Source organism: Salvelinus sp. IW2-2015, linkage group LG22 (genome assembly GCF_002910315.2).
Source record: "Salvelinus sp. IW2-2015 linkage group LG22, ASM291031v2, whole genome shotgun sequence".
Lineage (NCBI taxonomy): Eukaryota > Metazoa > Chordata > Actinopteri > Salmoniformes > Salmonidae > Salvelinus > Salvelinus sp. IW2-2015.
In genome coordinates, this window is record NC_036862.1 from 26209189 (window position 1) to 26280487 (window position 71299).

A 71299-nucleotide genomic window follows, 5' to 3' on the forward strand; every position below is an offset into this window, starting at 1 on the left:
TTCCCCTGGGAACTACAATAGTCTATACATGTACTATTCAAGCTGAAATATCCTTCATATGAAGGATGCCATAAAAGAAAACACAAATACAAATATATATATTACCTTTGTTAGCCAAATACAAAACAAAAGCCTTTTCATGTAGGAGAAGACATATGAGCCTCATAAATAAGAGAAGGTTCAGGGGATCCAGGTCACATAATTACTGAGCTATAAAAAGGTCTCACATATTCACCTGGAATTAAATACTGTATGGAGATTGGCTGGAGGGGAAATGGAAGTTCTCTTTGGAATTAAGGGTCGTTCCTGAAGGCTCCTTTATGCCACACCACCGTCTGACTCAGGGGTATTATACATTCATTTAATGGGGTCAAAGTTATGAAATGGAGCTGTAATATTGCCATGATCAAATGGGCTTGATCCTGAGATTTGATATGGTTGTCATCAATTCATTTCAATAAATCTTTGCAGGGCACACTGCTCTCTAGTGTTATACTGTAGCTGTCCATCAAGCTTCATAGCGCACACAAGATTGATTCCTGAATACATACAAAAAGCTACTGTTAAGACCGGTCCTGTATGCAATAGAAATGTGTTCTATTAAGTATTCATTGAGTCCGCAAGACATTGGCTGCTGAACAAGAGTTAAGGACCAGAGGGAATGCGTCCCACCTACAGTTACCAGTTCCCTTTGGTAACTGTAGATAACTGAAGAAATACCCCTATCATCACTCAGGGGCCACAAATCACTCCATCTGTCTGACAGCTGTACTGTACCTCAGCTCTAGAAGTCCAAGAGGTGAGAGACGGACAGTTGTATATCTGTGTGTTGCCTTGGTTCCCTGACTACTCCTTTCTCTAGCCTGCGTAAGGCCTCACTCCCTCACTAGACTCCCAGGCAACCCTGCTTCCACAAAGGATATATGAAAAGGTGAGGACTTTTGTCATTTGAAATTACATTTCATCAGTAACTCATTGAGTCAGGTTTTCATATGCAGTCAAATTGCATAGTCTCTCACCTGGATTCAGTTTCACTGATATTTGAATAAATGCAAGAATTTGTCCTCCTTATGATTGAACTCAGTCTTCCAGTTCTAATATATATATATTCAACAATATTGACTTTAATGAGATATTTTTCAGCATGCATAAATATATTCTATAGCTGGGAAGTATATCATTTTGAGGGTTGCTGCAGTATGGTAGTGTTGTAGAGCTTATGTCTGGACAAGAATAATTCTATAGTCAAACATTTCAACCAGAGTCCTAACATTTCAAGCAGTGTTTCCCATGGTCCTCCAGTTCTCCAACAGTGGACATTTTCATTGTAGCCCTGTACAAACACACCTCATTCAGCTCATTGAGGGCTTGGTGATTAGTTGACAAACTGAATCAGGTGTGCTTGTCCAGGGCTACAATACAAACGTGTACTTTTGGGGGTACTCGAGGACCAGGGTTGAGAAACACTGCTATAGAGTATCATGAGGATGCTTTACTGTCTTATCTTCTCATCACCTTGTCCTGTCAACCTTGCCAAAATGGCAGTTTCATTCCAGTGATCGTATTTCAAACTCAGGAAATGGAATCCAGGTGATAAATGGGAGATCTATGTACTGTAATGTCAAGAAAGCTGGACTGTGCAGAGGGATCATTGATCCATGGGCTGTTCATCTGGAATAGACCTCTGATTTAACAAAGACAACAACCATGACAGGCCACTCAGTCACCTGACAGATATAGGGCAGGCCAGGGTGGGGAAAAGCAACAATGCTATTAGCTCTTTAAAAAAAAAGCGGTTTTCTTTTTGTTTAAAAAAGCCACTCTTGAATTCCCTTTGCAAGGTACATACTGTATCTAAAATAGTTATATGTTAAGAATTACGTTCATCAAAAATTGGCAAACAGAGGCATAATAATAAATTCATTAGCCTCTATGAGGAACTTGAGGACCCCACTGGGGCTGATTTTCTGATCTGTAATACATTCTTTCTCCCTTGCCATCTTATTTTACAGCCTGTGGTAAGGAAAATGTTGTGTTTCTATAACATAGCAAATATGTTTTATTCCAGACATTCAGCACTCTATGTCGTCCACAGCCGTGCTCTTTCTTGCTAATGTGGAGAAAATAGAGGAAATAGAGCGCATGATTGCCTCCTGAAGTCTTCCATAATGCATACTTAATGAAACTCCTGCAAGAAGAAGAAACAAATAGTGTGCAGGCCATGGTCTCCAATGAATTGTCCCCTATACTCAGGCATCATGTCCACTGTGCCTTCATTGATACAAGAGAAAAGCAAGCATACAAAACACTGGAGAATAGGCCTAGTCTTGTTAAGTCCCCAACATAAATAATTTATCAAACAGAAACTTTTAATGAAACTAAATTATATAACATCAGGACTTGTCGTACTAATTTGAGTTTGATGTGACTGAACAGCTGAGATCCTGAAATGGAGTCCCACAACCTACTATAGATCTCAAGGACAGTCATTATCTCCTCCACGCAATCAGAGGGATATTCTTTCTTTCACTAAGACATTTAAATCTGAGTGCGGGGCATGTTAATAGGAATGGCCCCAGGCCCCCAGTATTCTCTGAGAAAAACAAACTGTTCATAGTTAGGATATTTCTTTCGTCAATTCAGTCTGAACTCCTGCCAGGCCATAAAACCTTCAGATTCCCAAGGAGATGCCACAAAGGTCCTGATCCATAAGGGGGAATCCCGCTGTGGACGATTGCCTAGCAACCCATATTAGCAACAGCTCTAAGGTGGACTAGAGCAGCATGATCACCTCAGCACATGACCATTCTACAAGATGGGGCAATGGGTTCATGGCTATATCTGTGTCATTTCTAAATGCCAGTATAGGCCTAGATATCAAACAAGATCAAGACGCATTTATTCCAAAGTCAATTTGGGAATATAGATTGATGCAATTATCCTGACTGAAGCCCATGGTAGCCCTTCACTAATATGAATGACATAGATTGATTGTTGAGAATAATGGGGAAGTCAGCAAGGCCTATCATCTGATGGATTTGCATATAGCCTATGAGTAAAGTCATATAAATCATAAAACTAATCCCCACTATAAACCATAGGTCTACAATAACACTGTAATAATCACTTATTAACCCTTAATAATATTATCTGACCTAAAGCCAATTCGCACAAGGGCAGATGATTTACTGGGTGTTGATTGAGACTACAGAGGAATTGTGCTGTATGTGGGGTGTGTTCGTAGTGACACATGATATAATGATTGAATGACAATCAGTGATGTTTGGTCACACACTGCCACCTGGTGTATTTATGAGAGAATGAAAACATGTGACCAGATTATGGCAACAATAAATGTGGTTCTTCATAGCAAAATGTATCTTATTTTACAACCTGGTCTCATAGACTAGACGTAACATAGTAAATGTAAATYCGAGACACTCAAATTAGTATAATATGTTACGCTTGATATGGTTACATAAGACAGAAGGTTACTTAAAGAGGGTGGTTGGTCAGGGTGTATGGGTAGGCATATAACGCGAACGTCCAGCAACCCAAGGGTTGTGTGTTCAAATCTCATCACGGACAATTTTAACTAATTAGCAACTACTTACTACTTTTTAGCTACTTTGCAACTACTTAGCATGTTAGCTAACTCTTCAACTAACACTAACTTTAACCCTTTAACCTAACTCCTAACCCTAACTTTAAACCCTAACCCCCAGCCTAGCTAATGTTAACCACTTAGTTAGCGTTAGCCACCTAGCTAACGTTAGCAACAACAGTGGAGGCTGGTAGTAAGAGCTATAGGAGGACTGGCTCATTTTAATGGCTGGAAAATAATAAATGGAAGAGAGTGAAACATCTGGTTTCCACGTGTTTGATGTGTTTGATATTGTTCCATTTATTCCATTCCAGCCATTACAATGAGCCTGTCCTCCTATAGATCCTCCCATAGACCCCTCTGGCATAGATATTACAAATTCGTAATATATTATACGAACTGCAATTCATAACATTTCATACGATTTTTAAATAGTAACATATCATTCAAAATGAATGATGGACATCCAAAAATTAATACATACACTACCGGTCAAAGGTTTTAGAACACCTACTCATTCAAGGGTTTTTCTTATTTTTATTTTTTACTATTTTCTACATTATAGAATAATAATGAAGACATCAAAACTATGAAATAACACATATGGAATCATGTAGTAACCAAAAAAGTGTTAAACAAATCAAAATATATTTTATATTTGAGATTCTTCAAATAGCCACCCGTTGCCTTGATGACAGCTTTGCACACTCTTGGCATTCTCTCAACCAGCTTCTCCTGGAATGCTTTTCCAACAGTCTTGAAGTAGTTACCACATATGCTGAGCACTTGTTGGCTGCTTTTCCTTCGTGGTCCCACTCATCCTAAACCATCTCAATTTGGTTGAGGTCGGGGGATTGTGGAGGCCAGGTCATCTGATGCAGCACTCCATCACTCTCCTTCTTGGTCAAATAGCCCTTACACAGCTTGGAGGTGTGTTGGGTCATTGTCCTGTTGAAAAACAAATAACAGTCCCACTAAGCCCAAACCAGATGGGATGGCGTATCACTTGCAGAACGCTGTGGTAGCCATGCTGGTTAAGTGTGCCTTGAACTCTAAATAAACCACAGACAGTGTCACCAGCAAAGCACCCCCACACAATAACAGCTCCTCCTCCATGCTTCACGTGGGAAATACACATGCGGAGATCATCCGTTCACCCACACCGCGTCTCACAAAGACATGGTGGTTGGAACCAAAAATCTCAAATTTGAACTCTAGACCAAAGGACAAATGTGTCCATTGCTTGTGTTTCTTGGCCCAAGCAAGTCTCTTCTTATTATTAGTGTCCTTTAGTAGTGGTTTCTTTGCCGCAATTCTACCATGAAGACCTGATTCACACAGTCTCCTCTGAACAGTTGATGTTGAGATGTGTCTGTTACTTGAACTCTGTGAAGCAGTTATTTGGGCTGCAATTTCTGAGGCGGGTAACTCTAATGAACTTATCTTCTGCAGCAGAGGTAACTCKGAGTCTTCTATTCCTATGGCGGTCCTCATGAGAGCCAGTTTCATCATTGCGCTTGATGGTTTTTGCGACTGCACTTGAAGAAACTTTCAAGTTCTTGAACTTTTTCCGTATTGACTGACCTTCATGTCTTAAAGTAATTATGGACTGTTTCTCTTTGCTTATTTGAGCTGTTCTTGCCATAATATGGATTTAGTATTTTACCAAATAGGGCTATGTTCTGTTTACCCCCCTACCTTGTCACAACACAACTGATATACTCAAACGCATTAAGAAGGAAAGAAATTCCACAAATCAACTTTTAAGAAGGCACACCTTCTAATTGAAATACAAATATGATTTGTTTTCGAATTTTGCATTGTTTAAAGTTGGAGATGGCCTATCATTCACGCAAAGTGATGAGACTGGGTGTGTATGTATACCTCCAGGATAATATGGTAACATGCATAGGCTCTCGAACAAATCAATAAAACCAAGGTCATCCAAAATTAACAGTTTTTAATGAAGCCAGAAACGCAAGTAATTAATCTCAGTGATTGACAGAATGTAATTTATGATTGAGTTCCTAGGCGGATTCTCGGTTGAATTTGAACGCGCATCGGACAGTCCAAGCACTTTGAAACCAACGCCTACTGTGACATACAGCACCGCCCACCGGGCGAAATGGCGTGAAAAGAGTGTGTACTGTCTCGCACACCTTAACCTGTCATGTTCACATAAAATTAAATTAGCATTGTTTAGTTCTCTGGATCAAAGCTGTGATATGTCAGAGAGGGATTACGGATAATTCATCTTGTTTGGCACATTAATGAAATTGCATTGTTGGATACCATCATAATAAAATAGATGTAAATGTATTTCCGGTCTCGGGACTTATCCGTCTTCCGCCCTGATGCCCTTGTAGCTATGGAAACTCGTCAATGGCAACATCCACCAGCCTGTTCACCCGTTTTGACCAGGGGCACCGAGTGTGATAGCTAGCTAGCTGGCTTTATGTGTGCCAGAATTACCGATCCATTACCAAGGTTTCAAGATGGCGTTACAACGACTGACGGCTGTGTTCATCCTTTACTCGATTCTCGGTAAGTTATTTTCATTTCCACTAAGATAAGGTGTAGTTTAACGGTACGTGTTGTGCATTACAATTTAATAAATCACAGYAATGCTTTGTTATGGAAATGATCGCGCTGACTAGACGGGCTTCCTAGCATAGCTTGGCCAGGTCTGTAAACATGCTGAGGATGAGCCACACAATTATTAGATGGTAATTAATTAATTTATACGTGCGTTATARTGACATTGAAACGCTCACACATTCCTCAGCAGTTTTTCCATTCATATTTAAATAAAGAGAGAACAAGTTGCACACACACTGCTTTTGTATCTTCTAACGTTGGGCTCTCTTCAACTGTCACTCAAAGTATGATGATGTCAACCGCTATTTCCATCCAGGCTGTCAGGTAGGCCTACAGTTCATTGTGTGAGTTATTTTTTTCTGGTAAAGTCTCTCTGCTACCGCACGGCAAGCTGTACCAATGTACCAAGTCTGGAACCAATAGGACCCTGAACAGCTTCTTGCCCCAAGCCATAAGACTTCTAAACAAGACTGCTAAATAGCTAATCAAATGGCTACCCGGACTACCTGCATTGACCCTTTTTTGCACTAACTCTCATGCACCGACTTAATGCACACACACTGAACTCTACCCACACACTCACAGATACTTACACTGACACCACAACACACACACATACAACATACACACACACTACATAAACATGCACACACATGCATAGTGACGCCACACACACACACACACACACACACACACACACACACACACACACCACAACACACACACACACCACACACACACACACACACACACACACCAAGACTTTCATTCACCACATACGCTGCTGCTAGTCATCACTTTAGCCCTATCTATATGTACAGCACATAGCTACCTCAATTACCTCGTACCCCTGCACATGGACTCAGTACTGGTACTCCCTGTATATAGCCATGTTAGTTCTACTCCCTATATATAGCTATGTTATTTTTACTCATTATTTTTATTCGTTATTCACTGTGTCACTATTTCATATTTTTTTTTATGATCATGTCTTTAACTCTGCATTTGTTGTAAGCATTTCAATGTTAGTCTACACTTGTTGCCTACGAAGCATGTGACAAATAACATTTGATTTGATAAAGTAGCACTGTGACAGCGGAAGTGCTTTCAGGAAGACTTTACTAGGACTATCTATGTTTGAATACATTGTCTTCTGTCAACATTACTGCTGCGCTGCAACTACAGGTCAGAAAGATAACATTATAGCCAAGTCAGTCTCTGTGTGGTATTGACTGATCATTACAGTTTTATTCACATACTAGTCTACTGCATTTGGCCAGTTTTAATGTTGTACGTTATTTGGCTGCTTTTACAGTGGCTGTGCTGGAATGTCTGGGAAATTGCTTTTTTTAGATGGACTGGATCAACAGCTTGTTTTTTGTTTTTTTATGTTGTTTCATATTTAGCTAGAAGTGCATAAAGAGAACTGTAGAACACCTATTTAACATAGAGCGCATTTCACTCAGGTTATAGCCTCCTGTCTCTATACTGTATGTATTAAAACAACAAAGGGATTAGAGAGAGAGAGAGAGAGAGAGAGAGAGAGAGAGAGAGAGAGAGAGAGAGAGAGAGAGAGATGTTCTCTAATATTCACCAACAACATATGCCACATTTCTATCTATTTTACTGTCTGACAACATTCCAGTTCTGATTAAATTCTTCACATAAACACATAGATCTCTTTCTTGATGTAGGCTACACAGTGTAAAGTTGGGCTTTCGGCTATGGAATGCTTTTATTCCAGGCACACAATAGCAAATCAGCCATTGTCTTCTTAATTAACCACAGATTCTTTCCCACGCTCTAAAAACTGTCTGGGACAACAAAGCCTCATGTAGGCGGGGATACAGTAAAGCTTGAACACCTAAAATATACAATGAGACAATAAGTGTCTGTCTGTCTGTAGGCCGCAAAAAAGGAGGAGAGTTAGGATAGAGACATGTAGTTTAAGCTATTTATAGTCTAGTAGTTCATATTATCTAAGTCTAAGTACATTGTAAAGGCATTGAAGGTTAATGAGTGGTTTTACAGGGATAGGCTGTCCTTGCTCTGTTTACCAGGGGAAGATTTGCTGGACACCTCTCCTCGTGTCTCTCAGGATGGCCAGTAACTGTTTGGTGTAAAAATAGCTCATGATGTACAGGGGTGGGAAAGTCAGCCGCAGAGACGGAAGCTGAGACCTAAGAGTCGGATCTCATCAGCATCCACAGCTGTGCTAATATGACTGTGTACTCCACTTTGGCAGGACCCATGTTTTCTCCACTCTCAGTGCTGGCTGACTTGGCTTTCATGTGCGATCATGAATTGTTAACCAGAGACATTTTAAATCAGCCGTGGAGTAGGGCTGTTGCGGTCATGAAATTCTGTCAGCTGGTGATTGTCAAGCAAATAACTGCCTGTCTCACGGTAATTAACCATTAATTAACATAAACACATTTAGCATATCCTGGCTTCCACACGTAGCCTACAAGCTATTGATGCAGACCTTTGGAACATCTACATTTTAAAAGTCTAATAAATCCATATAATATAGCCTATACCATCACAATAAATCCATTATTTATTTTAGACAGGCCTAAAGAAACATAATATGAAGAAAATGTAGTCTATTTCAGTCGGACCAGAATAACATACTCTGAGTTGTCCTTATGTTAGGTCCTGATCTGGCTATGCCATATGGCTGTGGGCTTCACTAGTTCATTTAGCAGACAAGATTTGCTTAGAATTCCGTGGTATCATTTTATAGTATGAAGAATACAATTGAACATAGCTGAATAAAATAGAAAGGATATTTTCTCTAAATTATTTGAGGGAGTGCGCACATGCGGCTATTCTGTGTTGGGCGGTTAACAAAGAAACAGGTCCTCCTATATGCTTAATTTAGAGTTATTTATGCTACTTTAGTTGTGATACAAATGTTGGGCTATATGTTTAGATTTTTAATACATTCTAAGGCTGCATGATGCGACTCTAATGATGATTTGAAAAAAGTTGCATGAAAGGCATGAGCTCTGGTTTGTTTTTTTGCGCAGGCTCCACAAACTTCATCGGTCTCTCATTCACAATTTGACAATCACTTGATAATGCTTCAAATTTCCCGGCAGCATCACCTTTGTGTGGCCTTAATTCCCCCTAAAAAAAGTAATGTATTTTGCGGCCAGTGACCGTTGTGCCCTTGGACTGAATATAATAATTATAATTCCCTTTTCCCGGCTGCGTGCTCGGAWGCACCTCTCACTGACATGGCTCTTTCAGATAGCTGAAATTCTTATTAGCCAATGCCCGTCCACATTTAATTTTTGTCAGCCAACAAGATGAGTAGGCCTAACAAACAGTAAAAGCACTAGCCTATGTCAATCTACAATCCCCCATAGTACAAAAGTTGACCTATTCTGTGCGAGAAATAAATATTCCAAACATAGTCTGGGACAGTTGTGGGATGCGATATATCCCAAATTAATAAAACTACTAGCATTAAAAACATTTTTTTAAGGCAGATGCAACAGATCAGAATGTTTAGCTTAAAATGTTGATAAACTATTAGGCTATTTCTTCACATTAGAAGCGCAGCAATGCGCACACAGCAGTAGGCTACACGCGCGAATGTTCCAAAACGCAATCATTTAGCGGGAAAACACCATGATCAAAAGTGAGCGCAAATGCGATTATGCATGTATTGCTTTTATTATAAAGATGCATTTTTATGGTGAAAATTATCTTTCTCAAACTCGAAACTCACGCTCTGCGTATATACAGTTGAAGTCGGAAGTTTACATACACTGTCACGGCCGTTGAATGAACTTGACCAAAGCGCAGTGTTGTGTGCGTACATATTCCTTTTATTTAGGATGACGCCTACAAAAACAACCGTGAAGCTAAAGGCTATAGTGCTACAAACAAAGACAACTTCCTACACTGAAAGGAGGGAAAAGGGCTACCTAAGTATGGTTCCCAATCAGAGACAACGATAGACAGCTGTCCCTGATTGAGAACCATACCCGGCCAAAACATAGAAATACAAAATCATAGAAAAAAAAATAGAATGCCCACCCCAAATCCACACCTGACCAAACCAAAATAGAGACATAAAAAGGCTCTCTAAGGTCAGAGCATGACAGTACCCCCCCCCCCAAAGGTGCAACTCCGGCCGCAAGACCTGAACCTATAGGGTAGGGTCTGGGTGGGCATCTATCCGCGGTGGTGGCTCAGGTGCGGGACGCAGACCCCGCTCCACCACTGGCTCACCCCACTTTGGTGGCACCTCTGGTGCGGGGACCCTCGTCGCCGACCCCGGACTGGGCACCCTCGCTGCGGGCCCGGACGGGCACCCTCGCTGCGTGCCCCGGACTGGGCACCCTCGCTGCGGGCCCCGGACTGGAGACCGTCCCTGGAGCTCCGGATGGAGACCGTCGCTGGAGGCTCCGGACTGGAGACCGTCGCTGGAGGATCGGACTGGAGACCGTCGCTGCAGGCCTGGACTGGGGACCGTCGCTGGAGGCTCCGGACTGGAGGCCGTCGCTGGAGGCTTCGTGCCATGACTCCTCACTGGAGGCTTCGTGCCATGGATAATCACTGGAGGCTTCTTGCCATGGATCATCACTGGAGGCTTCGTGCCATGGATCATCACTGGAGGCTCTTGCCATGGATCATCACTGGGCTTCGTGCATGGATATCACTGGAGGCTTCGTGCCATGGATCATCACTGAGGGCTTCTTGCACATGGATCATCACTGGAGGCTTCTTGCCATGGATCATCACTGGAGCTTCGTGCATGCATCATCACTGAGTGAGGAGACGTATGGGCAGTCTGGTACGTGGAGCTGCCACAGGCTCACCAGGCTGGGGAGACATACAGGAGGCCTGGTTCTGGAAGCAGGCACAGGACTCACCAGGCTGTGGAGACATACAGGAGGCTTTGTCCTTGGCAGAGGCACTGGATACACTGGGCCGTGGAGGCGCACTGGAGGTCTCGAGCTTAGAGCCTGCACATCCCGTCCTAGCTGAATGGTTATCTTCGCCCTGCACATGTGGGGCGCTGGAACAGGACGCACTGGGCTGTGCAGACGCACCGAGAACTGTGCGTAGAGCCGGCGCAGGATATACTGGGCCGAGGAGCGCGCACTGGAGGTCTGGAGAGCAGGGCTGGCACAACCCGTCCTGGCTGGATGCTCACCTAGCCCGGCCGATGCGGGGAGCTGGGATGTAGCGCACCAGGCTTGACGCGCACTGGAGACACCGTGCGCTCCACCGCATAACACGGTGCCTGACCAGTACGACGCTCGCCACGGTAAGCACGAGGAGTTGGCTCAGGTCTCCAACCTGACTCTTTTTTGTGGCTGCCTCTCGGGCTTCCTCGCTAACCGTGTACGTCTTGCCGACTCCATTCTCCGGTATCCCTCTTCGCACTGCTCAATTGAATCCCAGGCGGGCTCTGGCACTCTCCCTGGGTCGACCGACCACCTCTCTACCTCCTCCCAGGTTGTCTCATACTCCGCCACGCTGCTTGGTCCATTGGTGGTGGGAAGTTCTGTCACGGCCGTCAAAGGACTGGACCAAAGCGCAGCGTAGTGAGCGTACATATTCCTTTTATTTAGGATGACGCCGACAAAACAATAAAAAATACAAAAAACAACGTGAAGCTAAAGGCTATAGTGCACAAACAAAGACAACTTCCTCACAACTGAACGGAGGGAAAAGGGCTACCTAAGTATGGTTCCCAATCAGAGACAACGATAGACAGCTGTCCCTGATTGAGAACCATACCCGGCCAAAACATAGAAATACAAAATCATAGAAAACAAAAACATAGAATGCCCACCCCAAATCACACCCTGACCAAACCAAATAGAGACATAAAAAGGCTCTCTAAGGTTAGGGCGTGACATACACTTAGGTTGGAGTCATTAAAACTCGTTTTTCAACCACTCCACAAATGTCTTGTTAACTAACTATAGTTTTGGCAAGTCGGTTAGGATATCTACTTTGTGCATAACACAAGTAATTTTTCCAACAATTGTTTACAGACAGATTATTTCATTTATAATTCACTCTATCACAATTCCAGTGGGTCAGAAGTTTACATACACTAAGTTGGCTGTGCCTTTAAACAGCTTAGAAAATTCCAGAATATGATGTCATGGCTTTTAGAAGCTTCTGATAGGCTAATTGACATAATTTGAGTCAATTGGAGGTGTACCTGTGAATGTATTTCAAGGCCTACCTTCAAACTCAGTGCCTCTTTGCTTGACATCATGGGAAAATCAAAAGAAATCAGCCAAGACCTCAGAAAACAAATGTAGACCTCCATAAGTCTGGTTCATTCTTGGGTGAAATTTCCAAACACCTGAATGTACCACTTTGATCTGTACAAACAATAGTACACAAGTATAAACACCATGGGACCACGCAGCCATCATACCGCAGCCGAGACTCGTTCTGCCTCCTAAAGATGAACGAACTTTGGTGCGAAAAGTGCAAATCAATTCCAGAACAACAGCAAAGGACCGTGTGAAGATGCTGGAGGAAACAGGTACAAAAGTAGCTATATCCACAGTAAAACGAGTCCTATATCGACATAACATGAAAGGCCGCTCAGCAAAGAAGTAGGTACTGCTCCAAAACCGCCATTAAAAAAGCCAGACTACGGTTTGCAACTGCACATCGGGACAAATATCGTACTTTTTGGAGAAATGTCCTCTAGTCTGATGAAACAAAAATAGAACTGTTTGGCCATAATGACCATTGTTATGTTTGGAAGAAAAAGGGGGAGGCTTGCAAGCAGAAGAACACCATCCCAACCATGAAGCACGGGGGTGGCAGCATCATGTTGTGGGGGTGCTTTGCTGCCGGAGGGACTGATGCACTTAACAATATAGATGGCATCATGAGGGGAAATGATGTGGATATATTGAAGCAACATCTCAAGACATCAGTCAGGATGTTATAGCTTGGTCGCAAATGGGTCTTCCAAATGGACAATGACCCCAAGCATACTTCAAAAGGTGCAGCAAAATGGCTTAAGGACAACAAAGTCAAGGTATTGGAGTGGCCATCACAAAGCCCTGACCTCAACCCTATAGAAAATGTGTGGGCAGAACTGAAAAAGCATGTGCGAGCAAGGAGGCCTACAAACCTGACTCAGTTACACCAGCTCTGTCAGGAGGAATGGGCCAACATTCACCCAACTTATTGTGGGAAGCTTGTGGAAGGCTACCTGAAATGTTTGACCCAAGTTAAACAATTTAAAGGCAATGCTACCAAATACTAATTGAGTGTAGKTAAACTTCTAACCCACTGGGAATGTGATGAAAGAAATAAAAGCTGAAATAAATAATTCTCTCTAGTATTATTCTGACATTTCACATTCTTAAAATAAAGTGCTGATCCTAACTGACCTAAGACATGGATGTTTTACTCAGATTAAATGTCAGGAATTGTGAAAAACTGAGTTTAAATGTATTTGGCTAAGGTGTATGTAAACTTCCGACTTCAACTGTATGCCAAGTAGGCTCTACACCCGTTGTAAAGCATATTCATGTGCTTAATTTTAAGAAGTTAATTTGCCACTTTGGTTTTGATACAAACCAAAACATAAAGGCCAATGGCTAGGCTACATGAGGGGTTTGACTATGATTTGAAAAAGTCACCAAAAAAAGGCATGCACTGTTTCTTGCCTTAATGCACATAAGCGTGTGATAATATAGCATTCACAAGTGATAGCTAATCTTGTCACACATCAGACTATTCTTGATTTAATCTTGTCTTTACATATACTAAATAATATATGTGTGACATTTTTATTTATTTAGAATGGACCATTATCATGCACCTGTTTCGAAACAGGGGCAGTGGGAAAAGTGCACTACCGGTCAAAAGTTTTAGAACACATACTCATTGAAGGGTTTTTCTTTATTTTACTATTTTCTACATTGTAGAATAATAGTGAAGACATCAAAACTATGAAATAACACATGGAATCATGTAGTAACCAAAAAAGTGTTAAACAAATCCAAATATATTTTTTATTTGTGATTCTTCAAATAGCCATCTTTTGCCTTGATGACAGCTTTGCACACTCTTGGGATTCTTAATATTAGGAAAGTTTAGAAATAAATATAGTAGGCCTAGCCTATAGAAATGTTGCACAACATGAGCTCATGGTCTCTCATGAAGTGTTTGAATAGATTTTCAATTACATTTACATTGATGTCAGAGTGATTAGAGGGACAATAGAGTGCTGAGTACCAGGCAGTTAGCATGTTTGGTATGTTTCTAATGACCATCAGCAGCATCAGAGCTTGGAGAAGCCTAGTTACCGTGACTAAACGGTCACATGGAATTTTACTGCCATCATGACTCGTGACTGCCGGTATGGCGGTAATACGGTCACCGTAACAGCCCTACCGCAGAGTGCTTTTATCTGTCTGGATTATACCTTGGAAGTACTTTATACACTCGGATGAATTGTGCTCCAATACATTACAGTCTGTTTTCACCCCTCATTTGGAGTCCTTAACACCGATGACGCCGACATAGAAGAAGGGACTGTTTCCATTACTCACTGTGTGTTCCTTTAGTAACTCTTAGGCCTCCCTAAGTATATCTCCCAATTAATTAATTTGAGAGTGTTTTGTAGAATTAGAAGTAAAGAAACATCACTGACTAATATTGAGACTTGTGCTCCCGTCGAGATGTGCTCCACTTGCCTCTTATATATACACGAGAAATGCTTCCGGAGATATGGTTAATCCTGACCCTAAGGTTCTTTCTCACCCTCTCTGTAGCGATAGGCCTACACCTCTTGACCCTCTAATCTGATCTGTTTAAAAGGGCATTGTCCTGGGATGAAAATTCTGAAGCTTGTCAATCAGCTTCTTTTTTTTTCTCACTTCTTTTTTGTCTTTTACAGGCTACATTCCATCACGTGGAGTAATCCTCCGAACCACAGACAAGACTGTGTGGGCAAATGAATTTGAACGTAAGTCACTGAAACACTGACTCATTCTCTCACAATTTTTTTTCAGGCTCTTCTGTTGTCTGTCAGTGTTTTGACATTGTAGTATCACTGTTTTCTTCCCAGCTATTGAGTTGACCTGCTTGATAGAGTCCATCTCAACAAACAACCCCAGAATCGAATGGAAGAAAATCAAAAACGGTGTCCCTAGTTATGTGTACTTTCAAAATCAAATTTCGGGTAAGATGATTATTTTTTAAGCACTTTACCAATACCAAATTGGCCTCAGAACTGTTATTATTCTCAAGTGATTGAGAGGTTGGAGTGTGTTTTTGCCTCTCTGTTAGGGGACTTGGAGCACAGAGCCCAGCTGATCCAGCCGGCTAACCTACTGATCCTCAACACCAGCCGTGCAGACACTGCAGAGTACCGCTGTGAGGTCGCTGCCATTGATGACCACAAACACTTTGATGAAATTCTAATCAGTCTTGCTGTCAGGGGTGAGGACGTATTTTCATATTCCTGTGTAAAGTTTTAAGCCTGTAGTAGTTTGCTGTGTTTTTTCAGTGTTGTTGTCTATTTCTAATTATAAACTGGGTGATTCGAGCCCTGAATGCTGATTGGCTGACAGCCGTGGTATTTCAGACCGTTTACCACGGGTATGACAAAACATGTATTTTTTACTGCTCTAATTATGTTGGTAACCAGTTTATAATAGCAATAAGACACCTCAGGGGTTTGTGGTATATGGCCAATATAACACAGCAAAGGGCTGTATCCAGGCACTCCGCTTTGCGTCTTGCATATGAACAGCCTTTAGCTGTGGTATATTGGTCATATACTACACCTCCTCGTGCCTTATTGCTTAAGTATAGACTGTGGTATGTGCTCCTTCTCTCTGTAAATAAACTGTTCCATGGGTGCCGTAGTATGGCCTCTGCCCTTAGCCTATGTGTATGTGTGTCTTACGGAGCAGTTGGGATAAAGTGGAAGTCGAATTCCAGTTGGGCCTTTGTGTACAATTAGACAAAGAAATCTTATTTTTCCTCTTCTTCTTCTGTCTATGCAGTAAAGCCTGTGGTGCCCAGGTGCAGTGTGCCTGTGGCAGTGACTGTTGGCACGTCCTCTGAGCTGCGCTGCCTAGAGAACGAGGGCTTCCCTGCCTCACAGTACCGCTGGTTCCGCAACAACGAGGAGCTTCCCCAGGACCCAAAGAGCAGCCCCAAGTTCATCAACTCCACCTACTCCATTAATGCTGACACGGGTGGTCTGGTAAGGAATCAATGGGACTGGGAGGTCGAAAGGACACTAGCTATATGATTATCAAGTTTAATGAGACAGTAGATCCAACTGTTGGATGATGTTAGTACAAGAGAAAAGCTGTATGATCTATTGGGGTTGATTTTGGCGTTTTTCCCTGCAGAAATTCCGCAGGATGAGGAAGGAGGATGCGGGGGAGTATTACTGCCAGGCAAAGAATGAAGCTGGACATGCACAGTGTCCCGCACAGCTGATGGAAGTCTGTGAGTAGGCCATGCTGTACTAAATACCCAAATGACATTCTTACCGCGACTATGTATTATGTTTAAATATGTCAGTGTGTCATACCGCTGCCACACTGAACATACCATTGTGCGTTACCAAACCTGCTAGTGAGTCACATGCATCTACTCTAGTGCACATAAATCATAGTGGTTGACATGGACATGCATTCCAAGGTCATTCCTTTAAGTCAGGGTTCCCAAACTTTATTATATTATATTACAAATATATCTGATTGGGCTTCTTGCAGTCTACAAATGATTTGTAATTATGTTCCGGCACCCTGACCATCCGCTCAATAAAACAAATTGTCCTGCGGCTGAATCTAGTTGATGATCCCTGCTTTAAGTTGTTTAAATTTGGGTTCATGTCACCCAGATCTCATCTCAAAATGCCCTGCTTGTATTTTCAGATGATGTCGACATAGTGGGGATTTTTCTGAAGGTGTTGGCGGCATTGGCCGGATTCACTATTGTGATGGTGGGGGTTTATCATGCACACAAACATGGCTGCTTCTCCTCCGGCAAGGATCACACAGGAACCAAGTGAGTAGGGCTATGTAGTTTCAAGTTTCAACGTTTATTTGCCACATGCACAGGATACAACAGGTGTAAAAGAGTACAGTGGAATTCTTACCTTCATGCTTCATTCCAACAATGCAGTGATAATAATAGTAATATAGATAATAACCCAAGTACGATATAGGTTGAATGTACTGTACAGTGCTTTTAAAGCTGGACCAGTTTAATAGTGACATGCTATGTGCTGTGAATTGCTTAGTAAGTCTTTGTGTGAACATTAAGGATTTTTTTGTGTGTGTGTTTTAGCTACAAACCGCCAGCGGCAGATGATGGTGTTGAATATGCCGAAGCAGATGAGGTGAATAAAATTCACTTAATTCTGTTTTCCATATTCTATATTATTATTGAGCTAAAATGTAATCACAATGTATTATTTAAAATGGCAAACAAAAATAAATATCAACTGCAGGTGGATGTATTTTTAATAATTTTTAATAATTGATATTCCCATTTCCATCAGGGTCACTTCCGGCACAAATCATCATTTATAATTTGAAATCTGAGATAGATGACCGTCAAGAGGGGAAACACTGAAGAGGAGACACACTGAAGAGGAGACACACTGAAGAGAAGACACACTGAAGAGGAGACACACTGAAGAGGAGACACACTGAAGAGAAGACACACTGAAGAGGAGACACACTGAAGAGGAGACAAACTGAAGTCAAAAGTGCATCAAATCCCATAATAGGGCTTCGTGTGAGAAATTTGAGCTGTAACATTGCACATTCTTTTTTGGTGCGCATCAACAATTAACCTACAAGCTTGCCAAAGTTATCATAATGAAAAAGATCAATCATTATTTCAAAATTTCTGATAGGCAATTGCAACGTCATGTCCCTGTTAGTACACTGTTTACTTTTTTTGTAGCACAAATATGTTTTTCCTCAGTCGTTAATGTAACTACAACTACAGTACGATTTTAAAGCTTTGACATTTGAACTTCCACTAACATGTTCATCTAAACTGATGCTGGAACATTCCCCCATACTGTTTTTGGACAATGATTTTTGACTTCCAAACATTTCTACAAAATATACCAAGCCTGTTTTACAAAAACAGCCTTGCATAGCCTCTGAATGCAAGATGGACTGGTTTATGTTATTATGAAGGAAGGTTGTGTCAATATATTTGTTAATATATATACACTACCGTTCAAAAGTTTGGGGTCACTTAGAAATGTTCTTGTTTTTGAAAGAAAAGCACATTTTCTGTCCATTAAAATAACATCAAATTGATCAGAAATACAGTGTAGACATTTTTAATGTTGTAAATGACTATTGTAGCTGGAAACAGCTGATTTTTTAATGGAATATCTACATAGGCATACAGAGGCCCATTATCAGCAACCATCACTTCTGTGTTCCAATGGCACGTTGTGTTAGCTAATCCAAGTTTATCATTTTAAAAGGCTAATTGATCATTAGAAAACTGCAAAATGGTTATGTTAGCACAGTTGAAAACTGTTGTTCTGATTAAAGCAATAAAACGGGCCTTCTTTAGACTAGTTGAGTATCTGGAGCATCAGCATTTGTGGGTTCGATTACAGCCTCAAAATGTCCAGAAACAAATAACTTTCTTTCCATCAATTTGATGTTATTTTAATGGACAAAAAATGTGCTTTTCTTTCAAAAACAAGGAAATTTCCAAGTGACCCCAAACTTTTGAACGGTAGTGTACATACAGTCAGTGAGTGGGGCATGTATAAAAAGCTGATAATCTGTTACATGCAGAGTCAACGGGCACAATGAAACAGTCTGTTGTGCTTAATAAAGCCAACTAACTTTATTCTCTGCGTTCAGAATAACAAAGAAACATATTACAGTTATACAGTATAATCCCAGTATAATACTGCAATTTAAGATGTATTATGAGTATATCAAGTAATTATGTTTTTTTTTTTCAGAGTGCCGTTTCTGTTTATAAGTGACCTTCTGTGCTTACTAATTACCTACTTTATGAATATTGGACATATTGTCCAGTTTTGACTCACAATTAACTGTATTTTCTTTATGGACACAACATACAATATTAATGGATGTACAGGCAATACAACTTTGTTAGGAAAAAAATGTCTACACATACATTTTTATCAGTAACAATACATCATAAGTATTAAACAATGTTTCAAATTGAAATTGTTAAAAATGACTTTTTGAAACATTATTGATATAGTTATTTTTTCATTGGTATTCTTTGTTTATAAAATAACACTACTCAGGAACTGTTGTAAAATGTTAATTGTTCATTCGTTGTAGTGCAAGAAATGGATACTGTTATATGCTTACTTCATTTTGTCAATAAAGACATAACATAAGTAACTGTATTTACTGTATTGTTGGGACTTTTTATTTGCAATTGACTACAGAAGAGTAGAACCTCTATTTTGAAAAATAATGCAGTCAACCAGACAACCCCGGAAGTGCAAAAACATAGGAAATGATCGCTTGCAACATTATGCTATTTCAGGAAAGATACAATTTAACAATTCAGTGCGAATAAAATTCTGAAGGAAACAATCAAGACTCACCACATTGTTAATCGGTTTCGATGAATGACGGATACATCTTGAGTTCGAGGGAAACGCAACATTCTTCAGTGTTTGTAGATATCACCATGCTTTGTAGTATTTAGGCTATTTATGTAATCGATAGGGATACGAAGATATGGTGCCGTATGTGTAATTGAATTGAATTTGAGAAGAGATACAAAGGTAAAATAACGCCTACATTTGCATATTTTTCGAGACATCTCAGAAATACTACGTTCTGTGATCATCTCTGGTAACAAACAAGTTGGTGTTTTTGCACTTTCCGTCATTTCGAATGAACTACTGCATTTACTTTAGTAAGAAATAGGGCACTGAAAGTGTCACCTAAATTGGTCTTTAAAGATCTGTTCATGTTCAGATCCGATAAATCTTAACCTTGTTCATAAAACGGCACAGAAAAGAACACAAACATGAGTTTCTTCAGTTTTGGCCAAAGTGCAGAAATTGATGTAGTTCTGACTGATGCTGAGACGAGAAAGAAGGCTGAACATAAGACTGAAGATGGGAAGAAGGACAAATATTTCCTATTTTATGACGGGGAGACTGTGTCTGGAAAGATCAACGTTACACTGAAGAACCCTGGGAAAAGACTGGAACATCAAGGGATCAAAATCGAATTTGTAGGCCAGATTGGTGAGTATACATCTTAGTTACATCCCTTTTCTGTTGGACTTTTTGATCAACAACAGTAGTGTCATATGTGCCAATACGCCTAGATGCATTCTTCTATGAGGGAGTGATTCTATTGCGATGTGTATACCTGTCCTTCCTYCACAGAGCTGTATTACGACAGAGGAAACCATCATGAGTTTGTCTCCCTGGTGAAAGATCTTGCAAGGCCTGGAGAGCTTACTCAGTCACAGACCTTCGACTTTGAGTTCACCCATGTTGAGAAGCCCTATGAGACCTACACAGGCCAGAATGTGAAGCTGCGGTAAGGAAACATGCAGCCTGAACATTCTCTGCCAAAATAACTATTACTTTATGGCTCACTCTTTAACCCAAGTTCACCTTTGACCTGTCAGTCATGTGCCTAGCACTACTTCCTCATCAAGAGTAATGTTTGTGTGCTTCACATGCTCAAATGCATTGCATTACACACACAAATCATAATTACTGGTTATGATAATGACTATCTTCTTTTATAGCCTCAGGATGCAATGAGGATATGTTGTTGGATAACATCTGAGATTACAGCAGATTTGCTCAGTGTCTGTTGGTTGTACTTGCAGGTATTTTCTGCGTGCCACGGTGAGCAGGAGACTGAATGACATCAGTAAAGAGATGGATATTGTGGTGCACACACTCAGCACATACCCAGAGCTCAACTCGTCAATAAAAATGGAAGTTGGGATTGAAGACTGTCTCCACATTGAGTTTGAGTACAACAAATCCAAGTAAGGGTGAAATAGATTTTTAAAAATTCAACACCCTCAGTCACCTAATTTTTTWAAACTCAATTTACAAAATAACAAAATGCCACCACCTCTAGTCACAGGAACATGCAGAAACCATTGTAGTTTAGAACCTTTCCTTTGACTATGTATTGTATTTTTGTGTTATAGCAGCCCTGTGACGATCTCTCCTGTCTTCTACAGGTACCACCTGAAAGACGTAATTGTGGGTAAGATCTACTTCCTGCTGGTGCGGATTAAGATAAAGCACATGGAGATTGACATCATCAAACGGGAGACAACTGGCACCGGTCCTAGTGTATACCATGAAAATGACACCATCGCCAAATATGAGATCATGGATGGGGCTCCTGTCCGAGGTAAAGGATATAGTGAAGTGGATTGTATGCTTTTGAAAATGGCAATGCTCAACTACCCATCAGGTCTGACTGAGTGTTTTTATTTTGTTTAAGGAGAGTCAATTCCAATCCGGTTGTTTCTGGCTGGCTATGAGATGACCCCCACCATGCGAGACATTAATAAGAAGTTCTCTGTGCGTTACTACCTTAACCTGGTGCTGATTGATGAGGAGGAGAGACGCTACTTCAAACAGCAGGTATGGAACAGGGGCTTCTGATGGGTAATTGTTAGCAGTGATCCCAGATAAAATGATGTGCCCTTAGAGGGAATTTATCAGGTGTCAGGTTCAACATGGTGTATCCACTGTGCTGCACTTTATATATTGCATTCCTATCTAGCATTAAATGTGTCCCTATGGAAATTTGTTAGTGATTAAGACAATGAGCTCAAGACCACTTCCTTCTCCAGGAAATCACACTGTGGAGGAAAGGGGATGTGGTGAGGAAGAGCATGTCGAGCCAGGCCACCATCGGAGCCCAGCGGTTCGAGGGCTCAGCCAGTTCCGAGAGCGCTCTGGAGAAGGCGGCGAGGGAGGACAGCGGCTAAAGCTGCCTCCACTCATTCTCCTCACAGAAGGAAAAGAAGTGGGGGCACCTGTCAGCTCACATGATCACTGATAAAGTAGCCCTGTTTATTAGGGCTGCTGAATAAAGGGATAAAGGAAAGATTAAGGGAAGACTGGAGGATGAGGCATTACAGGGGCCTAAAATTCCGCTGCAGGTCAACTCTCTCAATACACATATCCAGTGAAAGCAAAGCCGGCCACTTGTTTAGATCTCCCCCTGTGCGTGATACCSTAAAATGTAATATTATACTCTGTCTTCTTCAAATGATCAACTTTCTTCGTCAAAGTACATTTCTAGCTTTAGCTTTATATATGAATGGATTCTAACTCCGTATACAAAACTGTATTGTCATAGGGAGTCATAGGGAAGTCCTGAGTAACAGTGATGCATTTTGAAAACATTCCATACTCAGTCAAATGCATTCCTGACATTTTGATGTGGTCTGTCATAATGAAATCTGAAATTCTAACTTTGCACTGATTATATGTATCCATTGCTCCTCCACATACACATGCTCTCAGTCCTTGTGTAATGATTGCACAGTGAGATCATTGAAAGGTTTCTATTGCATTGTAAGTGTTATCTAATTTCTTTGTTGAGTGAGAGGGCTGGATAAATGATTACTTACCCATTAATTTGTAAATCCTTCAAATAAGAGCCATTGAATCTCTCACCCACTTATGCCGTTAAACCGTCATACAGTGAATAGCATTCAGATGGTGCCACAATATGACCATTACATTCACATGCGTTACCTAAGCATTCCAAGTGTTAGGCAGGGATTTTAAGTGCTTGTATTTGAGGTCTGATAGTAAGGAGTCTTCTGTATCTTCCATGTTAGAGACTTGAAATGTTGTGCCTAAGTGTATCAATCTAGCAAATGAAATTCTGTTGACTCAATATGTTTAACACATCTTTTAGCCTTAGGTTTTCCTGTATTTTTTGTGCTCTAATCTATAACCCCTTTCCCCAAAACTTAAATACATTTGCCAAATGCCTTGTTATCCACAGACACGTTTTGGTATAGAAATAAGTTAATGTGTACGTGCACTTGATAAATATTTCACTGATGGATTGATTGCCTTTACTCTTGGAAATGAAAATTCTGCATGTTTAGACTGAAATTATCCCCTTTAGATAGTGAAGGCAAACACATGAACTGTCATAATAGTATAAACCTCTTTAATATTAGAAATAAACTCCAGRCTGTCTCTTGACAAACACAGAAACCTTGAGACAATTTCCATTTAATACAAGCATAATGGTTCAATAGACCTCACCTACAGTCAACATATTAGCAACAGCATCATCATCATCATCATAAACAAGACAGGAAAACTTCTCCCCAGGTCATCTTGTCAAAATCTTCACAGTGGGTCATTGTCCTCTAAACTCAGGACAAATTCAAATTCCTCTGAGAAAAAAAAAAGTATGATTTTACTTACACAAAAGCTTTGTAAACCATGATGAGGTGGCAATTTGACAACCATATTACTCAGTGTCACTGATCTCCACGTACCACTGGTGAGGGGCTGGACAGACAGCCTGGCCCTGGTGAAGAGAGACATGCCATTCAGGGACCCGCCTTTGGTCTTGTGCTGCAGGTGGATCTTCTTCAACTCAGACAGAGGAATGAAGCGCTTTAACATCCTCTCAAACTGGACATCAACCTGGCAGTCAAACATGAAACAAGCCAGCAGAGCACTAGTACAGTTTAAATTGGATTGCGATAAAAAGCCYGTTACATATCAGTGATGTATCTTGATCTCAAGCCATTTGGAACACAAACAAATGTGAACATGAAAACATTCATACCATACTCCATTTGGGGTTGTCTGCCTTGCTGGAGGCGTCGTAATGGACATCTTTCTTGTCAAACTGAGTGTGGTCCACATAGGACTCCTTTACAATCTGGAAAAGAGAAAGCAGGTGAGGCACCATACCTGAAACACAGTGTATATTACAAACAGAAATTAGAACAGGTAGAGGCTCACCTTCATAACTCCAGCTATTCCAGGCTCCTTGCAGTTGCTGTGGTAGAAGAATGCATGCTGCCCCTCTTTCATGTCTCGCATGAAGTTACGGGCTTGGTAGTTCCGAACACCATCCCAACACCCAGTTTGGTTGGGAAGAGTCTTCAAATCCTCGATCCCAAACTGTGACATAGTAAAAGTAAGTAAGCCATAACGACCCATAGGGCAGGAGCCCATCTCTTGTTTCTGTATATCGTTAGGCAGCTTGATGTATAAGTATACACCCAGAACAGGATGCTAGTCTGTCGCAGGGAATTACTCCCAATCCATTCCATTTATGCTGAAAGTTAAGCAGATGCATTGGGTCCCATTTTTTTAACCCCCAACCTTCCAATCTAAGGGTGGACACATTAACCACAAAGCCTCTGAGTTGGTAACAACTGTGACATGGAATAGCCTAGATATCATTTATCCTGAACAAGACATCACTATTGAGCAACAACAGGTCTTGACACAGATGACACCATCCTATTATTAAGCAGAATAGAATACCTTGACATCTATGCCATTTTCCAAGCGGCTCTCTGGCTCTGACTTCATCAGCCAGTGACAATACTGTGGTCGTTCAGGTGATTTTTTTGCCTTTGAACTCTCCTGTTTTCCAGTCTTTCCTGAACCTGAAGCTTTCCTCTTCCCCCTGACTGCCTGACCAACCTCCAATGGGGAGTCCTCACTGTGGGCATTAGTTTTTGTCTCTTCATCGTTGCCTGTGTAATACATTCCCTTATTAATAGCCATTCTAAAATCAAATCATTGTGGTTGTAAAGTGAGTGTGAAAGTGTCAGGGATGTTAAAATGTTGCAATGGCATGTCATTCAGTGCACAGAAATGTGAACGCTTTTACTTACTGGATTGTAGTGTTCTTGTGGTTCCACGGGTTCTCATTTTAGGTGCCATGCCTGAGAGATGAAGCAATAACGTTAGTGGTTGGCTTGGAAGAACTAGAATCTTCAAGTCCCATTCCAATGATATCTAACCATTGGTGCGTGACAGTAGGTGACATTTGATTTACAGCAACAAAAAAAGAACGTGTTTCATTAAATCCGTTAATTATGAGGAGGATTGCATTGTTACTTACTGGTACGTTGTAAAGATGCAAATCGAAGTGGTCGGAACCATAAAACTCAGAACACTGCAAAAAGAAGGACTCTGAATGACGAAGAACTCCCGCGCTAGTGGCTACGTCAAAAGCATATGATGTAGAAACAATTCGCGTTAGTTTGTTTATCTGTTTAGGCCCCCTTAATGTATCTGGTTTAGGCAAGCAATTGACCTTAGGGTATATTTCGGTGAACGAGAAAAATGTGCCCTTTCCTGAAAAAGTATAGAAGAAAACTAAGCAAGCACCCCAATATAACAACTACACGTATCTTGCGTAATGGAACTACATTTCCCCACAGCAGCGTGATATAACCAATAACTAACATGGCGGCCATGGGAACGTTATCTAGAGTTGTCAGACTGAGTTCTGCATCGGCAGAAGTCGGCGGTTAATATTTAACAGCACACAGAGACGAGGAATAGCTTCGTGTATTGATCGTAAGCATTTTGGGTTTCAAAATCGTTGGTAGAGTAATGCAGACTTGCACTACTAACCATCTGACGCGTTAGCTTAGTTGGGATGAGCTGAAAAGCTCTCTAAACTAGCTAACGTTAGCTGAGTAACGTTACTGTAACGTTAGTAGGTAACTGACTGCAGATACCGTTAGTGTTTTGTTTTTCATTGCCTAGTGTGCATTTTCCAGCAATGCATTCCTACTTAAGTACTAGTTAGTCATATTGACCACAGTTAGTAACGACAGACAGTAACAACTAACGTTATACTACCTAAGTAGTAATGTAACCTCTGGTGGTCAAGTTGTACTCAATCGTTATTTTGAAGCCAAAGTAGTCGTGTTGCTACAGTATTTAAATATATATTTATTTTATTTATTTAATGAAACCTGACAAGATTTTATTTTACACCATTGGCATTTCATCGACCTACAAGGTTTCACTTTGTACAATTGGCAGAAAAAAACTTCCGCAATAACAAAGGATTAACCATAGGTTAATTTGGTGTAACATGGCCACTCACCCTCAGAGCAACTGAACATGATTTCTTCCATGAAACAGGTCGTTATATCCATTCAGTCAGTTGAGTTCATTAGTCCACACACCTTAACAATGTTCCTGAAGTTGTGGGTATACATTCTACTAGCTCTGCACCAATGATGTCATGGATGTGGTACTTGATCTGGAATTGAATCTGTGAGTTGGTCTGTCTCTCCTCCAGGATTAAGACTAAGTTATATTTGGATGTCTTAACCATGCCCACTACAGCTTTACGACCCTGTATTAGGTACTTGGTGAATCTGACAGTTGGGGATAGAGAGCTACCAGCATCCCTGTCAGAACCCACGACTTCACCAGTTGCGTTCTCTGAGCCTGTGAAGAGAAACTCCTTGAGCATTTTGTCTTTGTTGAATCTCAGGTTGTTGCAGAAGGTCAGCACTTTCTCCAGGAACTTCTCCACTGTGCCCAGTGTCCATCTCCCCTCCTCCCTGGCCAGGACTTTAGCCTTGTAGTCTGCAGCGAACACCAACCCAAAGACCTCAGCGTCAAAGCCCAGCTGGAACATCAACACCTCCCCTATTCCCTCAAGTCACTCAGCTGCATGTCCACTTGGGTCCAACCATTGTGTATAGTTGGTGTTTCAGGATAATTTGTGGAAGGGCGTCATTGAAGAGTTTGCGTGAGAATAATGTTATATGGTCCTGCAGGTCGGCTTTGACGTCCAGTGGTCCCTCTTCTCCATTGTTGACAGCACCAAACTGCTTCTCATTGCCAACTCTTTGTTTCTTCACTTTAAACGTGTCTGGTATAAGGCCCTGTTTTCTGTTCATAACTGACATAAAGTAATCATTGCTGTAGCAACTCCTCGTCAAACAAGATTTTCAAATAGTTTTTATGTTGATGTATTTTAACAGTATGAATTTTGAGATTGCATGCTGGTGTACAGGCAGGCCTGCTTAAGGACAGCCACTTGAATCGTATTGGTCAGCCATGGCTCCTTTCGACCTTTCTGAGGCAGGGGTGTGTGTACTATGCCCCCGTCTTTTTTAAATTTTATATATATATATTTTTTTCACCTTTATTTAACCAGGTAGGCCAGTTGAGAACAAGTTCTCATTTACAACTGCGACCTGGCCAAGATAAAGCAAAGCAGTGCGAAAAAAAACAACAACACAGAGTTACACATAAACAAACGTACAGTCAATAACACAATAGAAAAATCTATGTTAAGTGTTTGCAAATGTAGAAGATTAGGGAGGTAAGGCAATAAATAGGCCGTAGAGGCCTACAAAGGCCGCGGCCCTTGCAGAGCAAGGGGCAACACTACTTCTAGGTTTCAGAGCAAGTGACGTAACTGATTGAAACGCTACTAGCGCGTACCCGCTAACTAGCTAGCCATTTCACATCCGTTACAGTGGCAGTGATGCTGCTTCATTACTCACTACTGCAAAGTTGGAAGGAGACCATTATATCCTCAATGGTTCCAAGGTACTGTTTTTAATTCATAGCTGATAGAATAAATAGTGATATAAAGTGGAAGTTCCTGTCTCACTGTGTATGTGTCTTACTGCAGGCCTTCATCAGTGGAGGAGGAGACACAGACGTGTACATAGTAATGTGTCGGATGGGAGGGAAAGGTCCCAAGGGGATCTCCTGTGTGGTGGTGGAGAAAGACACTCCAGGACTCAGCTTTGGCAAGAAGAAGGAGAAGAAGGTAGCTGGCATTTGATTGATGTTGATATTGTCTTAAATTGGTCATTTTGAATACAATCATTATGTCTTATAAACTGTAAAGCAGGAACCTACAAACTTACATGGTCTGTAGTTCATGTCCAAGTGAAGCCATGTCCACAAGTGGGCATAGTTGAGTCATAGTCATGTTGAAGCCCTGATGGATGCAGTGATTCTCCAACTGAGGCCTCTATTCTCTCTCTCCAGGTGGGATGGAACTCTCAGCCAACTAGAGCAGTGATCTTAGAGGACTGCCACGTCTCAGTGACCAGTCGGCTGGGTCAGGAGGGACAGGGCTTCAACATTGCTATGAGAGGCCTGAACGGAGGCAGGATCAATATGGGTGAGATGGCACCAGATTTACCTTTTGTTTCAATGATTATTTGATGGCCATCTATATATTTCTCTCAAGTCGGTTTTGCTTAACCCATTTTATTCACAGGTTTTGAAAACACAACCAATGCTCAGGTGTCAGCTACATTAAATTACATTGGGTTTATCTGCCTGCAGCCTCTTGTTTTCTTGGGGCGGCCCATGCATGTGTACAGCTGGCGAGAGTTCACCTGTTAGTACGCAAGCAGTTTGGAGAGACTCTCCAACAACCAGGTAAGCATCCCATCAAGTCTACGGCTTTGAATTGGGAAAGACCTTTAGTAGGATATTTGATTCTGAGTTCCTGCAGTTTAAGTTGGCAGAGATGGCAACCAAGCTAGTGGCGTCATGTCTGTTGCTACGCGAGGCTGCCCTGGCACTGCAGGAGAGCAGGTCTGACGCTGTGTCCCTCTGCTCCATGGCCAAACTCTTTGTCACTTACGAGTGCTCCAACGTGAGTCAATATTATCTCTTAAAATGGTTCTTATGGATAGACCCCAAATAATTATGAAAATACTGTTATTTTAGTATTTACTGTAAAACTTCCATTAGCTATTAGCCTGGGCGTGTATTTGCTTAAACTGCAGCAGACTTGTTTTGACATGCAGGGATCAGTCATTCAACGCAAGGTAGAGATGCAGTGAAATTCCACTGCAGCAGACCTGGAAAATGCAGACAGTACACGATTAATTACACTTTTTTGGGACCCAGAGCTTATTATAGGCCAGTGTTTATTTGCTAAAATGTGAAATGATGCCCGGCCATTAAGAGACCAATGCTTGTTGGAGACTCAACATTTAATGGACGTTTTACAGTAAGTGGTCTCCTTTTGCAATGATGTAGACTATCAGATGTAGCTGGACATCTCTCTCACACACATCGGTATCTCTGCCCTCAACAGATCTGTAACCAGGCACTCCAGATGCATGGTGGATACAGTTACCTCAAAGACTACGCTGTTCAGCAGTTTGTCCGGGACATCAGAGTACACCAGATACTGGAGGGTATGTATACACCTTGCTTACCATGACAAAGCTGTCCTTCTGAAATTCTGCTTTATAACAGATGGTTATCAGTATTTGAATGGTAATGCACACCTCTTTATAAACCTAGGCACTGTTGTTGCACTGACAAATTACTGACGTTTTACCCTTTTTATATTTCCTTTCTCTTTCAGGAAGAAATGAAGTGATGCGGATGATAATTGCCAGAAGTTTACTGTCAGTCTGGATAAATGTAATGCCATGGGCCATCCAAAAATGTACTTTCTCCTGTCTTGAAGGGATGGTGGTGGCAGCCATCATGTGGTGTTTGACTGTGACTGGATCCCTCAAGTGTCTTGAACTCACCCTCTTTTAAAGGGGGAAAATACTGTAGGCTAAAACTGTCATTAGGTCCTCCTGTCCTGTTTGCATGGAATTAAATAATGTTATGTAAACAAACATGTTTGGTTCTTGCAATAAAAAACAATGCATCTATATCAGATGGCTAGTTTGACATCATGGCCTCTCCTGCAAAGTGGCCTTTCATGTGTATTCAGTTATGATGGCAACGTTTGAAACATGAGCAAGTTTGGTTCTCATGACACAATTCCAGTTTAATCCTAAAACAAATGTATCTAGGCGGGTTGGATGACTGCAAAGTTTAATGTATGGTGTGTGTACTATAATATTTGGTGCTCAAATGTGACTGGATTATCAGTCATTTACACTCAAAATAAAACTGTCTGACAGCACTAGATACGTTTAAATGTTGTGCATTTTCTCAGCTATGGTACTACATTACGATAAACCATGTTTTATTTAAAGTTTTAAAGATCCAATGCAGCCGTTTTCTCAATTTCAAATTATTTCTGGGTAACAATTATATACCTACTGTGATGGAAATTCCTGTTCGATGTGGGAAAAAATTGTTCTTACACTGAACGGCCATGATCATTTTCACAATTTCACAGTATTATTCCAACCTCAGAACACAGGAAAATCACATTTGACTGCACTGGGCCTTTGAGTTAAGGGAAAAATATTTAAAATGCAGGAATCTCAGCCATTGAACAAACATAAATGAATTATACATTCCAACTACCCAATTAAGATTAATATATTCTCTCAGTATACATGAATGTGATAAAACCACAATATTCTGTAATATAAGTCGTTCTTATTAGATAGATATACAAGTATGGGTCAACGCTTTGTCTTTAAACATTTCCAGTATTGAAATTCTATAAAATACCTGGATAGAGCATGTATGGCAGGTTTTACTGGAGTTGTAACAAATCAACATGAACAGTTGGCCTGAGAAGAAGACTGTCAAGGAGGACTAAGGGAGTGTGCTTTACTGTATATCAGGTATTTGCGTGTGTGTGAAGTTAAATGTTTAACCCATCTCTGGGCAGTGATGTGCTTTCAAGTGTCAACATGATGTGAGTTCATGAGCATGTTCTCTCCAGACAACACCTCCCTTATCAATGTCCATGTCAACATGTCATAACTGGCATATAACAAACAATTTTACACAATGTATATAAGTCAAACCTGTCAAATACAGTGCATTTGGAAAGCATTCAGACCTCGTGACTTTTTCCACATTTTGTTATGTTACAGCCTTATTCTAAAATTGATTATATTGTTTTTCCCCCATATCAATCTACACACAATACCCCATAATGACAAAACAAAAACAGATTTTTAGAAATGTTTGCAAATGTATAAACAAATTATGGAAAAATCACATTTACATAAGTATTCAGATGCTTTGTTGAAGCACCTTTGGCAGTGATTACAGCCTAGAGTCTTCTTGGTTATGACGCTACAAGCTTGGCACAATTGTATTTGGGGAGTTTCTCCCATTCTCTGCAGATCCTCTCAAGCTCTGTCAGGTTGGATGGGGAGCATCGCTGCACAGCTATTTTCAGGTCTCCAGAGATGTTAGATTGGGTTCAAGTCTGGGCTCTGGCTGGGCCACTCAAGGACATTCAGAGACTTGTCCCGAAGCCACTCCTGCATTGTCTTGGCTGTGTGCTTAGGGTCGTTGTCCTGTTGAAACGTGAACAATCGCCTCAGTCTGAGGTCCTGAGCGCTCTGGAGGTTTTAATCAAGGATCTATGTACATTGCTCTGTTCATCTTTCCCTCGATCCTGACTAGTCTCCCAGTCCCTGCCACTGAAAAACATCCCCACAGCATGATGCTGCAACGACCATCCTACAACGTAAGGATGGTGCCAGGTTTCCTCCAGACGTGACGCTTGTCATTCAGGCCAAATATTTCAATCTTGGTTTCATCAGAGAATCTTATTTCTAATGGTCTGAGAGTCTTTAGGTACCGTTTGGCAAACTCCAAGTGGGCTGTTGTGCCTTTCACTGAAGAGTGGCTTCTGTCTGGCCACTCTACCATAAAGGCCTGATTGGTGGAGTGCTGCAGAGATGGGAGAACAACCATCTCCACAGAGGAACTCTGAAGCTTTGTCAGGGTGACCATCGGGTTCTTGGACACCTCCCTGACCAAGGCCCTTCTCCCCCTGCTTGCTCATTTTGGCCAGGCGGCCAGCTCTAGGAAAAGTCTTGGTGGTTCCAAACTTCTTCCATTTAAGAATGATGCAGGCCACTGTGTTCTTGGGGACCTTCAATGCTGCAGAAATGTTTTTGTACCTACCCTTCCTCAGATCTGTCTCAACACAATCCTGTCTCGGAGCTCTAAGGACAATTCCTTCGACCTCATGACTTAGTTTTTGCTCTGACATGCACTGTCAACTGTGAGACCTTATAAAGACAGGTGTGTGCCTTTCCAAATCATGTCCAATCAATTGAATTTACCACAGGTGGACTCCAATCAAGTTGTAGAAACATCTTAAGGATGATCAATGGAAACATGATGGAACCTGAGCTCAACTTAGTGTCTCATAGCAAAGGGTCTGAATACATATTTAAATAAGGTATTTATGTTTAGTTTTTTTTATATACATTTGCAAAAATTTCTAGAAATCAGTTTGCTTCGTCATTATGGGTTTTGTGTGTAGGTTGATGAGGATACATTTTCATATAATCCACTTTAGAATAAGGCTGTTACAAAAAAAGTCAAGGGGTCTGAATACTTTCCAAATGCACTGCATACCGATTCAACAACCTCTTCACAAACAACTTGCTACAAAAGTGTTTTAGAGAATAATTAAGCAATAAGCCCCGGGGGGGGGGGGTATATGCGGTATATGGTCAATATCCAAAGACTATCTGTTCTTATGCAAGATGCAAAGTGGAGTGCCTGGATATAGCCCTTAGCCGTGGTATATTGGCCATATACCACAAACCCCCAAGGTGTCTTATTCCTATAATAAATCGGTTACCAACGTAGAGCAGTAAAAAGATATACGGTCTGATATACCACGGCTGTCAGCCAATCAGCATTCAGGGCTCGAACCACCCAGTTTATAAAAGGCCTTAAAGAATATAGAATAGGCCTTGTTTTAACCTTAAAGAATCTGAGCATGGCAAATAAAAGCAAAAACATTTAGCAAAAAAGATTTGAAAACAGCTAAAATAATCAAAACAAATCAATTAAGTCTTTGAACTTGTGCAGACTTGAATACAGGGGATTCCACAAGTGTCTTCTTCAGCATGAGCTATTCTTTCTACTCTGAACATAATTTTGAACGATCACAATAAAAAAGTGTTTTTAATTCCAAGCAAATCCTTCTCTACTCTATGCAATGTTCCTTTGAGGAAGTCTTTATCCATTTGCTTCAGTTTTTTTGTGTTCAGTAGTAAAACGGGAGACCCTCCAGTGGGCTATACCAGTGATCCAGCCTGGCTCTGAGCGGGCACCATGACGGGCACAGCACCCATACGGGCCAGGGTGGCGGAGCTGATGGGCGAGGTGAGAGGGCGTGGTACCTGGGGCTGGGCCCCCTCAGTCTTGTCGGGGTCTGTGACCTTGTGGCCAGGTGGGGAATGGGATCCAGGTGGGGAATGAAGTGGGGCACCGTTAGAACTGGGGGATCTGCTGTGTCCATAGTGAGGCATGCTACTGATGCTGGGGGGTCGGCTGTGGTTGGAACTGGGAGGTTGGCTGTGCCTGTGTGGAGAGGGGGCGCCGATATTGTTAGAACTTGGGGGTCGACTGTGCCCCTGGGGGGAGGGGGCACCAATGTTGTTAGAACTATGGGGTCTGCTGTACCCATGTGGAGAGGTGACACCAACATGGTTAAAACTGGGTGGTTGACTGAACCCATGGGGAGGAGTGTCAACAATGATACTAGTGCTGAGGAGCCGGGTGTGGCCAGGGGGTGGAGTCCCACTGATGTGGTTAGAACTGGGGGGTCGACTGTGCCCTTGTGGATAGGTGGCATCAATGTTGTTAGCAACACAGAGGGGTCTGGTGTGCCTGGGTGGAAGTGTGCCACTGATGTACCCTGGGAGGCCCTGCAGGGGGTTGAGCTCTCCAGGCCGAAGGCGGTAGGCGTTGAGCACAGAGCCTGTGTCAGAGGCCGGTGCAGTGGGGTAGGGGAAGTTTTTGAGCTGCTGGGGGTCTCCCGGATGGGGGCTCGTGGCTATGGATGACAGCGTGCCATTTTTGGAGATGATGTCTGAGCCTGTGCCACTCTTTGCCCAGGAAACACGCTTGGGTGCCTGGGCATCCTCCCTGTGATGGATAGACAGACAGCCAATGAGAAAACACCAACCAAGATCATATCACATGCTACACACATCCTCCAACCATCAACCTGCAGAAATGGAATTAGAACACCTGCATTGTCCATGGTAGAGTCCTAGTAGTTGTACATCCCGTGGTGTTTAACAACTGCACCTGATTTTCCGATAACACACACAAACACAGAAAAAATCTCACTTGATATCATTGGCTATCTCCTCCTCTTCGTGGTCTCTCCTCCTCAGCATGAAGATGAGGAAGAGTATGATGGCTACCAGTCCCATGATGGACCCCAGAGTAGCAGCAGCAATCGCTCCAGAATTAGAGGCTGTGGAAGAGGACACACAGAGATGCTTCAAACAGGAAACATTAGCAGTCTGTATGTACTAATATGAGAATGTGTGTGTTAATTTGCTACACGTACAGGTGAAGACCTCCAGGTTGATAGAGCAAGTGTCAGAACCGGCAGTGTTGCTAGCTCGGCACACATATTTCCCTGACATGCTCTTAGTGAGGTTACTCAACCTGAGGGTACCTTGCCTCTCATCTGAAAGAGAAAGACAGTGTTACACAACACACTCTTGCCTCTACAGTACATGAATATGTTGATGATGTACAGTGCACAGAACGTTATACACATTTCAAACACACTCTCAATCTACAGTAATGTAGACAGTTAAACTAGGTAACACAAGGGTAGCTACAATATGTATACAAACATAATTAGACCACACACTCTACCAAGTACAATACTCTCTTGGTTCCGAAGCTATAAGTATTGAGGGGTTTCCTGGTCCTAGGGAGTGACATCCCACTGGGCACAGACGTCAATTCCACATTGGATCAACGTAATTTCACTGAAATGACATGGAAACAATGTTGAGTCAACCAGTATGTGCCCAGTGGGATGGGCTGTTCTTTATACCAGTACAGATCCTCTTTGATGATATCACTCTTTTCTGTCCCGGGGATAAATAATGTGGTTATATGGAGAGACCTCACTAGCAAATGGTTAAACACCAGACAAAGAATCTCCACAATGATGAATCAGAAGAACCTGTGGCTTTTCACAGCTGGACTCAGTTTATATAATCCTAGTTGCTTTKGTCCACTTGTCATAGCTGGCATGGGGATGCTCTATTGTAAATATGTAACACTGGGGATACTAGAGAATAATAAACATATGTGGGGCAGGTCTTATCAAGCAAATCCTCTCAAAATCCGATTGGAAATGTCACAAGAGAATATTTTCATCAGATGTGTTTCCAAATCAAATCAAATTGTATTTGCCACATGCGTCATAAAAAACAGGTGAAGACTAACAGTGAAATGATTACTTATGGGCCCTTTCCAAAAATGCAGATAGAAAAATAGAAAAATAATAGAAAGATAATAACACAAGGAATAAATGCACAACGATAATTACAGCGCCTTACAAAAGTATTCATCCCCCTTGGCTTTTTTCCTATTTTGTTGCATTGCAACCTGTAATTTAAATAGATTTTTATTTGGATTTCATGTAATGGACATACACAAAATAGTCCAAATTGGTGAAGTGAAAAAAATAACTTGTTTAAAAAAATTAGAAACAATAAGCTACAGAAAAGTGGTGGGTGAATATGTATTCACCCCTTTGCTATGAAGCCCCTAAATAAGATCTGGTGCAACCAATACCTTCACAAGTCACATGTTTATTTATATAAAGTTCACCTGTGTGCAATCTAAGTGTCACATGATCTCAGTATATATACACCGGTTCTGAAAAGCCCCAGAGTCTGCAACACCACTAAGCAAGGGGCACCACCAAGCAAGCGGCACCATGAAGACCAAGAAGCTCTCCAAACAGTTCAGGGACAAAGTTGTGGAGAAGTACAGATCAGGGTTGGGTTATAAACAAATATCAGAAACTTTGAACATCCCACGGAGCACAATTAATTCCATTATTAAAAAATGGAAAGAATATGGCACCACAACAAACCTGCCAAGAGAGGGCCGCCCACCAAAACTCACGGACCAGGCAAGGAGGGCATTATTCAGAAAGGCAACAAAGAGACCAAAGATAACACTGAAGGAGCTGCAAAGCTCCACAGCGGAGATTGGAGTATCTGTCCATAGGACCACTTTAAGCCGTACAATCTACAGAGATGGGCTTTACGGAAGAGTGGCCAGAAAAAAGCCATTGCTTAAAGAAAAAAATAGGCCAACACGTTTGGTGTTCGCCAAAAGGCATGTGGGAGACTCCCCAAACATATGGAAGAAGGTACTTTTTCTACTGTATTATTGACTGTATGTTTGTTTTACTCCATGTGTAACTCTGTGTTGTTGTATGTGTCGAACTGCTTTGCTTTATATTGGCCAGGTCGCAATTGTAAATGAGAACTTGTTCTCAACTTGCCTACCTGGTTAAATAAAGGTGAAATAAAAAAAATAAAAAAAAGATGAGACTAAAATTTAGCTTTTTGTCCATCAAGGAAAACGCTATGTCTGGTGCAAACCCAACACCTCTCATCACCCCAAGAACACCCAAGAATAGTTATGCACGCTCAAGTTGTCAGTTTTCTTGTCTTATTTCTTGTTTTGTTTTTTACAATAAATAATATTTTGCATTTTCAAAGTGGTAGGCATGTTGTGTAAATCAAATGATACAAACCCCCCCAAAAAATCTACTTTAATTCCAGGTTGTAAGGCAAGAAAATAGGAAAAATGCCAAGGGGGGTGAATACGTTCGCAAGCCACTTTATATACATGGGGTACCAGTACTGAGTCGATGTGCAGGGAGGGGTATGACGTAATTGAGGTAGATATGTACATATAGGTAGGGGTAAAGTTACTAGGCAACAGGATAGATAATAAGCAGTAGCAGCAGAATATGTGATGAGTCAAAAGAGTTAGTGCAAARGGGGGTCAATGCTATTTGGTTAACTATTTAGCAGTCTTATGGCTTGGGGGTTGAAGCTGTTCAGTGTCCTGTTGGTTCCAGACTTGGTGCATCGGTACCACTTGCTGTGCGGTAGCAGAGAGAACAGTCTATGACTTGAGAAGCTGGAGCCTCCACCCATATATACCAATATAAAGAATCAAGAGGGAAAACAAATGGATATATCTTCATCATATGTCCTGATGCATATCATAAATGGTGTATCAAAGCAACCCAGTAACTCAACCAGCGCCGCTCAAGTAGAGAAGCTAAAGTTCACAATAGGATATCAGTACCTTTACTAATAACCAGACTAGAAAATCCTATAAATAAACTATTGCATACAATGTCCTCTGTCCTAAATTGTCATTGTGACAAACAGCTGTTTGTCCCTTTCCCAAAGTATAGGAGTGAACTGCTGGCTGGGATTCTTGTTTGATAAACTCAGCATGCACCATCTGCTGTTCTCTCTGGGAGGGTGGGGGAAAATCATTACGCACGCAAAGCACACAGACTACACAACGCAACGGTGCTACTACTTCAAACTGCCTTCATTTTGCTGGACCCCAGGAAGAGTAGCTGCTGCCAACCCTTACCCATTTATCCATAATAAACAATACAAATACATACTTTCATTTCAGAGTAAACAAAGCCTCTTGGGGAGATATCATTTGCGTCAATGAGGATTCAACACAACTATACTAAGTACATGGCCTGACAGTGATTTCTGTGCCAGATGGACGTGCCTGTAGGTGTGTTCAATAGGCACCTGCCATTAGTAACTCTGACGAGAGGAACCAGACGGAATTGCTACAGATTAACGACAGATCAGTTCATTCTTAAACTTGGCAGATTCTCAAAATGTCACTGCAATCAAGATCCAAAGACAACCTGTAGGTGATCTGATATCACCAATCTCTATATACCAAGAATGTATTGTACTGATAAAAAATACACTGAAATCAAACTAGGAAATAACTACAGTAATACTGACTACAGTACTAACTACAGTAGCAAGTGACTATCACCAACATTTCTACAGGCAAGATCTAAGAACACTGACAGTATTTGTGCCAACTGTTAATTGTGTACCTTCATGTTTCATACACATTCAGAATGTTAAGGCACAATCTTAGTCTACGTACAAGACAAAAAGGAAACACTTATTCTGGATTCAATCCAAACTCAATGATCTCAGCAAATGCAGCAGAGTGCACCTTGCAATCATAGTTTGATTGAATCATTGAATGTATATCATTCGATGCAATGGACCAATGACAGCCATTGTGGGAAAGTTGAGGCTTTCACTTTATCTATGGCCTTAATATGTAGCCTACCTTTACCTTCACTACTTTACTTTATTGTTGCCTTTACAGTCATTTACCATTTATTTTATATTAGCATATTAATTACTGTGGATTTTCATACTTTTACATTGTTTTATTTGAGCATGTTATGAACAGGTTAACCTACAGTTCAGTGGTTGCTATGTTCTAAAGTAGTTTCATTTTCAGGCCATGGCCAGATGGCTAAGGACCAAAGGGTGGTATCAGTTGATCCATACCAAAGGAAAAATKTTCTATCACGCAAGCCTAACCAGCCTGGTCAAAGACATGTAATCTCAGATCGACTGAGCTCATAAGGGCAATGCAGATGTATACAAGGCAAAGTCATTGGTGAGGATTAACACAGACATGCTTTTGGATGAATAACATATTAAATTCTTCTAAAGGTTCAACTTTACAGCTGTGTCTGTCCAGTGGGGGGCAGTTTTTTTTTTACATGGGGATGGGGGGTTGGGGTGACACCAGCAAAATTATAGAGAGCAATAGTAATGGCATCTTTTCGTAGGCACAAACTCAGTTATGGCTCATTGGCCAAAGCCTATGGGGGGGATGAATGTTTTCTTTTTGAAGGTTTTTGGATAAACGCCGAAAATAAGGTTTGTGGTAAACAAAGGCTTAGGATATCTTATACGGTTTGTTCTATGAGATAATCTTTGTCAGCTAACGCCACATTTGTGAATGTTGTAATCAAAACACAAACTTAAAGGCTTCATAATTTCTAAAAAGTCATGTTAACTGACTGATATTATCTCATAGATCAAAACGTATAAGCCTGTGTTAACCTCAGACCTTATTTTCACCAATTATCCCAAAACTCCATTCTTTCCCAATTAATTTCCCCTATAGGAATGGCTGGACAAACCAGAGGTAACGCACTTCTGTTTTTTAGGACTACAAGCTGGCGAGCTCTAATATTAAATAGGCTGTGGGGCTCTACAGGCTTCTGCATCCTAGAGGGGTTGTGGTGGGTTGGGGGTGTATTTGTGAAACCCTTACCCATGAACCCTAGAACAAGCAAGGGCGAGGGGCAGGCTCTCCATTCTGTGGTCATGCAGGAGAGAAGAGTAACAGAGACAGTGACTGAGAGAAGAAGGGCTGGTACAGAGAGAGCGATTAAGTAGGGAAGAGAGACATCAACCCCTAGCCCTTACAAGGGAGTTGATAGTTGCAAAAGTTTGCAAGAAAAGAGTGATGAGACAGATGTAGGAGAGAAGGAGAGACTGGGAACACAATATAAACCCAGCATCTTAGATTGAAGCAAGAGACACATGCTGATTGATTGAGGGAAGCTCRCTATTTTAACAAACCAAAATAGCTCACACGGTGTATCAGAAATATTGTTGCCATTTTCACGGCGGAACGCAATACCTGGAGGTGACGTAAAAGGGATGGCTTGTGGCAAGGGCTTGACCACTCCATAGCTAATTTTAACATGCTCTATGGTATAAAATGTGGTGGCTTCAAGGCATGCACAGACTTTGACATTGTGTGTTGTCATTAATTCCAATTCAGTGGAAGGGCATGAATGTTCGTCCTAGTCCATTGTGATTTGTGGAGTATAGTTTTTTCAAAACCAACAGTGACCTAATAGGCCCTAATAGGCCCTATTTATTTGCTAAATGTTAGAAATGTATGCAGTCTACATTATAAGTAAGTAATTGGGTTCAATATGGAATTATCTTACACAGCACTTTCGTAAGCGGAAAAGGCCTTATATAGGCTACAGTAGGGTAAATTGCATTGCATCATGTGCGAGCCATGCATGGATATGTCAATTGTTCTATAAGCATGATTACATTTGCAGTTACATTGATATAGCATTACGAAAGAGAATATTTTATATAAGCTTGGTTTTAAATCAAATGAAATTAAACAAGCAGACTATTTGCTTCAATGCTTCTAGGTAGAATCGGGTCACATGGTGTCATAAATCGCATCTCTTGTTCCATGGGCATACAGGCAATTTAGGCTACACAATGTGCCACCACTGACAAAGTTATTACCATAAAACAACAAAGTTGCCAAATTTGTCGAAAAGAATTAGCCTACTGCTGGACCAAAACGATCAAAATTAACACTTGCGTTTGATAATACCAACCCCTTACGATTAGTCGAAAGTAGTGCCCTTTAGAATGCCAGTAGAGCACAGGGGTGGAGGCTCAATGTCACAGAGAGCATATGCCAGGTCAAAGAGAAAAATACAGAGGATCAGAGTGTTTTCAACTCCTAGAGATTATGCAGATTTGTCTGTGTGTGTTTGGCGGTGCATTCAATCCCATAGTCCTGGATATTGTGTCAATCAGGCAGTGAAACAGATAGTGTATTAGATGGGTGATCTATAGAAGAAGCGAGGAGATCAGAGGAGGAGCTATTCCAATACTTGGGTCAATCAGTGTAAGCCTCATTATTGCTCAGAAACAGCTGGTGCTTTCACAATAATTGTTTCCACTGTATTTCTACAACTCTTCACAAAATAATACAATATAACAGGCATATGTGCAATATCGTATCAGATATAAACCTCAATTTTATATTTTTCTCCCTCTGCAAGTCTGACATGAGCATGCAGTGTGTATGTGGTGACGTTTCCCAGTCTATAAAGAGGATTAAGTGATGCATGTTATGGCATTTCAAAGAAAATAAACTCACCGGGGAGAAAAAAAAGAGAATCCGCAATCCCACCGCCAGGCGCCAACACACCACACATTAGTCCTCAACATTTAGCCTGACTCACAGAGTTGTTAACAAGCGAACCCCCTGGCAATACATGCCAGAGGAGAAGGTTAGGAGAGATAACACCATATGGGAGAATGCACCCTGAATGGGTTTTCTGAACACATCTACCAGTAAAAACATGGAAGATCAATATGCTACTATGGCTGTGTTTACACAGGCCGCCCAATTCTGATTCTATTGGCAAAGGAGCTGATCTGATTGGTCAAAAGACCAATTAGTGGAAAAATATCAGTATTATAGGCTGCCTGTGTAAACGCTGTCAGATCAATCTGAATCTCTGAAACTATATATTTGTTATTCATTTGGAATTATCTCCATCTTATGTCAATGTTAATGCATATTTAGAAGCTAGGTATTACTTAAAGAGCGTATCAATTTATCTATTTTAGTTTTCATTTTGACTATCTTAGTGACAGGCAGGTCGGCAGTTAGCCTAGTGGTTAGAGCGTTGGGCCAGTAACGAAAGGTTGCTGGATCAAATCCCGAGCTGACAAGGTAAAAATCTGTCGTTCTGCCCCTGAGCAAGGCAGTTAACCCACTGTTCCCTCGAGCACCGAAGACGTGGATGTTGATTATGGCATCCCCCCGCACCTCTCTGATTCAGAGGGGTTGGGTTAAATGCAGAAGACACATTTCAGTTGAATGCATTCAGATGTACAACTGACTAGGTTTCCTTACTACAATAACCAATATGAAGCTGCTGTGAAGAGGACAGTTTGCATTGGCTAAAATGATATTGCACCCATCCACAGTAGTGGCAGGTGTTTTCAGTGCTGGTTAGTTGTGGCTACTCTGCATCACATGGTTTAGTGCTATACATTGGTGAGTGATCCTTAGCTCATACAGTGTGTACAAAACATTAGGAACACCTGCTCTTTACATGACAGACTGACCAGGTGAAAACTATGATATAGACAATTGAGACATGGATTGGGTGAATGGGCAAGACAAAAGATTGAAGTGCCATTGAGCAGGATATGGTAGTAGGTGTCATTCGCACCGGTTCGAGTGTGTCAAGATCTGCAACGTTGCTGGGTTTTTCATACTCAAAAGTTTCCAATGTGTAATGGTCCACCACCCAAAGCACATCCAGCCAACTTGACACAACTGTGGGAACCATTGGAGTCAACATGGGCCAGCATCCCTGTGGAATGCTTTAAACACCTTGTAGAGTCCATGCCCCAACAAATTGAGGCTGTTCTGAGAGCAAAAGGCAGTGCAATTCAATATTAGAAAGGTGTTTTGTACACTCAATAAGAATTGAATCCATTCTGATTGGGACTACTTAGTATTATGATGAAACGTAACTGAGGCAGAGAGGTAATGGGATTGGCTAACATTATTGGTAAAGATAAGGGAGTACTCACTCTGCATGGGGGAAAAGAATACCTCTGACATGGGGGCATTCTTGGTCCATTTGTAATGAGGGATGGGTTTGCCCGAACTGGACTTACAGCTCAGTGTCACATTGCCATTCAGCACAGATGACCCAGTCATCGTGCACACTGGAGGCGAGGGAGGGACTGAGAGCGAGAGAGAACAGATAGTTAGAAACAACAGAAGAGCTAAGAGAGAAACAAATGAAAGGATTTGGTCTACTACAATTTACCCCCTATTGACCTCCTGAAGTATTGTATTAATCCATTTCAATTGAACAGGGTACTGTATTTCTAAGAATGGTGGCCACACTGCACAAGGTAAAGGAAATTTGCCAACACTCTCTCTCCATCTGTTGAAGCTGTGGGAAAATATTATAGAGACAGCCCAGTGCATATGTACAAACTGTACAGTTTACACTTTTGTGTTTCCATCTGAGGCCTGGCCCAAAAAACATTTTTGGAAAGTGCCAGAATCTAGGCGTCCGGTCCGGTTGGTACCTTTGACATTAAGGCGCATTTCTCCAGAGAGACCGGCGGCTCCAGGGATGATGACATTGCAGAGGTATCGTCCTGAGTCTGACTCCTGGGTGTTGTTGATGTAGATGGAGAGATTGGACGAGGGCATGGACAGGCTGAACCCAACACGCTTCCTGAACTCAGGACTACCTATCCCTGGCTCACCATTACTGTAGGAGATGACCTGCACAGACAGACAGACAGACATGGGAAATAGTTTACAATAGGGAATGCAATGGTAGATCGTGTTCCCTATTGCAATTCAGGAACCAAATGTACTGTCAGCAATTATTTTACACGAATGACTACTCCATTCCATAGAAGCCTTCTAGTAGTGCCAGCATATTGTATCTAAACCCTACATATTGTTAGCCTTTTTCGAGCCAGCATTTGTGTTGCTTGTCGAGGAGAGAGACTAGCATTTTTGCAACACGAGAGAGTTTGTTGTAATGAAAACCAATGCAAGTAACTACAGAAATACCAGTTCTCTAAATATACAATACTGATATATTGAGCTGAAATACAATTTTTTTGGTGCCATCTATAGCCACACAATTTTACCGTATAACAAAAGTCAATGTCCTTCAGATAATCCTGATATGTATGTGCAGATGGGAGTTAGAATTTTTAGACTGTTAGAGATAAGCTCACAGGCCATGGCCAGTGAAACTACTGAGATTATCGTAATCACTGAAGAAGCCACGCACACACACACACATCCAGAGGTTTTCTAAACATACAGGAGATACATGCAACACAACCACACCGTTAGTGACATATGGTTACAAAGTTAGTAGAATCTTAATGAAAATTATTCACAGCTGTAATGGATGCCAAAGGAGCTTCCACCAAGTATTAATTTAGGGGGGTGGAGACTTATCCAATTATGATACTTCAGTTCTTTTTTTTCTTAATTTGGAAAATGTACTATAACTTTCTTTCACTTTGAAAATGTGGAGGTTGTCTGGATGTATAGGAAAGAAATCTAATTGAATCCCTTTTTAGATTTAATTCTAAGGAAGCAAAATGTGAAAAAAAGTTCAAGGGGGTGTAGAATTTCTATAGGCACTGTACATGCCATTAAAATTAAGATTACTTTATTGTCCTCCAAAAGACAGACATACCGGTTTTTGAGAAGTGCAGGGGGCTGCCACACTGGGCACCTGTTGTTGTAGGGGGTTAAATGCTTTGCTCAGGGCACAATGGCAGGCAATGGCATCCAGGATTTGATACCAGCAACCCTCTAGTTGCCAGCTCACTTCCCACCATCTTTTTCCAGTTGGACACGGGATTCGAACTTGCATTCCGCGGGTTGCTGGCTCGCCCCTCTAACCACTAGGCTACCTGCCGCATGGCTGAAATACCTGTGAGATGTGGCCAGATCTGGGATTACTAGAAGGAGATTGGATTACTGAGAATGGGAGGTTGGTCCGGTACTTCGGAGAACAAAGTAAAACTGTCTGAAACCTGAGCAGAGCCGCTCCCAGCCCTGAAATAATCAAACGGCTTCTTCAACAGTTTATCAACAGCTTCTTCAACACAAGTCTGTTCCTTCAGACCGCACACCAACTAATCACCAACTAGGGAGACATAACACTTCAGGGAAAAGTTCATGAGAAAACATCCAGCAACAGTGGTTTCTGTGGAAACTAGAGGTCGACCGATTATGATTTTTCAATGCCGATACCGATGTATATACAGTTGAAGTCGGTAGTTTACATACACCTTAGCCAAATACATTTAAACTCAGTTTTTCACAATTCCTGACATTTAATCCTAGTAAAAATTCCCTGTTTTAGGTTAGGTAGGATCACCACTTTATTTTAAGAATGTGAAATGTCAGAATAATAGTAGAGAAAATTATTTATTTAAGCTTTTATTTCTTTCATCACATTCCCAGTAGTATTTTGTAGCATTGCCTTTAAATTGTTTAACTTGGGTCAAACGTTTCAGAAAGCCTTCCACCAGTTTCCCAAAATAAGTTGGGTGAATTTTGGCCCATTCCTCCTGACAGAGCTGATGTAACTGAGTCAGGTATGTAGGCCTCCTTGCTCGCACACGCTTTTTCAGTTCTGCCCACAGATTTTCTATAGGATTGAGGTCAGGGCTTTGTGATGGCCACTCCAATACCTTGACNACACACACACACACACACACACACACACGTTTTCTAAACATACAGGACATACATGCAACACAGCCACATTGTTAGTGCCATATTGTTACCACATATTTTGTCTGTATCTATAAAAGTAAAGAGCCATCAGGCTTGATGTTGAGAATAATCCTAATATAGTCTCACACAACTACATGTGTAGGCCGTCATTGTAAACAATAATTTGTTCTTAACTGACTTGCCTACTTAAATAATGGTTACATTTTTTWTATTTTTTATAAATAAGCTAAACTCTAAAAGGTGGAGGTAAACTAACCTCATCCCCAGGCTCAAATTTCTGGCACATAGAGCCTGGTAACACTGTGCCACAAAGTGGGACTTGAAAGAGGTGTGGTTATTTAAATTGAGGCGGGAGTGGTGTGTGTGTGTGGGAGTGCTACAGCTGTGATCTATCACACTGGCCATGTTATCTTTGGGAAGACCAATTGATTCTGAGTTTGGGCATATAAAGTTTATATGCGAAAACTATTTCTAAGATGCGTATTTTCAGATTTTCCCATTTCTAAGATGCGTACGCACTTTGAATTCCCCAATGTAGGGGGAAGGTTCTAAGGGTTATGCTAGATTGGGATGCACTGAGGTGCTGTGAAACCAGACGGCTCGACAGAGAGAGCCGGCTGGTGGACGTGATTAGAGGCAAACCAACCAACTTTGAACTATTAATCTTCTTTATCATATATTTTTTCATTTTGTGTAAAAACTCAATAAATATTTAAGCACAAAAAAAGATCTGACAGCTTTCAACTATGTAGTCTCCAATCAGTGCATTGTTCCATGTTGAGCTGTTCAGCTTTACATATTCTAGTGTGTGAAGAAGCTCCTTTTGTTGTCTGTAATGTGTATAAAAAAAGTTGCTCTATGTACATACAGTACCTGTAGAAAGTCTACACCCCTTAAGCTTTTTTACATTTTGTTGTTTTAAAATTAAATCTAAAGAGATTAAATAAAWAAAAWTCTACAGATCTACACAACCTACTGCACATTTACATGAAAGAAAGTTATAGAACATTTTCCAAATTAAGAAAATGTTCTATAACTGCAATATCATAATTGAATAAAGTTCATACTTTGTGGAAGCATCTTTGGCAGCCATTACATTTGTAAATCATTTTAATTAAGATTCTACCAACTTTGCACAAATCTTAGGGCAACATATATCCATCATTTYTTTCAAAATTGCTCAGGCTCATTAAATTTGGTTGGAGATCATTGATAGACAGCGATATTCAAACCTTTTTAAGCTGATTTAAGTCAGGACTGAGACTAGACCACCCAGGAACACTCAACATCTCTTGGAAAGCCATTCTGGTGTGTCTTTGGTATAAAAATGTGTGTCGTTGTCTCACTGAAAAACAGAACAGAATGGATGATTTGGAGTGGATTTTTGAACACAGGTTTCTTTCTTTTCACTTTGTCATACAGGCCAGTAATATGGAGTGAATGCAATGTTGTTGATCCCTTTGTATTTTCAAGTAAAGTGGTGGTAGCACCCTGTTATGAGTATGCTTGTCACCGGCAGGGACTGGGGAGTTTTGTTAGGATCAAAAGAAATATGAAAGGAGCAAAGCCCAGGTAAAAAGTTAGTCTTCTGAAGACCCTTGGATAGGTTTATTTTTCTGCGGTACAATTCAATTAATGTTTTTTCAAAAGACACACCAGAATGGCTTTCCAAGAGGTGTTGACTGTTCCTGAGTCTCAGTTCTGACTTAAATCTCCTTTAAAAAAAAATCCGATACAAGGCTTACATATTGCTGTCTATCAATGATCCCCAACTAAATGTACTGAGCCTGAGTAATTTTGACAAAAACTATGGATATATGTTGCCCTAAGAGTGCAAAGCTGGTAGAATCTTAATGAAAATGATTCACAGCTCTAATGGCTGCCAAAGGTGCTTCCACCAAGTTTTAATTCAGGGGGTGGAGACTTATCCAATTATGATATACATCAAAATGTTTTTTTTTAAGTTAAAGGGGGTGTAGACTTTCTATAGGCACTGTACTGTACATGCCATTAAGATTAAGATTATTTTATTGGTCAATTGCACAGAAGATCCAAGCGAAATTTCACTTTTAACCCAACCCCACCAAAAGACACACATATAGGTATTGGAGAGGTGCAGGAGGTTGCCACACAGGGCACCTGTTGTTGTAGGGGGTTAAATGCCTTGCTCAATAGCAGGGAATGGCATCCAGCTCACATCGACAGATTTTTCCAGTCGAACGTGGGATTCGAACTGGCAACCCTCTCTAACCGCTAGGCTACCTGCCGCATGGCTGAACAGCTAAAATGCCTGGCCAGATCTGGGATTACAAGAAGGGAATTGGATTACTGAGAATGGGAGGTTGGTCCGGTACTTCAGAGAATAAACTAAAACTGACTGACACCTGAGCAGAACCGCTCCCAGCCCTGAAATAATCAACCAGCTTCATCAACAGTTCATAAACAGTTTCTTCAACACTAGTCTGTTCCTTCAGACCACACACCAACAAATCACCAACGAGAGGGACATAACATCTCAGGGAAAAGTTCATCAGAAAAGATCCAGCAACAGTGGTTTCTGTGGAAACCATGCATGATGTCTGAGGAAGAGGAGATCCCTTACATACCTGCTTGGAGTCGTTGGCCATGAAGTTCCAGATGACGCTGTTCCTGCCAATATCAGATGTGGGGCTGTACCAGGCCTGTAGGACTACCATCTGACCCTTCACCACCTCTATCTCTCTCCTGGGCATCTCCACCCGCTGGGAGTTACCTTGACACAGCAAACACACAGACACAGTCACTAAAACTCACCTGAAACAGCATCAACACACAGCTGGTTCCAATACACTCCCTACCCCTAATCCTTTAGTGTTGGTATATGTGAAGGATAGGTATAAGTAGGGCTGTTGCGGTGACCGTATTACCGCCACACCGCCGGTCACGAGTCATGGCAATTAGGCGTCTCCAAGCTCTGATGCTGCTGATTAGTAGCCTACCAAACTTGCTAACTGCCTGGTACACAGCACTCTATTGTCCCTCTAATCACTCTGACATCAATGCAAATGTAATCAAAAATCTAATCAAACACTTCATAAGAGCCCATGAAAACATGTTGTGCAACATTTCAATAGGCTATGCAATTGCGTGAGTGATGGCCTCTACTAAAAAGAGGAGGATCCCATCAGCTTTCTATAGGCTAAGCCTACTATATTTATTACTCACCTTTCCTAATATTAAGCACATTGCTAATCTTTACAACAGGAGTATAGCCTTCCTGGCTGGCATGAAAATTAACCACGGATAAGCATCCTCTATTTGTTGCCTCTGATTAATGCCCTCCTTGCCTGGTCCGTGAGTTTTGGTGGGCGGCCCTCTCTTGGCAGGTTTGTTGTGGTGCCATATTCTTTCCATTTTTTAATAATGGATTTAATGGTGGGATGTCTCTGTGGGATGTTCAAAGTTTCTGATATTTGTTATAACCCAAACCTGATCTGTACTTCTCCACAACTTTATCCCGGACCTGTTTGGAGAACTCCTTGGTCTTCGTGGTGCCGCTTGCTTGGTGGTGCCCCTTGCTTAGTGGTGTTGCGCACTCTGGGGCCTTTCAGAACCGGTGTATATATACTGAGATCATGTGACACTTAAATAAAGTCCACCTGTGTGCAATCTAACTAATTATGTGACTTSTGAAGGTAATTGGTTACACCAGATCTTATTTAGGGGCTTCATAGCAAAGGGGATGAATACATATTCACCCACCACTTTTCAGTTTTTTATTTTTTCGAATATTTTGAAACATATTCTTTTTTCATTTCACTTCACCAATTTTGGACTATTTTGTGTATGTCCATTACATGATTTCCAAATAAAAATAAATTTAAATTACAGGTTGTAATGCAACAAAATAGGAAAAACATCAAGAGGGTGAATACTTTTGCAAGGCAGTGTCAATTGAAGGGGAAGACGGAGCACATTAAATATTTAAAAAAATAAGATCAAAAGCAGAATAATTACAGTGCCTTGATTAATAGTGGATAAAAATCTGTCATCCCCCACAGCTGTTTGAGAGGGCTTTTACATAATCTGGGCAACATTCAGTTGGACTCGGCTCCACAGAGGTTCTGACAGACCAAAATGGAGGTCACAGATCTTACAAATCAATAATTTACCCACATTTGGGATGTTGTACTATGTTACCAAAGTTCTGTTTGTTCCTATGTGTAGTCAGACAACCCTGAATTGTTTGCTGTAAACTTGAACTGTAACATAGTTATATTGATGATATAGCCTACAGTACCTCAAGCAAAATGACACTTTTTAGAAAAAATAAAAATAAATACATTCATAAGCTTACCTCAATCAAAAAATACATAAGATAGTCAAACATTTGAGTTGATTGAAATTTCTAAAGAGACATACGCTAATGTCAAGCATTAGAAATGATTGGAATATCTGGATATGCATAAAATAATCTCAAGCATTTAGTTGATTGAACTGTTGGAGAACTGCTCACTAGATCACATTTAACGACCAGCCCATATCTCCTACTAGCAAATATCAAGACTATATGCCAATAAATAACTCATAACTACACTCAGGATAATCATAAAGACATAAGGCAGAGCAATAAAACCTAAAGTATCATCCAGCAGCCTACAACCAAAGCATTCAAAAGAGGTAGAGGAAGAGCAGATGATAAAATAAAAGTGGAGAGGAGAAGTAGAGGAGCATGGCGAGTTGGAAGGAGAAAGATTGGATGATGAGAATTGAATGAATGGAATGAGAGTGAAATTAGAGAGATAAGAGAAGGAGAAAAAGAGGAGTTAGATTGAACTAGACTATGGTGGTGGGCAGGCTCACTCACAGGGTGCTGGCCAGTCCCCTGAGACGGTCAGCTGAAGATGGATCATCTGATCCGAGCAATCTGAGTCCTCCCGATCTGCCAGCTTGGAGCTAGGTTCCACACACACACAGAATAACCCCCTCCACACACAGACAGACAACCCCCTCAGCGTGACGTGATGAGGGTCTCAAATCCCTAGTCCACAAAAACAATAACCCTATAAGAGGAGGGTCTTAACCCCCAGTCCCAATAAAAACAAACACACATTCAGCAAGACGGTCAAGTCCGTACACACACATACATCTAGCTAGGCCAGGGGCTGCTCAACAGCTGCAGTGTGACTGCACCCCGGTTACTTTCTTTCTGGAATTAAAGTGAATTCAGCTGGGCAAGTTAGAGAGAGAGCGAGAGAGTGACAGAGAGAGAGAGAGAGAGAGCAAGAGCAAGAGTGATAGAGAGGGAGGCGGAGAGAGAGAGAGCGCAACTGGGCATCAGTCTGACGTAAGTGCTGGCATCTTCTTCTGGGCTTATAGTTGCAGTGACTTATTTCCCCTGGTATCATGTGACCAAAATTGCTATGGTGGCCCTTGTTTAATTTATGCCGTGAAGCACCTATTGACTAATCCCTAAACAATCCCTGGCTCAATAATTCAAACCTGACTCTGACTCTTGCTTCACCTGACCCAAGTTCAACAGCTCAGCTGGACACAGAGATGAGGTAGGCTAACACATGGTCACTTTGACAACTTGAACTTACAAGTTTATTAGAGACTGTTGTTCCACAGAAATTCCCAAGGCAAATGAGAACCAATGCGCCAATGGAGAATGCCAACGTCCACTCTTACGCCAATGAAAGTCCCAACTTGCTAAAACAGTCATCGAAGCTGATGCTGTCAGACTGACTGAAGTAAGTGGATGACCCATGAGTTTAATAGCATCATCATTGTATCAGCCATTGTGTTATTCCACAAAATAATAGACCCTGGATTGTTTTTTCTGATTTGGCTTGACTCTAAACCTGTTAGGGATAAAAACAAATATTTCTGCTTGAGATGGGGGCATTATCTTTACTGAGAAATGATGAGTGTGTTCTAAAAGAGCAGTGCTACACTCTTAGATAAAAAGGTACAATCTAGAACCTAAAAGGGTTCTTCGCCTGTCCCAATACACTCTAAGGGTTCAACAAGGGTTCTTCTAAGATCCTCAAAGTTCTTTGCCACTGAAAAATGCACCCAAAAGGTACTTCCAAGAACCCCATAGGAGGTGGGGTTTATCGAGGAACCTCCTTAGGTTCCTGCAAGAACCCCCAAGAACTACCTGCCCAACTGAAAAATTGGGATTTGAATTTGAGAAAACAGCAGGTGCAGGCACTTAACTGAGCGTTTTTAAGATCTCCTCAATTTAAGGTAAGGTTTCTCCCTTGTATATTTCTGCTTTTTGTGACTCCTCTCTTTGGCTGGAAAAAAAGGCTGTGTTTTTCTGTGACTAGTTGCTGACCTAACATAATCGTTTGGTCTGCTTTCGTCGTAAAGCCTTTTTGAAATCGGACACTGTGGTGGGATTAACTACAAGTTTATCTTTAAAATGGTGTAAAATACTTGTATGTTTGAGGAATTTTAATTATGAGATTTCTGTTGTTTGAATTTGGCGCCCTGCACTTCCACTGGCTGTTGTCATATCGATCCCGTTAGCGGGATTTCAGCCGTAAGAAGTTTTTAAAACCTAATATTTTTCGACTTTTCCTCTAGTATTTTACTGGGTGACTCACTTTTTTTCATTTTCTTTTAAGGTATCTTTACTTTTACTCAAGTATGAAAATTGGGTACTTTTCCACCACTGAGAGAAACCATTAATAAAAATGTGATGATAGCCTACATGTGATCTGCATAACATTATGCGACAAACCAATACCAAATGTACATACTTTTGTGCGCCTCCTCATCAGTATACCTGCAGAAATAAGTGGGAAGTTCAGTCATCTGCACCCAATGCAGCTATAGCCGTCAACATATTCTTACCACTTTGTTGATTGACATCCGTTGAATTATGTCCATTTTCTGTTTTAGAAAGAATATTAAAAGGGAGGAAGTTCCAAACAACACAAATATGAAATATGAAAGATAGAGGGTATCATCATAAAACAATATCAATTTAGATCATACAGATAAAATTAATCACTAACCTTTGATGATCTTCATCAGATGACACTCATAGGACTTCATGTTACACAATACATGTATGTTTTGTTCGATAAAGTTCATATTTATATCCAAAAATCTCAGTTTACATTGGCGCCTTATGGTCAGTAATGTTTTGCTTCCAAAACATCCGGTGATTTTGCAGAGAGCCACATCAATTTACAGAAATACTCATCATAAATGTTGATGAAAATACAAGTGTTATACATGGAATTATAGATCCACTTCTCCTTAATGCAACCGCTGTGTCAWTTTTTTTTAAAGAATTACGGAAAAAGCACACCATGCAATAATCTGAGTACGGCGCTCAGACACAAAAACAAGCCATTCAGGTACCTGCCATGTTGTGGAGTCAACAGAAGTCAGAAATAGCATTATAAATATTCACTTACCTTTGATGATCTTCATCAAAATGCACTCCCAGGAGTCCCAGTTCCACAATAAATGTTTGTTTTGTTCGATAAAGTCCATCATTTATGTCCAAATGCCTCCTTTCTGTTCGCGCGTTTAGGTCACAAATCCAAACTCGGGAGGCGCGAGCACTAGGTCCAGACGAAAAGTCAAAAAGTTCCGTTACAGTTCGTAGAAACATGTCAAACGATGTATAGAATCAATCTTTAGGATGTTTTTAACATAAATCTTCAATCATGTTTCAACCGGAGAATTCCTTTGTCTTTAGAAATGAGAAGGAACGCAGCTAGCTCTCACGGGCGCACGCATGATTTAGCTCACGGCACTCTGCCAGACCTCTGGTTGAAACAGCTCTCATTCTCTTCCCCTTCACAGTAGAAGCCTGAAACAAGGTTCTAAAGACTGTTGACATCTAGTGGAAGCCTTAGGAAGTGCAATTGGACCAAATATACACTGTCTCTTGGATTTCTTCTCAGGTTTTTGCCTACAATATGAGTTCTGTTATACTCACAGACATCATTCAAACAGTTTTAGAAACTTCAGAGTGTTTTCTRTCCAAATCTACTAATAATATGCATATCTTAGCTTCTGGGCCTGAGTAGCAGGCAGTTTACTCTGGGCACCTTATTCATCCAAGCTACTCAATACTGCCCCCCAGCCATAAGAAGTTAAAATGTACTTAAGTATCAAAAGTAAAAGTATAAATAATTTCACATTCCTTATAWTAAGCAAACCAGACAACATGATTTTCTAGTTTAAAAAAAATGATTTACGGATACCCAGGGGCACAGTTCAACACTCTGTGTTGAATAATTTACAAACAAAGCATTTGTGTTCAGTGAGTCTGCCAGATCAGAGGCAGTAGGGATGACCAGCGATGCGCTCTTGATAAATGCGTGAATTAGACAATTTTCCTGTCCTGCTTAAGCATTCGAAATGTAACTTTTCGGTGTCAGGGAAAATGTAAGGAGTAAAAAGAMAATTATTTTCTTTAGGAATGTAGTGGAGTGAAAAAGGAAACCGCACACTGCTTTTGATAGTATCACTGACCTGCAAAAAGTTTGCTCAGATGTGTGAGTGCCTTTGGAATTTATAATATAGCGGAGTAAAAGTAAAAGTGTMAAAAATATTAATAGGAAAGTACAGATACCTCAAAAAACGACTTAAGTAGTATTTTTACTTAAGTACTTTATACCATTGGTTTCTCTAAAACTTTATAGGACATCTTCCTCCTCCCTGACCTCTTCAATGAAGACCCAGAGGTCTCTACATTATGGACAAGGTATGTGTATGAAAACGGTTTCATTCACATTTACCACAAAAACCATGGTATGAATACTGTCGTGTGCACATTTTGTTAATCATCTGTATAATTATTATTTTTGTATTCATAGAATTCACCCTCCCTACATGGCTGATTAATATAACTGGAAACCTGTTCGATCACCATGCACTACAAAATCATTCTGGCTATGGATACGAAGGATATCAACACATTAACACGCCAGAAAATATACCGATTGAACTTGGCGCTCTGCTGGGAGTTTACCTCATATTTAGATCTTTGACTTCTGCTTTGCCACTAAAATCATAAAACACTGACAACTAAAATATACTGTTTATGTTATGCTGATTAATAATGGGGGGGTAAAAAAATGAACCCAAAAAGGTTATTCGAGCAACCATTAAAGGGGGTTCTTTGAAGAATTTAGAGGTTMCCCCACAGTTTTAATTTGAAGAACCCCTAAAAGATCTTGCAGGAATCCTTTCTTTTTAGAGTGTAGGAGAACCATTTTTGGTTCCAGGTAGAACCCTTTTGCCATCTATGTAGAACCATTTTCACAGAGGACTCTACATGGAACCCTATGGGAAAATAGATGTAAGATGTGATTGGATTAGGATGGATTGCATCATTATGGAAAAATGTATTTAGAGTGATACTTTATGACCCTGAATTTTTATCATAGTCTGCATACCTATGGGGACAATTCTATACAACTATGTGCAGCTAAGTCTAAACCCTCCGGGCTTTTGGTGGATAATAATACAGTGTATCCTAATGCGAACGAGTATTGGAGTGTGTTGTAGATTAGAATGATGAATGGGAATGGTTATTTTAAATGATACACTCCGCCTTAATGCAGGATAATGCTCTTTATTCCTGTGACTATTCTTGCGCTTCTTCTTGGACTAGGTTTATCCCTGGAACTGTGTCATTCAATTGCTTATTAAATGAAGGAATATCTTCCCTAATCCCTAGCTCTGTCTCCACTCTCCATCTGGGTTGTGTTTTGCTGCAGAGAGATGAGACACACTGGAAGGTGTGGACATGGGTACCATCATGAATCTACATCCATCAACAGATAAACCCTTGAAAAGCTGCCACTGTAGAACACAATGTAGGCGGGGCATCACTGTCAACTGGCATGTTTAATAACTACCATGGTTTTATATTAAGGTATATTTTTTGTAAAGATGTGTCCTGCCTATGAAATAAAACTAGACTCATCTGTTCCCCAAAAAATGTATGACAGACAGGCATTAGTATAGTGGGCCCTTTAATCATATATTTAAAAAAAAAGTAAAATGTAGAGTTCTAAAATCTGTGGAAAAAATATCTCAGCAAATACTGTCATGGTCATGCCAAGCTGGTTGCCTGATCCATCAGGATGGTCGAACTCAAACAAGAGACCGCTGAGAATATGTCTCAGTTACCATGAGCAGCCAAAAGGGGGCAGCAAATCTTTATAAGAATCACCAACTAAGCAACAGACTAGAATCACATGGATGTGGTGGAGTAATTTGATATCAATGGCCAATGTTTAGTAGCCTGGTAACTCATACTGAATTTAATTCCACTGCTCTATATATCGCTAGACTGCCATCAAAAAAGTCCTTTCCTGCTGACGTCTAAGTGAGGAGCGTTGTACAAAACAAGTCATCAGCGATTGGATCGTCTCTAACCAATCAGAGTATCAAAGCCAATGACTACTTCCTAAACGCAGCTCTACCCACGTGTGTTCAGGCTCTGGCCCAACCCATCGGTTTCAGGGACCAATCAAAACGGTTTCAATGTGTTCGCATTCGAGGAGTCGTCGGGGAGGAGATCAAATCCAGACTCTTCGTGGAGGAAAAACGTTAGTGGGTGTGGCGTTTGCCCGGAGCGATGTGGATGGGTAGCCAGGCAAAATGTTTAGCGCCTCCATTTTTAGATTATCAATAATCCATAATAATCCATGATAGTAATTAAATTATATCCAAGCAAGTATGTTAAAAATATAGACTTACATTTACATTTACATTTAAGTCATTTAGCAGACGCTCTTATCCAGAGCGACTTACAAATTGGTGCATTCACCTTATGATAGCCAGTGGAACAACCACTTTACAATAGTGCATCTAACTCTTTTAAGGGGGAGGGGGGGTTTAGGAGGATTACTTTATCCTATCCTAGGTATTCCTTAAAGAGGTGGGGTTTCAGGTGTCTCCGGAAGGTGGTGATTGACTCCGCTGACCTGGCGTCGTGAGGGAGTTTGTTCCACCATTGGGGTGCCAGAGCAGCGAACAGTTTTGACTGGGCTGAGCGGGAACTGTACTTCCTCAGAGGTAGGGAGGCGAGCAGGCCAGAGGTGGATGAACGCAGTGCCCTTGTTTGGGTGTAGGGCCTGATCAGAGCCTGAAGGTACGGAGGTGCCGTTCCCCTCACAGCTCCGTAGGCAAGCACCATGGTCTTGTAGCGGATGCGAGCTTCAACTGGAAGCCAGTGGAGAGAGCGGAGGAGCGGGGTGACRTGAGAGAACTTGGGAAGGTTGAACACCAGACGGGCTGCGGCGTTCTGGATGAGTTGTAGGGGTTTAATGGCACAGACTTAACTTCTGAAATCCACAATGAAAAACAACAAACCAATATTCCCTACGTTTTGAACACCATCACTACAACATATATTTTTTTAAATTTATTTAACCTTTATTGAACTAGGCAAGTCAGTTAAGAAGAAATTCTTATTTACAATGACGGCCTACCCCGGACGACGCTGGGCCAATTGTGCGCCGCCTTATGGGACTCCCAATCATGGCCGGATGTGATACAGCCTGGATGCTCCTTCAAAAATACAAATTGCCTGTAAAACAATCAAATGATTCCAGTATTTTGCTGAAACACACAACCATGCCCACCCTCCAGCCCTCAGGCCTCGGGGCCGAAGATAAACCAACTGTCATTAAACAAAACCACTCTTGTCTTTCACTATAATCTCTCTTTTCACCGTAGTCTTTATCTCCTGAGGGTCTTGTGTTCAAGTTACCCTCCTCCATCTCTCTGTCCTCTTCTGTGCTGACGGAGACTTCAAATTAACCACTAATCTGAAGATGCTGGTGAAAGTTGCAGCACCACGCTCAAGGAAGGGCTAAAGGTCTTTCACAGGAGAGAGGGAAGGATTCACAGGGGACTGACTAGGCAAGACTGACTGACAGCACAATGAGTGGCAAGGTGGCTACAGTATATAAATGGGCCGTGGCCGATGTAACATCTCAGACTGAGTGGCATTGTTACGGATACAGGTATCCTGTGTGTGTATCCTGTGTGTATTTCTTTTCTCTCCTTGTCCCCTCACAGGTGGCAATCATCATTCCCCAATCAGTCATCAATCAGAAGACACACCTCCTCCTGTTTCCATTACCCTATCACAACCCCTTTCCCTTGGTTTAAAAACCCTGTCAGTTGTTCTCTCTGCAGCTCGATCTCTTGTGGTTTGCAACTACGTGTCACTTTGTCCGTTACCCTGCGAGTATTGTTTTGTTATGGTGTTTGACTGTTTGTTTGATGGTGGGAAAAGGGGGTACCAAGACAAGTCGCCCATGGGCATACACTACCCGTAGGAATACTTTGTCTAAGAAAACTAGTTAGAACTGGGCGGACCACCCACTGTATTTTTGGTTAGTTAGCTAGCTGTTGTTGAAGCAGATAGACTAGCTTGGGTGTTTTTGGATATTTGTTTATTTCCTTGGGTTCAGCTCAGCCCCTTTTYCTGCCCCCTTTACCATGTGTTTACCAAATAAACCATGAGTGTTTGACGGCAATTTAATTGTCTGGTTATTTCATTCTCACTTTTTCACTACTATAATTTGCTCGTGCAGGTTGTGCAGGTTGTGCAGGTTGTTATGGTGGTCTAGTTCAGTGCTGAGCGTCATAGCTGATGTAGCATTAGTGTTTGCTATTTGTTGGCTCTTGTGTAGTAGTTCGAAATGGCTACATTTGATTTGAAATACTTTTTGGATAACCCTACGTGGGAGGGTTTTGACAAATGTCGAAGAGTTGATTTACTGACCTTGGCTGACCATTATTCTGTATCGATCCCGCAGAGCTTAGTTCAGGCGGAGGTTAAACAGCTAGTGTTAAATGTTTTGTTGGAAGAGCAAGTGCTTGTGTTACCGCTGCCTGAGCCTACTACCCATGTAGGGGATGTTGCTGCTCCTGTAAGCTCATCGGAGTCTTAGGCTAAAACTCCAGCCACATTGTCCCGTTTTGATCCACTCTCCCCACTGTCAAACGGTGATGCCAGGAAGGATGTCCTTTGACACAGCTCCAACTTGAGGCGGAAGAGAGCCCAAATTAGGCGAGAGAATCTCCAGTTGGAGTTGTGTAAAATTGAGGCAGGAAAAGAAAAAGAACAGCGGCAGTTGGAGATGTGTAAAATTGAGGCAGAAAAAGAAAGAGACCAGAGGCAGATGGAGTTCAAAATGCGCCAGATGGAACTGGAGGCAGAGACAGCGAGGCTAGCCTTCATTCCTGCTGTGACTTAGTGAGTCGTCCTCACCAGCTGTAGCTTCCAACACTTGACATTAGTAGGCAGATTGCCTTGGTACCTTTGTTCAGAGAGTCAGAGGTTGACTCCTATTTCTGTTTTTGAACGTGTAGCATTGAAATGGCCTGAAGAGGTATGGTGCCTATTACTTCAGTGTAAATTAACTGGTAAAGCCCAAGAGGTTTTGTCAGCGCTACCTCTTGAAGACAGTTTGAATTATGAGGTGGTCAAAGCTACTGTTCTTCGTGCCTATGAGCTTGTGCCGGAGGCATACCGACAGAGATTTAGGTCTCATAGAAAGTCTACTAGTAAGACTTATGTGGAATTTGCCAGAGACAAGGGACATCTGTTTGATAAATGGCATGCTGCTAGCAAGGTAACTGATTTCAACTCTCTCCAGGAGTTAATCTTGTTGGAAGAGTTAAAAAATTGCTTACCCGAACGGATTGTAGTTTACCTAAACGAACAAAGTATCCTCCCTGTCAGAGGCGTCTGTGTTGGCAGACGAGTTTGTGTTGACGCACAAGAGCGCGTTTTCGGCTCATACTGAGAGTAGAGCCACGGAATTGCCTACTTTAGTGCTAGTCGGCCAGCAGTAGTATATCAAGCACGCCAGAAATATGAGCGTCCTTGTTTCTATTGTCATAAGGTGGGACATATAATTAATGATTGCTTCCTGCTAAAACGCAAACAACGGATGCCTCTTCGTGCCAAGCCGACAACAGGTGTTGGTCTAATTCGTACGGTTGTGACGTCTGAAACGAAACAGGTGCCTCAGGGTAAATGTAGTTTGAAAGTCTCAGTCCACGACCGCAGTTATGAACCGTTCATTTGAGGGGTTTGTGCTCCCTAGCGAATGACGAAGCGTCTCAGCGTCCGGTTAAAGTCCTTAGAGATACGGGTGCGGCGCAGTCGTTTATATTGTCTGATGTGTTGCCCTTATCTGACAATCCATACTGTGGTTCCAGTGTGTTAGTTCAGGGTATTGAAATGGGTTTTGTGCCATTGCACTTTGAAAGTACACTCTGAATATTCCACTGATTAAATCAGAGTGGGGGTACGTCCTATGTTGCCAGTAAAAGATGTGACCTTTATAATGGGTAACGATATTGCCGGAGGAAAGGTTGTACCCGTATTGGAAGTATTGGATAAAAGTGACCACTCTCTCTCCAAAGAGCTGGCACAGAGTTATCCACATGTGTTCYCCGCTTGTGCTATCACTCGTGCTCAGGCACGACAAGTGGGTGACGTGATAGATTTGTCGAACACTGTTCTGTTCAGAGGTTGATCAAGAGGATGAGTTGTGTGCTACCTCTGAGGAGCTGATCACCTCTGACAAACAGCCCAGAGAAGAATCGAAGTATGTTGAACTTATTGCTGATGCAATACAGTTACCAGTCACTCGTGAGCAGCTGATTGCTAACCAAAGGTTTGACAACAAGCTTGCTAAATGTTTTTCTAGTGTTGTCTCATTGGAAGAGGTGAAGAAGAACGTGGCTTACTTCATTGATGGTAATCTCCTCATGCGTAAATGGACATCCCATGTTGATGCGGGCGGAGATTGGAATGCTGTTAACCAAATAGTGATTCCTACAGCCTTTCGACAAAATGTGTTATCCCTTGCTCATGATCACCAGTGGTCTGGTYATTTAGGAATCACCAAGACTTATGATCGGGTCCTTCGACATTTCTTTTGGCCAGGTTTAAAACAAGATGTGGCTCAGTTCTGTCGGACATGCCACACATGTCAGATAACAGGAAAACCAAATCAGGTTATTCCTCCCGCTCCTCTTTGTCCAATACCTGTCATAGGTGAACCATTCGAACATGTGGTGGTTGATTGTGTTGGACCGTTGCCGAAGACAAAATCGGATAACCAGGTTTTGTTAACGGTTATGTGTATGGCAACAAGATACCCCGAGGCCATTCCTCTGAGAAGGATTACAGCTCCGGTAGTGAGTAAAGCCTTAATTAAATTCTACACGACATTCGGGWTACCTAAGGTGGTACAAAGTGATCAAGGTACCAATTTCCTATCAAAACTCCAAGCAGGTGTTAAAATCCTTGTCAATTACGCACCGTGTGTCAAGCATATATCACCCAGAGTCTCAGGGTGCGCTTGAACGTTGGCATCAGACATTGACGTCTATGCTACGTAAATATTGTTTGGAATCTGAGAAAGATTGGGATGAGGGAGTTCCTCTAGTTTTGTTTGCTGCTCGTGAAACTGTACAGGAGTCCCTAGGGTTCAGCCCAGCTGAACTAGTGTTTGGTCACAGTGAGAGGACCAATGAAAGTCCTTAAAGAACAGTTTTTGTCCCAAGAGTTGTGTGTGAGATGAGAATGTGTTGGACTACGTTAGTCGCTTTCGTGAGCACCTACACCAAGCCTGTGCTCTCGCCAAGGATGCGCTGTCTTCCTCACAGAGTAGCATGAAAAAACACTATGATAACCAGGCTGTTTCTCGTCCACTACCGCCGGGTGACCAAGTACTGGTGTTATTGCCTGTTCCAGGATCTTCACTGTCGGCTCGTTTCTCTGGTCCTTATTTCATTGAAAATAAATTAATTGAAACTGATTTATGTGCTTCAAACTCCTGATAGAAAACGCCAATCTCGTGTGTGCCACATTAACATGTTGAAAGCATACCACACCCGACCCATCACCCAGTTAGATAGTTCAAAAACAGCGGAAGGTACTACTCTCTCTGCTTCTACTGCTATGATAGCGGACTGTCATATTAATGATGTTGATGGAGATGGATTAGAGTTGCGCAATACTCAGCAGCAGTGTGTTAGATTGCCCAACTCAGAAATGCTGCTGTCTCTCCAGTCAGGTCTGGTTCATTTAACGTACGGACGACGATATTGTGAGGCTGCTACACAGTTTTCCATGTCTCTTTAATGACGTTCCTACTCGCACAAACGTGTTGAAACATGACATTAATGTTGGAAATGTTACACCTATCAAAAAACACCCATATCGTATCAACGCTTCCAAGAGGAAGATAATGAGGGATGAGGTGAGATATTTGTTGGAGAATGACCTGGCTATGCCAAGTTCAAGCCCTTGGAGTTCTCCTTGCATTCCGGTTCCTAAACCTGATGGTACGTCCAGGTTATGTACGGATTATCGAAAGGTAAATTCTGTCACAATGCCAGATTCGTTCCCATTACCCAGACTGGACGACTGTATCGACAATGTTGGTGCTGCTAATTATGTAACTAAGTTGGACCTCTTAACTTCTCTAGGGTAGGGGGCAGCATTCGGAATTATCGGATGAAAAGCATGCCCAAATTAAACTGCCAGCTACTCATCCCCAGAAGATAAGATATGCATATTATTAGTAGATCATGGATGTCAACAGTCTTTAGAAATTGGTTGAGGTTATTCCTTTGTGTAATGAAGAAGTACGGCCATCTTGAAGGAGGGTCACTCGAAGTGTCCTGTTTGTTAGAGGCGTGAGACCAGAAAGCTAGCTACAGTTGGTTTTAATCCTGTATTGAACACAGATCATCCCGTCTTACATTTTATCGATTATTAACCAATGTCAGGCAAACTATGCAACAATTGCACAAGAAGCTCTTGCTTTATGAAGTATATATTGGTTCCAGTGCCCTATCAGTTATCGTATATACTGATCATAACCCCTTTGTGTTTCTCCACCGTATGTACAACTAGAACCAGCGCCTTATGCGTTGGGTGCTTATTGTGCAAAATTATAATTTGGAGATCTGCCACAAAGGGTTCTGATAATGTAGTGCTTTGTCTTGTGTAGTGCAAGACAATGCTTTGTCTTGTGTGTAAAAATGATTTTTGGATGTTTCGTAATACTTTGTTCACAATCCCCATGGGTTGCTCTTAAGGGTGGGAGTGTTATGGATACAGGTATCCTGTGTGTATCCTGTGCATTTCTTTTCTCTCCTTCTCCCCTCACAGGTGGCAATCATCCCCAATCAGTCATCAATCAGATGACACACCTGTTTCCATTACCCTATCACAACCCCTTTCCCTTGGTTTAAAAACCCTGTCAGTTGTTCTCTCTGCAGCTCGATCTGTCATGCAGTCTCTCTCTAGATCTCTTGTGGTTTGCAACTACGTGTCACTTTGTCCGTTACCCTGTAAGTTTTGTTTTGGTGTTTGACTGTTTGTTTGATGGTGGGAAAAGGGGGTACCGAGACAAGTCGCCCATGGGTGTACACTACCCATAGGAATACTTTGTCTAAGAACACTAGTTAGAACTGGGTGGACCACCCACTGTATTTTTGGTTGGTTAGTTAGCTAGCTGTTGTTGAAGCAGGTAGACTAGCTTAGGGGTGTTTTTGGATATTTGTTTCTTTCCTTGGGTCCAGCTCAGCCCCTTTTCCTGCCCCCCTTTACCGTGTGTTTACCAAATAAACCATGAGTGTTTGACGGTAATTTAGTTGTCTGGTTATTTCATTCTCACTTTTTCACTACTAGAATTTGCATGAGTTATGTTACGGTCTCGTTACCATCCCCCCTAGACTGCCAGGCCAAAGGGATTCATAACAGGCATTCAATGATGGGAAAATGAGGCTTTATTACAAAACGTGTCCTGACAGTCCACAGGCCACAAAGCTAAACCTGTGTTTGGCTATGTAAAAAGAGGATTAAGGTAAAGTGAGAGCACAGGAGGTTGGTGACACCTTAATTGTGGAGGACAGGCTCATGGTAATGGCTGGAGCGGAATTAGTGGAATGGTATCAAATGATTCAAACACATGAGCTGTGTTAGAATAACCATATTAACATACTGTATTCTACATACTTAATGATTATATACAGTACTACATACTACAGTATATACTTTTAGTATACTGTAAACGAACGGTATCATTTCAGTTGAGCGTACTAGCGCTTCGCCTGTCTACCGGATGTTGATGCAATACAACCTCTTGCTAGCTTGTTAGCATAAATGACTAGCTAGACATTTTATGATTTCGAGTGTGTTGGTAAATTTCGCTCTCATGGCGCACACTGGACGCTCTGACCGAGGAGTAGGGTTGAKCCGAGTGTTCTGACCTCACAACGGTAGTCAAGCACCCAAGCTAACTGGCTGACATTGGCTAGCTACTTCCAGACACAAATGAGAACACCTTACTCTTACCATTTCACTCGCCCTAGCAGAGCTGGTTGGGCTGTTTTCATGTTATCCAGAGCGTTGGTGACTGTACTGTAACTGTGCTGCTGGCAACAATTTAATTAAGCTTTTTTTTGCTGACGTTTACTGACACCGGCCATATTCAACGGGTGGTGAGCGTTCGTAAATTCATAAGTTATTCTGCACTCTGGCACACTCAGACGAGAGTGTTCTGAAATCGGAGTAGATGGCCAGATGTATTAGTAGCCAACTAACATCATGTAACTAGCTAACATACCGGCGGTACATACTGCTGTAATGCCATGCAGTTTGTAAGGATAGCATAGCTAACAAATTGTCATTGCTCAACATTTTCTTAAAAGTTGTCATAAGTTAAAGTAATTAAATTGTATCCGCCCTTGTCGGACTTCGGCTGCATATTTTATTCAAATCTGAAGATGTTGTAAAACCACGGCCATTTTCTGAAGAAAAGCATTATGGGCCCTAAAAGTACAAATAGTGTATACTTYGTATTTTGGAGAATTTAGTATGACATCCGGGAACTTTTGGTATACTAAATATATCCATACTATGACCAATAAGCATACTACATACTCAATTTACRTCACAAATAGTATGGTTAGTATGAGTATTTGAACACAGCCATGGTTTCCATGTTTGATGCCATTCCATTCGCTCCGTTCCAGCCATTATTATGAGCCGTTCACCCCTCAGCAGCCTCCACTGAGTGAGAGGTATATGTGGGGTGAGTTGGGTTCTGGATGGTGGGAGGCAGTTAGTGATGTAGGACAATGAGAGCCTTTGTGGAAGACTGTGTGCATTTACTGTACGTGTCTGACCCCGGGGCTTCAAACAGATGGTTCTTAAATAATAAATATTTGAAGGAGGCTCCTTTAAATTGGATTACATTAGCGTAATCTCTGCAGCTATTTTAAACCATTTTGAGTATGCTATCTCATCACAGGCGCTTTAATCCCTTTAAAGTTTTGATTGTGTTCAAATTGATTCTGCATGCACACATGGGCTCTCTCGCTCTCCCGCCCGCTCTCCCTCTTTCTCTCAAATACCGCTAAATCACATTATTCATTTATCAATGGATAAACACCTTAAGGAAAAGCACTTCAGGGAGAAAAATATTTCACCAGCAAACCTGATTTTTAGATTCATGCCAGTGAGAGAAAATCAAAATTGTTCAGGTCCCTGTAAGGAGAGGTTGGATACAGGTAGGTTGTAGGAGAGGAAAAGGTCATGGAATAAAGCATTACAGGGACGACCAGGCTTTTAGGGTCAGCCCTGAATCATTTGCCCTGCTGCGATGGTTTAAAATAAATGAAGTCAACTGAATGCGCCACCTAGTTCATGGTTAGTGGTCATGACAAATAGAGCAATGCAGATCTTCCATACACACACAATTATTCCCTGATATTTTCCTGAACTTGCTAATACTTTTCTGATGCATTTCATTCGCATAGCATTGCATAGACTCCCATACAGAAAGACATATAAAGGTGTGAAAAACATAGAAAGAGACGCTATGAAACCACATTGGGCTTTTCTATGTAGTGGGCAGAACCTTTTAAAACACTAAACAGGAATGAAAGAGGACCACTCCAAATCTCCTAACTGCCACAGTCTTCCTCCCTATATCAATATGTGCCAAACTTACTATTCCCCACACACAGAGATACAGGAAGATGGATTGGACTTGAATAATGCATTGTGGCTAATCCCAATAAGAGATGGAAATCACCGTGAAGGAAAGGAGCTTCCCCTTGATCACCGTGATGACCATTAGCTCATGACCGTTACATCAAATGTTATTTGTCATATGTGCAGAATACAACCAATGTAGGTAGACCTTAAAGTGAAATGCTTACTTACAAGCCCTTAACTTGTTAAAGCATTGTTGGTTAAGAAAAAACAAGTGTTAAGTAAAACATTTAAAATAATTAAACAGCAGCAATAAAATAACAATAGCGAGGCTATATACAGGGGGTACCGGTACAGAGTCAATGTGCGGGGCGATTGAGGTAATATACAGTTGAAGTCGGAATTTATTTTTGTATTTTTTTACATACACCTTAGCTAAATACATTTAAACTCAGTTTTTCACAATTCCTGACATTTAATCCTAGTAAAAATTCCCTGTCTTTGGTCAGTTAGGATCCCCACTTTATTTTAAGAATGTGAAATGTCAGAATATATTTATTTCAGCTTTTATTTCTTTCATCACATTCCCAGTGGGTTAGAAGTTTACATACACTCAATTAGTGTTTGGTAGCATTGTCTTTAAATTGTTTACCTTGGGTCAAACGTTTTGGGTAGCCGTCCACAAGCTTCCCACAATAAGTTGGATGAATTATGGCCCATTCTTCCTGACAGAGCTGGTGTAACTGAGTCAGGTTTGTAGGCCTCCTTGCTGGCATACGCTTTTTTCAGTTCTGCCCACATCTTCTATAGGATTGAGGTCAGGGCTTTCTGATGGCCACTCCAATAACTTGACTTTGTTGTCCTTAAGACATTTTGCCACAACTTTGGAAGTATGCTTGGGGTCATTGTCCATTTGCAACCAAGATTAACTTCCTGACTGATGTCTTGAGATGTTGCTTCAATATAGCCACAATTTTCCATCCTCATGAAGCCATCTATTTTGTGAAGTGCATCAGTCCCTCCTGCAGCAAAGCACCCCCACAACATGATGCTGCCACCCCYGTGCTTCACGGTTGGGATGGTGTTCTTCGGCTTGCAAGCCTCCCCCTTTTTCCTCCAAACATAACAATGGTCATTATGGCCAAACAGTTCACTTCTTGTTTCATCAGACCAGAGGACATTTCTCCAAAAAGTTWWAAAAAAAWTTTWWWWAAGTATTTGTCCCCATGTGCAGTTGCAAACCGTAGTCTGTCTTTTTTATGGCGGTTTTGGAGCAGTGGCTACTTCCTTGCTGAGTGGCAATTTCAGGTTATATCGATATAGGACTCGTTTTACTGTGGATATAGATACTTTTGTACCTGTTTCCTCCAGCATCTTCACAAGGTGAAGGAAACTTACTTTTGCACACATTGTATATAGATTCTCTTTTTTTCTACCATGTCATTGACTTGTTTATTGTTTACTCCATGTGTAACTCTGTGTTGTTGTCTGTTCACACTGCTATGCTTTATCTTGGCCAGGTCGCAGTTGCAAATGAGAACTTGTTCTCAACTAGCCTACCTGGTTAAATAAAGGTGAAATAAAAAAATAATAGGGATAGGGATAATAGGGATATGAAGCGTTTATTTATACAGATACATTACAATACGGCAGCCATGCTCTGATAAGTGCTTAACGCCATTGTGACAATGACATTGAAGGCTGAGCTGAATAAATAATTATGTGCAATGGGAAAATGCATTGTGTGTATGCGTGGGGGTGGCCTAGCGGTTAGAGCGTTAAGCCAGCAAGCAAAAGGTTGACAGTTCGAATCCACAAGGTGAAAGAAAATCTGTCGTTCTACCATTATGCAAGGCAGTTAACCCCCCACAACTCCCCGGGTGCCCAATGTGGCAGCCCCACGCACCTCTGTGATTCAATTGACAATAAAAATACATTCATTTTAATCCTTTAATGTATGTAAGCAAAAACATGTACAGCTGTTTAACACCATCATTTGTAAGTCAAGACTACTAGTTTGATATGTGTGTGGACGGGAGGTGGGTTGTGTCACCCTCTTCATGTCAGTGGGCCTCATCAGGCCAGCTGTCCATAATCTAACAGCCCACAATGGTGGCAGGGCATGAAAGGAAAGCTATGGCCCTGGTCTTCACTGTTACACCACCAGAGCAGCAGGCAGCCCACCATCTTGGGCTCTGAAGGAGATATTTATAAGTCATTAATGTGTGTGGGGAGGATAACCGGGAGGGCACGGTGTGGCCCTTTAATCTCCATGATCTGTCATGTGTTTCCCTGTGAGAGGGCCGCAGTGCTGACTAGTGACAGGGAGAGTCAGTGCTGGCTGGGGGAGTCTGGAGAGTGGAGCATGGTACAGCTTAATGCAGGCCTGTAATTAAAAAGCTGTGTGATTTGATTTCAGAKTTCCACTGAGCTCTTATCTGAGAGGAATTACAGGGCCCATCATGCAATACTCAAAATTATTTTTTTAACATGTCCTCACCTGGGACTTGAACTACAAACTCCTGGTTTACAGTACTCAAATGTTCCTGCTACGCCACCATGTCAGTATCAGTCACTGATTTCACCTGTATTCCTACACCTTGCACTTCAAAGTAAATCCCTGTTAAAAGTACACTCAAGAAAACATATTTTATTCATCATAGTGATTAAAGAGTAACATTAAAACAGAACCCTAAAATAAGTAAATCAAGGTAATCTGACTTATCAATTATTTTATTTACTTACTTTAGCAATTGAAGGGCTTTTAGTAGTGTTGTCTAATGTTGGTGGGGCATATTAATCTGTTTTAATGATATTCCTGAATTACTATGGTAAATAAAATATTTTCTTGAGTGTACTTTTAACAGAGCTGAGAGTATTTACTTCAAAGTGCATTTACCCTATTGCTCACACCTATCAAGTTGTTTCAGATCCACACAAGTGCCTAGGGTAGAGGGTTTAGGAGGGCCTAACTATACTGGCCCAATAACCACATGCCCTAGCGCAGGGCTGCCCAACCCTCTTCCTGGAGAGTTACTGTCCTGTAGGTTTTCAGTCCAACACTAATTTAGCATATCTGATTCAGCTAGTTAAGGTCTTGTTGAGCAGCTAATTAGTAGAATCAAATCAAATCAAATTTTATTTGTCACATACACATGGTTAGCAGATGTTAATGCGAGTGTAGCGAAATGCTTGTGCTTCTAGTTCCGACAATGCAGTAATAACCAACAATAATCTAACCTAACAATTCCACAACTACTACCTTATACACACAAGTGTAAAGGGATAAAGAATATGTACATAAAGATATATGAATAGTGATGGTACAGAACGGCATAGGCAAGATGCAGTAGATGGTATAGAGTACAGTATATACATATGAGATGAGTAATGTAGGGTATACAAACAATAAGTGGCATAGTTTAAAGTGGCTAGTGATACATGTATTACATAAAGATGGCAAGATGCAGTAGATGATAAGAGTACAGTATATACATATACATATGAGATGAGTAATGTAGGGTGTGTAAACATTATATTAAGTGGCATTGTTTAAAGTGGCTAGTGATACATTTTTACATAATTTCCATCAATTCCCATTATTAAAGTGGCTGGAGTTGAGTCAGTATGTTGGCAGCGGCCACTAAATGTTAGTGTGGCTGTTTAACAGTCTGATGGCCTTGAGATAGAAGCTGTTTTTCAGTCTCTCGGTCCTGCTTTGATGCACCTGTACTGACCTCGCCTTCTGGATGATAGCGGGGTGAACAGGCAGTGGCTCGGGTGGTTGTTGTTCCTTGATGATCTTTATGGCCTTCCTGTGACATCAGGTGGTGTAGGTGTCCTGGAGGGCAGGTAGTTTGCCCCCGGTGATGCGTTGTGCAGACCTCACTACCTCTGGAGAGCCTTACGGTTGTGGGCGGAGCAGTTGCCATACCAGGCGGTGATACAGCCCGACAGGATGCTCTCGATTGTGCATCTGTAGAAGTTTGTGAGTGCTTTTGGTGACAAGCCGAATTTCTTCAGCCTCCTGAGGTTGAAGAGGCGCTGCTGCGCCTTCTTCACAACGCTGTCTGTGTGGGTGGACCAATTCAGTTTGTCCGTGATGTGTACACCGAGGAAACTTAACCTTTCCACCTTCTCCACTACTGTCCGTCGATGGGGATAGGGGGGTGCTCCCTCTGCTGTTTCCTGAAGTCCACAATCATCTCCTTAGTTTTGTTGACGTTGAGTGTGAGGTTATTTTCCTGACACCACACTCCGAGGCCCCTCACCTCCTCCCTGTAGGCCGTCTCGTCGTTGTTGGTAATCAAGCACCCACTGTAGTGTCGTCCGCAAACTTGATGATTGAGTTGGAGGCGTGCATGGCCACGCAGTCGTGGGTGAACAGGGAGTACAGGAGAGGGCTCAGAACGCACCCTTGTGGGCCCCAGTGTTGAGGATCAGCGGGGTGGAGATGTTGTTACCTACCCTCACCACCTGGGGGCGGCCCGTCAGGAAGTCCAGGACCCAGCACAGGGCGGGGTCGAGACCCAGGGTCTCGAGCTTGATGACGAGTTTTGGAGGGTACTATGGTGTTAAATCCTGAGCTGTAGTCGATGAACAGCATTCTCACATAGGTATTCCTCTTGTCCAGATGGGTTAGGGCAGTGTGCAGTGTGGTTGCGATTGCGTCGTCTGTGGACCTATTGGGCTCGGTAAGCAAATTGGAGTGGGTCTAGGGTGTCAGGTAGGGTGGAGGTGATATGGTCCTTGACTAGTCTCTCAAAGCACTTCATGATGACGGAAGTGAGTGCTACGGGGCGGTAGTCGTTTAGCTCAGTTACCTTACCTTTCTGGGGAACAGGAACAATGGTGGCCCTCTTGAAGCATGTGGGAACAGCAGACTGGATAAGGATTGATTGAATATGTCCTTAAACACACCAGCCAGCTGGTCTGCGCATGCTCTGAGGATGTGGCTGGGAATGCCGTTTGAGCCTGCAGCCTTGCGAGGGTTAACACGTTTAAATGTTTTACTCACCTCGGCTGCAGTGAAGGAGAGCCGCAGGTTTGGTAGAGGGCCGTGTCAGTGGCACTGTATTGTCCTCAAGCAAGCAAAAAAGTTATTTAGTCTGTCTGGGAGCAAGACATCCTGGTCCGCGACGGGGCTGGTTTTCTTTTTGTAATCCGTGATTGACTGTAGACTCTGCCACATACCTCTTGTGTCTGAGCTGTTGAATTGCACTCTACTTTGTCTCTATACTGGCACTTAGCTTGTTTGATTGCCTTGCGGAGGGAATAGCTACACTGTTTGTATTCGTTCATGTTTCCGGTCACCTTGCCCTGGTTAAAAGCAGCGGTTCGCACTTTCAGTTTCACGCGAATGCTGCCATCAGTCCACGGTTTCGGGTTGGGAATGTTTAATCGTTGCTGTGGGTACGACATCGTCAATGCACTTTCTAATGAACTCGCTCACGAATCAGCGTATTCGTCAATGTTGTTGTTGGACGCAATGCGGAACATTATCCCAATCCACGTGATCGAAGCAGTCTTGAAGCGTGGAATCAGATTGGTCGGACCAGCGTTGAACAGACCTGAGCGCGGGAGCTTGCTGTTTTAGTTTCTGTTTGTAGGCTGAAAGCAACAAAATGGAGTCGTGGTCAGCTTTTCCGATAGGAGGGCGGGGAGGGCCTTATATGCACCGCGGAAGTTAGTATAACAATGATCCAAGGTTTTACCAGCCCTGGTAGCACAATCGATATGCTGATAGAATTTAGGGAGTTTTGTTTTCAGATTAGCCTGTTAAAATCCCCAGCTACGATGAATGCAGCCGTCAGGGTGTGTGGTTTCCAGTTTACATAGAGTCAGATAAAGTTTGTTCAGGGCCATCGATGTGTCTGCTTGGGGGGAATATATACGGCTGTGACTATAATCGAAGAGAATTCCCTTGGTAGATAATGCAGTCGACATTTGATTGTGAGGAATTCTAATCAGGTAACAGAATGACTTGAGTTCCTGTATGTTGTTATGATCACACACGTCTCGTTAATCATAAGGCATACACCCCCGCCCCTCTTCTTACCAGAAAGAATGTTTGTTTCTGTCGGCGCGATGCGTGAAGAAACCAGCTGGCTGCACCGACTCCGTTAGCGTCTCTCGAGTGAGCCATGTTCCATGAAGCAAAGAACGTTACAGTCTC

The 71299-nt window shown here is 41.7% G+C and overlaps 5 protein-coding genes and 1 pseudogene across 6 annotated transcripts; 3 read left to right on the top strand and 3 right to left on the bottom strand.

Annotated features, from left to right (window-relative positions):
- Positions 1 to 5761: 5761 nt before the first annotated feature.
- LOC111949398 (junctional adhesion molecule 3B) lies at positions 5762 to 19604 on the top strand. The gene is made up of 9 exons (XM_023966526.3): positions 5762 to 6148; positions 15111 to 15179; positions 15282 to 15395; positions 15503 to 15655; positions 16225 to 16427; positions 16579 to 16678; positions 17110 to 17242; positions 17525 to 17576; positions 17739 to 19604. The coding sequence occupies exons 1-9, from the start codon at positions 6100 to 6102 to the stop codon at positions 17772 to 17774; spliced, it is 909 nt and encodes a 302-aa protein (XP_023822294.1). The 5' UTR covers positions 5762 to 6099; the 3' UTR covers positions 17775 to 19604.
- A 104-nt stretch (positions 19605 to 19708) lies between these two features.
- Positions 19709 to 23281, top strand: LOC111949397 (vacuolar protein sorting-associated protein 26B-like). Its single transcript, XM_023966525.2, has 6 exons — positions 19709 to 20462; positions 20607 to 20763; positions 21062 to 21226; positions 21428 to 21603; positions 21697 to 21839; positions 22052 to 23281. The coding sequence occupies exons 1-6, from the start codon at positions 20240 to 20242 to the stop codon at positions 22187 to 22189; spliced, it is 1002 nt and encodes a 333-aa protein (XP_023822293.1). The 5' UTR covers positions 19709 to 20239; the 3' UTR covers positions 22190 to 23281.
- Positions 23282 to 23369: 88 nt separating this feature from the next.
- On the bottom strand, positions 23370 to 25633 carry thyn1 (thymocyte nuclear protein 1). Its single transcript, XM_023966529.2, has 7 exons — positions 25321 to 25633; positions 25091 to 25141; positions 24735 to 24949; positions 24204 to 24365; positions 24025 to 24120; positions 23729 to 23879; positions 23370 to 23623 (listed from the first exon to the last, which is right to left on the bottom strand). The coding sequence occupies exons 2-7, from the start codon at positions 25137 to 25139 to the stop codon at positions 23577 to 23579; spliced, it is 720 nt and encodes a 239-aa protein (XP_023822297.1). The 5' UTR covers positions 25140 to 25141; positions 25321 to 25633; the 3' UTR covers positions 23370 to 23576.
- A 639-nt stretch (positions 25634 to 26272) lies between these two features.
- On the bottom strand, positions 26273 to 27184 carry LOC111949399 (inactive serine/threonine-protein kinase 19). The gene is given in 3 exon segments (XM_023966528.2): positions 26273 to 26876; positions 26879 to 26917; positions 26920 to 27184. Coding segments are annotated over 3 exon segments (744 nt in total). The 5' UTR covers positions 27137 to 27184; the 3' UTR covers positions 26273 to 26388.
- Positions 27185 to 27287: 103 nt separating this feature from the next.
- Positions 27288 to 29878, top strand: LOC111982698 (isobutyryl-CoA dehydrogenase, mitochondrial-like; annotated as a pseudogene).
- Positions 29879 to 30017: 139 nt separating this feature from the next.
- On the bottom strand, positions 30018 to 50300 carry esamb (endothelial cell adhesion molecule b). Of its 2 annotated transcripts, XM_023966518.2 has the most exons (7): positions 49963 to 50300; positions 47723 to 47868; positions 42923 to 43124; positions 42413 to 42568; positions 34471 to 34593; positions 34245 to 34374; positions 30019 to 34037 (listed from the first exon to the last, which is right to left on the bottom strand). In XM_023966518.2, the coding sequence occupies exons 1-7, from the start codon at positions 50006 to 50008 to the stop codon at positions 33185 to 33187; spliced, it is 1656 nt and encodes a 551-aa protein (XP_023822286.1). In that variant the 5' UTR covers positions 50009 to 50300; the 3' UTR covers positions 30019 to 33184. The 2 variants fall into 2 exon arrangements, with proteins under 2 accessions (XP_023822288.1, XP_023822286.1); XM_023966520.2 differs by lacking the exons at positions 47723 to 47868; positions 49963 to 50300 and adding an exon at positions 46349 to 46451 and having other exon boundaries at positions 30018 to 34037.
- Between the last annotated feature and the right edge of the window lie 20999 nt (positions 50301 to 71299).

What these genes read in the sequence shown, in the direction of transcription:
- LOC111949398 (XM_023966526.3), top strand. Translation starts at nt 6,100, where the DNA reads ATGGCGTTACAACGACTGACGGCTGTGTTCATCCTTTACTCGATTCTC. An exon ending in ATGCTGACACGGGTGGTCTG is followed by an intron (nt 16,428 to 16,578) that starts GTAAGGAATCAA and finishes TTTTCCCTGCAG; the next exon opens with AAATTCCGCAGGATGAGGAA. An exon ending in AAGGATCACACAGGAACCAA is followed by an intron (nt 17,243 to 17,524) that starts GTGAGTAGGGCT and finishes TGTGTGTTTTAG; the next exon opens with CTACAAACCGCCAGCGGCAG.
- LOC111949397 (XM_023966525.2), top strand. Translation starts at nt 20,240, where the DNA reads ATGAGTTTCTTCAGTTTTGGCCAAAGTGCAGAAATTGATGTAGTTCTG. An exon ending in GGCCAGAATGTGAAGCTGCG is followed by an intron (nt 20,764 to 21,061) that starts GTAAGGAAACAT and finishes TTGTACTTGCAG; the next exon opens with GTATTTTCTGCGTGCCACGG. An exon ending in GGATGGGGCTCCTGTCCGAG is followed by an intron (nt 21,604 to 21,696) that starts GTAAAGGATATA and finishes ATTTTGTTTAAG; the next exon opens with GAGAGTCAATTCCAATCCGG.
- thyn1 (XM_023966529.2), bottom strand. Translation starts at nt 25,139, where the DNA reads ATGGCACCTAAAATGAGAACCCGTGGAACCACAAGAACACTACAATCC. An exon ending in CACAAGAACACTACAATCCA is followed by an intron (nt 24,950 to 25,090) that starts GTAAGTAAAAGC and finishes TGTATTACACAG; the next exon opens with GCAACGATGAAGAGACAAAA. An exon ending in GAATAGCTGGAGTTATGAAG is followed by an intron (nt 24,121 to 24,203) that starts GTGAGCCTCTAC and finishes TCTCTTTTCCAG; the next exon opens with ATTGTAAAGGAGTCCTATGT.
- esamb (XM_023966518.2), bottom strand. Translation starts at nt 50,008, where the DNA reads ATGATCCATCTTCAGCTGACCGTCTCAGGGGACTGGCCAGCACCCT. An exon ending in ATTCTTTTCCCCCATGCAGA is followed by an intron (nt 34,594 to 42,412) that starts GTGAGTACTCCC and finishes TTTCTCTTTCAG; the next exon opens with ATGAGAGGCAAGGTACCCTC. An exon ending in GAGATAGCCAATGATATCAA is followed by an intron (nt 34,038 to 34,244) that starts GTGAGATTTTTT and finishes TATCCATCACAG; the next exon opens with GGAGGATGCCCAGGCACCCA.